The 69,084-nt window shown below is 51.4% G+C and overlaps 3 protein-coding genes across 5 annotated transcripts in view; all 3 read right to left on the bottom strand.

The window, feature by feature from the left end:
* Positions 1 to 18,567, bottom strand: part of Katnb1 (katanin regulatory subunit B1) — a 19,467-nt gene extending 900 nt beyond the window's left edge. The window contains exons 1-18 of the mRNA XM_059264599.1: positions 18,246 to 18,567; positions 16,778 to 17,073; positions 12,444 to 12,574; positions 9,542 to 9,659; positions 4,708 to 4,808; positions 4,398 to 4,439; positions 3,778 to 3,861; positions 3,512 to 3,627; positions 3,060 to 3,131; positions 2,737 to 2,887; positions 2,442 to 2,632; positions 2,202 to 2,332; positions 1,805 to 1,855; positions 963 to 1,024; positions 728 to 847; positions 481 to 630; positions 173 to 249; positions 24 to 98 (exon numbers count right to left, since the gene is read on the bottom strand). Of these exons, the coding sequence (XP_059120582.1) occupies positions 24 to 98; positions 173 to 249; positions 481 to 630; positions 728 to 847; positions 963 to 1,024; positions 1,805 to 1,855; positions 2,202 to 2,332; positions 2,442 to 2,632; positions 2,737 to 2,887; positions 3,060 to 3,131; positions 3,512 to 3,627; positions 3,778 to 3,861; positions 4,398 to 4,439; positions 4,708 to 4,808; positions 9,542 to 9,659; positions 12,444 to 12,574; positions 16,778 to 16,817 (1,712 nt within the window). The 5' untranslated portion in view covers positions 16,818 to 17,073; positions 18,246 to 18,567. The remainder of the gene's footprint in view (positions 1 to 23; positions 99 to 172; positions 250 to 480; positions 631 to 727; positions 848 to 962; positions 1,025 to 1,804; positions 1,856 to 2,201; positions 2,333 to 2,441; positions 2,633 to 2,736; positions 2,888 to 3,059; positions 3,132 to 3,511; positions 3,628 to 3,777; positions 3,862 to 4,397; positions 4,440 to 4,707; positions 4,809 to 9,541; positions 9,660 to 12,443; positions 12,575 to 16,777; positions 17,074 to 18,245) is intronic.
* Positions 18,568 to 21,007: 2,440 nt separating this feature from the next.
* Positions 21,008 to 44,808, bottom strand: Drc7 (dynein regulatory complex subunit 7). 2 transcript variants are annotated; one of them, XM_059264597.1, is made up of 18 exons: positions 44,722 to 44,808; positions 41,722 to 41,961; positions 41,236 to 41,410; positions 39,969 to 40,094; positions 39,225 to 39,419; positions 36,639 to 36,797; positions 36,134 to 36,352; positions 31,531 to 31,659; positions 29,328 to 29,400; positions 28,435 to 28,563; positions 28,112 to 28,240; positions 26,845 to 27,065; positions 25,476 to 25,691; positions 24,047 to 24,157; positions 23,855 to 23,965; positions 22,767 to 22,961; positions 21,332 to 21,471; positions 21,008 to 21,248 (listed from the first exon to the last, which is right to left on the bottom strand). In XM_059264597.1, the coding sequence occupies exons 2-18, from the start codon at positions 41,925 to 41,927 to the stop codon at positions 21,155 to 21,157; spliced, it is 2,628 nt and encodes an 875-aa protein (XP_059120580.1). In that variant the 5' UTR covers positions 41,928 to 41,961; positions 44,722 to 44,808; the 3' UTR covers positions 21,008 to 21,154. The 2 variants fall into 2 exon arrangements, with proteins under 2 accessions (XP_059120580.1, XP_059120581.1); XM_059264598.1 differs by lacking the exon at positions 44,722 to 44,808 and adding an exon at positions 44,531 to 44,710.
* Positions 44,809 to 49,788: 4,980 nt separating this feature from the next.
* Adgrg3 (adhesion G protein-coupled receptor G3) lies at positions 49,789 to 59,832 on the bottom strand. 2 transcript variants are annotated; one of them, XM_059264596.1, is made up of 9 exons: positions 59,683 to 59,832; positions 58,841 to 58,975; positions 58,336 to 58,378; positions 58,123 to 58,220; positions 57,877 to 57,989; positions 55,358 to 55,638; positions 55,110 to 55,203; positions 54,521 to 54,795; positions 49,789 to 50,289 (listed from the first exon to the last, which is right to left on the bottom strand). In XM_059264596.1, exons 1-9 carry the CDS (start codon positions 59,815 to 59,817, stop codon positions 50,177 to 50,179), a joined length of 1,287 nt encoding a protein of 428 aa, XP_059120579.1. In that variant the 5' UTR covers positions 59,818 to 59,832; the 3' UTR covers positions 49,789 to 50,176. The 2 variants fall into 2 exon arrangements, with proteins under 2 accessions (XP_059120579.1, XP_059120578.1); XM_059264595.1 differs by having other exon boundaries at positions 58,123 to 58,214; positions 58,339 to 58,378.
* Between the last annotated feature and the right edge of the window lie 9,252 nt (positions 59,833 to 69,084).

The raw sequence follows: 69,084 nt of genomic DNA, 5'->3' as shown, positions 1-69,084 counted from the left end.
CCAGGGTATGGAGGGCTCCCTACCTCTCATACTTGCTTTGCAGAAGTTTCTCAATCTGTGGCAGCACTGTGGTGCACAGGTCCAGCTTCCACAGGGAGCTAGAGAGAGAGCTGGGTGTGATGCCATCAGGCAGCCCTGACCACCCCGTTCTTCTCTTCCTGAGGCCACTTACGCTTTCTGGTTGACAATGTTCAGGAGGTCCACCACCACAGACAGGTCATTGATGGCCACTGCAGAGTCCACTGATGTCTGCAGACAAGCTCCATTAAGAGGGCAGCACAGGATGGGAGTAGACAGGGTTGGAGGCACGTTAACAGACTGCACCAGCCGGGATGGCAGGGCACAGCCTGACGTCAGGACTCAACTGATGGAAGCTGCGTACGGACGGTGACACCACCAGGCTGCGGTACCCAGGCCCCCGTGTGCCTCTCTCTGTTCAGCCTGAAGCCCACGCAACAGGTGGTAAGAGGTCACCCTTACCTTGATATCTCCTGTGGTCCACACAGCCCGTACAGTGTCCAGGTTCTTGTGGCGGCTGGTGAGCACCACGCACATGGTGTCGTGGCCCTTGCGTATCTGTGACATGGCATCCTCATCCACCAGCTCTGCCTGCTGAGGGACCTTCACGGCCTAGGAGGACGGTAGCCAGATGCTGGCACAGGAGCAGATGGCACACTCCAGCCTCCTTTCAGCCCTCAACCCCACCTCTTGGGTAGGTTCCACTCACGGGCAGGAAGTCCGAGGCCTTTAGGCCAATGGGCTCATTCCGTGTGGCAGGGATGATGACAGGATCGCCCTTGGGGGCAGGAGTGGAAGTCGAGACTGGAGGCCGGGCTGGGACCTCGAGCTGCAGAGAGCAGAGACTCAGCTAGAGCTGCCCGAGTCCTCCCTCCCTCAGCTCCTGACAGGAAGCTCCCGACCCTGGCTCAGACCCACAGGATGCCCTCTCTGCTCGGACATACATCTGGCACTGGCACATCCATGGCTGGGCTGGGTTTTGAGGCCTCCTTTGCTGTGGCTGTGTCTAGAAGTAGAAAGAAAAGCTCGCTGTCAGACGGGAAGGACCTGATGGGAAGAGGCCAGAGGTCAGGATGGGATTCTGACATCTGTGGCTGGGAAGGAGCAGGTGCCAGCAGATGGACAGAGGGAACCAGGGAGCTCATCCTGGGGAGCTGAGGCAGGGGCTGTCCTTGGGTGTGTGTAGATGGGACCCAGTAGCTTCAGGGCAACCCTGCCATTAGGAGTGGAGTATGTGAAGAGGGCAACAGAGGAGTGGGGGGTGAGCAGGAAACGGGGAGAGGGTCTCAGCAAACAGTCTCACTAAGATAAAGCAGCAGCCCTGGGTCCCCAGTGGAAGCCAGAGGACAGAGATGCCATGGGTGGACCCTTTGCCATCCCAAACAGACTAGATGGTCCCTTTCTTCAGTCCCAAACTCCTGGCCAGGGCTCTCTGGCTCCTGCTCCAGGTCTGGGTCCTGATGATGCCCTGGTTCTCCCCACCCCGGCCCTTCCTGCCCTCTGCCCGCTCAGAGCCTTGCTTCCCCTGTACCTGCAGTAGACCCAGTCCCCAGTAGCACACACCCCAGGGCCAGGCCTACCTATGCTTGGTTCTCTCCAAGCAGGCAGGCATGGGTTTGAAGGAGGCACGGCCTGCCTTGCTTAAGCTGCCCCAGGGCCCTTCCCTGGGGCCAGGCACATGGTAGGCACTTTTAGGTAGGTACAGGGACAAGATCTAATTGGGTAGGCTAGGGGTCGCACCAAGAGAGGCAAGGCCTGGTCCTCAGGCCAGCTCTGCCCAACTCACCATCCTCTGGGGGTGCTGGGAAGGGCTCACTTCTCCGGGGCGGCGTCCGACCTGCCAAGGCAAAGGAGGCGGATACTTGGGTTCCCATAAGCTCTCTGGGAACAGGCCCTGTGTGTGGCCAAGGTCTTCATCGACAGACACACGGCTGGAAGTGATCCCCAAGCACACGGTTCTGGCCCCGAGAACCCATCTGAACCCACAGGCCCTCTTTACTTAGAACAGGGCGGAGGGCTGGGCAGGGGCCACCGATGAGTAGCTGCGGGACCTCTGCTGTGAGGGTCCAGGATCCTGCTTTTAGAAACCAGCCCGGCATAAAACCGCGGAGACCACGTCAAGTTTAGGGAAAACAGCCACAGCAGGGTGCTGGGCTGTGAGGCGGGAGGGAGGGTGGCCTCACTGATGCTGTTCTTGGGCTGGAAGATCTCATTGTAGTCCTCCGCATTCTGGATCTCGGCCCGGGACTCACGCTCGTCCCTGTCGTCTTCGCTGCTGGGGCTGCGCCGCTCACTCTCTGAATTGCGCTTTACCCTGGTGTGTGCAGTCAAGCAGAAGAGGCCAGGATCCTCAGTGAGGCCCAGGGTCGAGGGGTCAGGGGCCTTCTTGGGACATACACCCTGCCAGGGCCATGAGCACCCACCTCTGAGCCTGGCTGCAGGTGGTGCTGGGCCGCTCGTAAATGCGGCGGAGGGAGACACCAGGGTTGGGGGTCTGCTGTGTCAGAGGCTGGCTGGCCTGCACTGGGTCCTGGGTCACAGTGCCTGTCCTGGTGACTCTCGTCAGGTCCACCACGTAAGAGGAGACATTACTCTGGGAGAAGGCCACACCTATCTGCAGGACACGGCAGGGCTGGTGTGGAGTGGGGCCAGACCCCAGGAGGCCCAGTAGGTGGGATCATGAGGGGAGGGGTGGGGGGTGGGCGACTGAACCCTCACCAGCTGGTCATTGCAGATGGCCAGGTCGGCCACCTTGCCCCAGTTGACAAGGACCACATCAAAGCAGCGCTCAGGCTCCCAGCCGTAGACACGCAGCGAGTCCTGGCAGCCGCTGTACAAGCAGCAGCCATCAGGGCTGAAGAGGACACTCCTAGGCCAGGTGAGAGGTGGCTGTCAGTCCTGGGACACCCAGCTGGAACCCGACACCAAGGCACAGGAAAGCAGGTGAGCCCAGGACACAGGAGGAGTGGAGGCAGGCAAGATCACCCTGACCAACATCCCACTACTCGGTTGAGGGCAGAGACTCCATGAACTCTGCGTACCTGACAGGCCCTGGCTCCCCTTCAATGCAGCTCACCACCTGGAACTTCTCCAGGTCCCAGAAGCGGATTGTCCTGCAAAGATGGCCACAGGACGCCAGTCCCTCATGCTGCCCAGGGCCTCTCCAGGCCCCTCCCTGCGGGGGCACTAGGAGTGATGTCTGGGACAGGGATGGCCCTGTGCGCACAGAGGGTAAAGATGACCTAGGCTGTGCCTGACAACCCTGCCCCAGAGCTAACCCCAGCTGCCAGGGGCTTCCCCCGCACTGTGCCCCAGCAGGGGGTGTGGGTCCTCACAGGACAGGAAGTGCAGCACCAGGACACTAGCCAGGGAAGAATGGGACCAGGAACCAATCCTGGCTTCAATTTAGCCTACACAGGCTGGCTTTCAGGCATATGACAGGGTAAGAGAAGGAGGGGACAGCTGTCAGGCAATGTGCCTTACTCCTCCTCACCTGTCAGAGCTGCCAGAAGCTAGGAGATACTCATTGGGGTGAAACTCCACCACGTTGACAGGCCCTGTGTGACCAGGGAACTCGGACATCATCTTGCCGGCCGTCAGATCCCAGAGCTGGAGCAGGGTGGGAAGAGGTAAGGGCCAGGCTGAGCCTTTGGCTGCCTGAGGGTCTGAGCTCCCTCTGTCCTCCCAGTTAGCAGGGAGGTGAGGTATGAGCAGCAGCAGACCGCTGGGCCCAGCCTGCACGCCCGGGTCAGGAGTTACCTTCACTGTGTGGTCATCTGCTGCTGATGCCAGCCACTTCCCATCAGGGCTGAACCGAAGACACCGCACAGCCTGGCTGTGCCCCTGCGGAAGAAGAAAAGAACCAAGCTCTTTGGAGGAGCCTGGGTCCCACAGCACCTCCCCATCCCCAGTGCCTGCCCTGAAACACAGGGCCTTCCTAAGGACCAGCCACAGAAAGGACGGATGGTCACTACTGGGAGACAGGAGGGATCCTTCTATGTGGCCAGACTCCCAGGCCTCCAAGAAATCACAACTGTGCCGTCTGTTACATGCTAAAAGTGTTTTATGGCCGCTTCCAAAAGCCCTTGAGAAGGATTCTGTTAGTCACAGTACTGCCACATACCTATGAACAGGAAGCCCCGCACCCAGAGACGCCAGCCACCTGACCGCAAAAGCAAAGCTGGAATAGTTTAATAGCTATGGCTCTGGGGATTGGTGGAAAGCTGGGGTCCAGATGACCACCTAAGGCACTCCCATTTCTACCCAGGTCTGTTTTGGGGGTTAACCAGCAATGGACTGCAGCCCCCGGCCCCACTGTGGTGTGGACCCATGCTGTGACTGATATAAGGTCATAGGTAACCGACACAGGTCATGCTTACCCTATATCGGAAGACACAGCCTTTCCTCCTGATGTCCCAGAGCTGTAGGGAAGAGAAGCAGGGGAGGTGTTGGGGAGGGTAGATCATCAGAGGTTGTGAGGGCCCTAGAGGGTACAGTGCAGTTCGGAGCAGAGAGGACTCTGGATACCTCTAGGTCATGTCAGGCCCAAAGAGAAAGGCTGGAAGGTTTGCCCAAGCTGGGCATCCCAAGTTGAAGTGTCTGGCCAGAGTCCACGGGTCCTCTGTCCCAAGGATGCTGCCATGGAGGAAGGATTCCCTTACACTTGACATAGGCAGAGTGGTACCTTACCTTGATATTTGTGTCCTGGGAACCTGAGGCCACAAATTCGCCATAGGGGTGGAAATCCAGGCTACAGATGTTGGCTTTGTGCCCCATGAGTGTGCGAAGAACTAATGAAGCAAGATAAAGCAGAAGCACCATGTAAACGTTAGCTGGCCAGCAGCAGCCTGCCAAGGCCAGCTGTGTGTACCCTTTGGCACAGAAACTGGGATGCCAATATGAAAATAGGGGAGATGAGCCAGTGCCTGCCACCCTAACAGTTCTATAGCCATTTCTGTCACTACTCAAGTCCCCAGAAAATGCATGGCATTACCCATAGCTTATGTGTGCCAAGGCCCCTGGACAGGAGCAGTCACAACAGTGCTTGGCCCGGGCCATATGGCCATGGGGCTATTATGCAGGGCAAATAACCCCCAGGACAGTACCAAGGACTGAGCAGAGAGGCTGCAATGGGGGAGCTGCTTGGCTAAAGAGTCCAGGAAGACAAGGGACACGTGGGTAGCAGCCATGGGCAAGAGGAGGCTACGGCTGGGACTCACAATGCCCAGTGGGATGGCACCCATGCAAGTGACCATGAGGACGGCCCTAAAGCAAGTACGAATGGAGGACACAGGGGAGGTGCAGCCAGGAGCAGACTAATCACCTGTTGGTGACACAGCTAATCCATTAAGGCCCGACAGGCCAGTGGCAAACTTGTGTCTCCAAGGATTACAGGCAGCGTTTTGGAAGACTTGTATTTCCACTGCCCAAAGAAAGCTTACCAGCCCATGAGTGGTAGGCCAAGGGGTACCGAGGCCAGCTATCCTTAGGTCATACCAAGATTTAACAGGTAGTGAGCTCTCGTGTTAGGGGCACGTACCTAAAGGTCCAAGCACAGCTGAACTGAGTAACTACTGTAGAATCCTCCCGTCCACACTAGGCCACCCACAAAACTAGGATCAGTTCCGACTCTGCTTCTTAACTGCTGTGTGACTCTAGGCCGGCCCCCAACCCCTGACCTTCAGGTCGGTTTATAGTGAGAACTAAGAAAAGGAACACCAAGGACTTAAGAGTGGGGTTGTATTGACCCCCATTATAGCTTCCTCCTGGAGGCCTGCCTGCCTTCACTTCCTCCAGTCTCTCCTCTGGACTCCACTCTCCTCCTCAGACTTCACAGCGTGTCTTCTCCCTCTTCTGGTCTCAGTGAGGATGCACTACGCAGAGCTATGGCTAGCTATTGCCTCCAGTCACTGCACATCCGCTGAGCATTTCCGGTGTTCTGCGAGCTGACTCTATACATGAGCTCAGAGTCCCTCTGACAAAGCCAGGAGGTGGGTGGGTGCTGAGGCATCCTGCCTGAGGCTGAACTGCAGTGGATGGACCACAGTTAGATCAGGTGCTGCCTCCGAAGCACCACCTGAGCCTCAGGAGTGAACTGGAGCCAGAGCTGTCCAGGCAGGAACAGCACAAAGGAACGGCTGCCCTAGCCAGTATCCGCCCTGAGGACCAGGCCCGCTGCCCATCTCACCTCTCTGCTTGGTTTCTGACGGACACTACAGCTGGGATGACACCTCCTTCCCGTGCCTGAGGACTTTGCCAAGGCCCCTGACTCATCCTTGGTGTGGATGTCCAACTCCAGAACACCCACACTGAGCTCTTGGCGTTCCCTGCTCCTCGGCTGTCTTGAATCGCTAGAAGTTCGGGAAGCCTGGGGAACAAGCTGCCCTAGCCACCTCTTGCCTTGTTGCCACAGCAAGGGAAATTGAGACACAAGAGACTGTGGTGGGGCCTGCCCAACCCAGGCCAGCTTCTTGAGGTAGGGGTGCCTTCCTGTGGGCCCCCCAGGCCGGTGCTCCTACCTCCCAGCTGCACTGCACAAAGCTGGGAGGACCACATTCTTCTGCCATGACTTCTGCCCTTGCTTGTCTCTCCCAGAGATGTCTAGCCTTGGTCACAAGCTCTAGGGACTGCAGAGTGGAGGAGACTTGGACTTGTCTGCACATGTGGGGACCTCCAAGGTCTCCCAATGGAGTGGTTGTTCAGTCTCTGCCCATTCCTCCAGTGTTAACTGTGGCTCTCTCAGAAGCCCCTGTGTCCTTCAAGTTTCTCTGGGTTCTCACCCCTGATGCCCACATCTGGGGTAGTAGGAGCCCTGAGACCTTAGCTCTCCCTCCTGAGGGCAAGCTTGAGAATCACCAACTAGAGGTAGATGGACAGCAGAGCGTACTGGGGCAAGGTTCTGACACCAAGACTCAAGTTCTAGCTTCTGCCACCTACAGCCTCAGGGTTTTCACTAAGCCCCGTGCCTTTGACGGTCTCAGCCTGCCCATCTGTCAAAACGGGGAGCCCTGCCAACCAGGCTTTACTGTCCATTTCCGCCTCGCTATTTGAAGGTATCATTCTCATCCCCCAGGTGGAGCACAGTGACTGGGGACGTCAGGGGTGGGTTGTGTCTTTGTAGCTTTTCCCTTTGGCCCGTAGCTCTTTGGTGAATCATGAAGAGTGGTGATCTTCACTGGGAATCGGTTTGAGGCAGAGGTTTCCTGGAGACTGACTGCCTTCTCCGTCAGAGCCTGGCACCCTGGCATGGTCCTCCCTGCCTCTCACATCCAGTGATAAGCACAGCATGCTCTGAGGCCTGATGTGGCCTGGCCAAAGAACGTCTGCTGAGACACAGTGCAATGCCCTGTTTGTCATAAGGTGTTCTGGGGCTCTCTGTTCAATGCCATCAACATGTATAGTTCACCCCCGAGGACCAAGGGATACCATCTTTCCTGAGGGCCACAACACAAAACCACCGATGTTCCTGAATGAAGTTACGCTCACTGCCAGGCACACACGCCAGTGGCCTGCGTTCTGCAGCAGAGGCTGTACCAGAAGGGCCTTTTAGGCTCAGCCAAGCTCAGGGAGCTCTCACTGGACAAGGAAAGCTGGGGCCTCTGAGCTGCAGCAGCTGGCCCCAGAGACCAGCAAACCAACTCTGCTCAGATCCCCTGAGGCTGGCCTGAACAATGGATGGTAAAAATGCGCTGAGTTAGCTGTCAATACTACAGAGTAAGGAGGAGGTGTTCCACATCAAATTCCTGAATTTTCTGACAAATCTGTGGGGCTGTTGGGGATGGTGGCATCCACAGAGAAGGCAGGACTCTGTGGCCACACCCCAGGGTGAGAGTTTCTAGACCAAAAGGACTCTGTGAGGCCTAAGCTCAGATGTGAGAACACACCCACAGAAGGGCGTGTAGCCACGAGGCCGGAACGCATCCTACACGCTGAGGGAGGAAGAAGGAAGAAAAGCAGATCCCTCGTAAAGGGCCCACAGAGAAACAGCACCGGATTCTGCAGCAGCTCTGGACGCTAAAAGCAGTCGTGATGCCTTTAATCCCATTAGTAAATTATTTCCAAGAGAATCCTACACTTGAACTTTAAAGAACAGAGATAGAATAAAGTCGCTTTCGGCCATAGAGGGTCCGTAACACTGTGCCTGCCATTCGCCCTTAGTGCCAGGGATCAAACCAGGGCCTCACACATGCCAAGCAAGGGCTCTACCCCTGAGCTATGTCCCTTGCCCCTGCACTGTGAGACAGGGTGGGCTTGAACATGCAATCTTCCTGCTCTGTCTCCTGAGAGCTCGGACTCCAGGTGTGTGACACTACACCCAGCTCCCTTCACCCCTTCATAGCAGATCACGGAAGAAAGTACTCCATCTGAGAGGAGGGAGCCACAGGAGGACACAGGAGGTCTCAGGACAGCAAATTCAGAGACGAGGAGGCCAGGCGTGATGGCTCCCAGGCCCTGGGCCTGAGGAAGAGAGAGCTGGATCACAGGAGAGGCTCAAAGCTGACTCCTCTAACGGTGTGCTTGTGATGATGGTTAACGATGATCAATAATGATTTTGACAAGAATGTGGAAAATGCACATGGGAAAAGAGCATTTGTTCACTCCAGGAAACCAAGTCACAAGAAAACCACGCGGGGTCCTTACAGCACCAACACTGACCACGTAAATGGTGACACTTCAGGGACAGGAAATAGGGGCCTGGGGAGCTGCTGAGAGCCAAGTTCTGCTTCTCATTGCAGGGGCGGGGGTACCTTTTCTTATTTGGGGCTTGTTTGTTTGTTTGTCTGTCTGTCTGAGGTGGGCTAATACACCATAGGCTAGGCTGGCCTTCAATTTTACACCAGTTCTCTGGCCTCAGTTTCCCGAAGGCTGGCATTTTAGGCAGGCACCATTATGAAGGGCCAACTTGTTTTTGTTTTGTTGTTTTAAAGACAAGAGGGAAGTGCAAAGCCAGAGCTGTAGGAAAGGGTGGTGCTGGTGGGCACCGTAGTGGGGAAGGGAGAGCAGAGGCCCTTAGAACGGGGGAGGATGGGGCAAAGACTTCCTCCTGCCATCGGGGTTCCTGCCGAAATGGACTTGTCAAAGCAGGTGTTATTCTTGTCAAAGTGAAAATTAAATAAAGATAGCAAGAAGGGAGGCAGACAGAAGACCCAGCCACCCAACCCCTACCCTGAGGTGGGTGCTCCCCAGGATCTTAATGGCTCTTCCCACATGGCCATCTACTTATTCACATGCCTGCAGGGTATCCCCTCACATTTGATGTCCTTCCAGGTTCCAAATACACATATGCACATGTACACACACACCTTACTGTTCATCACTTGGGTACCTCCTCATATTAGCACTTGGGGGATGACAGTGCCCATTGTTGCGGGACTGATGGAGTGGTATGGACAACATGCCACCCACTCTGGTCAGTGCTTGAGAACAAAGCACTCAGACCTCCTGGAGGCGGCAGTCTGACAGAATGCCCCAAGCCTGAAGCGGGGCCCCCACGCATGAAGGAACAGTAAGCAGGGAGGCCTACTTTTGGCAGCTTCCAGGTCCCAGACGCGGATGGAGCCCGACTGGGAACCGGCTACGATGAGCTCTTCAGGGGTGTTGAGGCGGACACTCTCCACAGGGGACGTGTGACCTGTCAGGCTCTGCAGAGAGAGGGTGGCAGCTCCAATGAACTGCAAGGGTAACCCCCACCCCCAGCTACTGTCCCAAATTTAGGGTCCCTGAGAATGGCTTCAGTCAGAAGTAATATGTGGTGAGCTGTTCTCGGGGTCCCCACCTCTGCCCCAACTCAGCTGGCAGCTCATCAGCACAATGGACAAAACGACCCTTCAAACACCTGTGGCCCCAGCCCTGGGGGGGCGGGGGGGCGCAGAGGCAGGAGGATGATGAGTTCCAGACCAGTCTGAACTACATAGTGAGATCCCAGCCAGCCTTGATTACATACTGAGACCCTGACTGAAAGAAAATCCCCAGGCATCCTTCAACCAATCCTTCTCCCTTCTACAGTGCCTCTGGCTCCGGGCATGGGCAGGACCCAGAGAAATGGCTCTGGGTCACTGGAAGGAGATGTGGAACCTTCACCCCCAGTCTGAAAGATCCCATCCAGGCCATCCCCATCTCTATCTCCTCTGTCTGATCACAGAGGCCACAGCAAGTTAAGAACACATTTCCACTGCCCCTGGGTGCCTGACTCCCTGAGGCTGCCTGCTCCATGCTTCCAGGGGCCTAGGAAGGTCTGCTGGAGACCATGGAGGCTCTTGCACATCCAGAGCACCCAGAGCAGCGAGAGATGGGTCAGGTAAGGTGCTGTCATCTTCAGCTTTTAGGAAAGAAGGCCAGAACCCAAGTCCATGGTGTCTTCACTCTCTGCTCAATGCTGGCCCCTCAAAGCACAGTGGCCATTTCACTAAGGCAACATTCCTGATGGGGACATGTGGGAAACAGGGGCGTTCCTCAGCACCAGTGTCTGAAGCCTCGTAGTTACTGTAGCCTGTCTGACTCCTGCTGGACAATGGCAGGGCGTCTAAATGGGCCCAGGCTTCCAGGATCACAACTGGGCAAAAACAACCCCCATTCAGGGGAGGTGTGATGACACACATCTTCAGTCCAAGCAGTTTGGATCATCTCTGCTCTGAGGCAGGAGAATCTCCAAGCTCAAGGCCAGCCTGGGCTACACAGTAAGACCCTGTCTCAGAAAAAGAATAGCACCACAACTCTTCAGGGAACTTATTCTCTGCAAGCACAAACTCAATGTTATTCATGGCAAGAGACTGTAGGCCATGTGAACACCCATCACAGTAATCCTTCAAACATGAGGAATTCTGAGTTCCATGAGGCTAGAGTGTGTACACAGAATGAGACCACTAGAGGGAAACATGTATTTGCTTGTCCGTGGACCGAATGATTCTAGGACACAGAAGGAATTTGGAGGCCTCATCATCTCCAGGGAGACAGAGGTCACTGCAGAGAGAACTATTCAGCATTCACTTCTTTTCTTTGGGGTGACTTTTTATTAACTATGTAGGCAAGCACTCTACCACTGAGCTACATCTCTAGCCTATGCTGATCATTTTTCAACTTAGGGATATTCCTTTGACATTTTATGGGGAATGAAAACATTTGAGTCTTACAAATAAAACATAACAGGGGGTGGGGAAACGTCTCAGTGGTTAAGAGCACTGGCTGCTCGTCCAGAGGACCTGGAGTCAATGCCCAGCACAAACATGGCAGCTACCAACCATCTGTTACTCCAGTTCCAGGAGATCCAATGCCACCTCCTAGCTTCTACAGACACTGCACACACACACAGTGCATAGACATACATGCAGGCAAAACACCCATACACACAAAAATACAACTAAGATAAATACAGCTAAGAAAAAGATACAAACAAAGCAATTCCTTCCTGAACCTGATGTACGGGCCATGATCTGAGTGGGTCTCAGTTTTGCCCCATCTTACGAAATCTCTGAAATAACCAAGTTTTCACTAACAGTTATCACCTTCCCCCATTTTTTGTTTACTTGGTCAAAAGTTAAAAAAAAAAAAAAAGACAACTGCCTAAGGTGGCAGGACGCAGGGCACAGCCACACTCCCACGCCGCCCGTGGGTGAGACAGAAAGTGGCTTCTGGAGCCCACTGTGACAACTCCCCAGAACTGCATACTAGGGACCTAGACGCAGTGATCACGGATCTGCTCAACAGTTTGAACAAACGAGAATGTTTGATATATTGTGGGCTAGCAGAACCTAAAAGCTGGAGCCAGCAGCCCTGCTGATGACAGGGTGTGGCTAAGCTAATTACAGCTCATCCCTGCGATGGATACCAAGAAGCCATTTAAAAGCATGCTGTAAAACAGTATTTGTTGACATGGGAAAATCCTCATGACACTGTCATTCTAAAGAACCAGGTCACTCATGAGTAAGATGGTACTCGGAGACACATGTGTGCACATGTATGTACCTCTCTCTATTCCATCATTGGGAAAGGCACAGACTTAAAACCTGGTCCTCTCTGGCCACAGCACTGCCTGAAATGACTCTCTTCCCTATTTGTGCTGTCCTGCCTTGGAAAGCAGCCTGCATCCCTGTATGATGTGTGACCAGGAAAAAGTGCTTCAAGAATGGCCTCCAACTGAGTCCCCTCTGATCCTTTCCTTAGACAAAGATACACCCCCACACAGCTGGCAGGTGGAGAGTGGGGCTTATTTAAACCTTCCCATGAGTACTCTGGAGCTCTATCCCACACCTGTGTTATCCCCTCTTCCTGAGGGCTGGCCACCACCCCAGCTGTCCTGGGCTATCCTGGCCCTTACTGAGCAGATAACTGGAGTAGCACTAATGGTGTGCTGGGCCACTCTGGTGACCTGAGATCACCAGTGCCTGCCAAGGAGCCCCCACCAGGAGCCACTCTGGTTCATCACTCACCATGATGCAGTTAGGCTTGTTGATGGACCACAGGTTGACACGGCAGTCATCCCCACCAGTGGCCAATAGGCGCCCTGAGGCCTTGCCCAGCACCAATGAGGACACATTGCTGGCATGGGCGACGATCTCTTCTACATAGGAAAGGAGGAGAAGAAGGTTCTCAGGGGACTTTGACAGGCCATATGGAGGAGGTGGCCCTCCTTAGCCACCAACTCTGAACACAACATTCAGATAACTCCCACCAGCTTCAGGACCGGCCACAGGGCAAAGTGTGGGCCAGAGGCTGAGATCACTGTTTTCACCTCAGCTCCCCACCCCCCTCTCAGGCCTCCTTTTTGAGTTCCTTTCTCTTCACATCAGCTGGTAACACACACTACACGGTACACCCTCCCTACACACACTCAACCAGCTGCTGAGGGGGCATACTTGGGACAGATGCAGCTGTAATGCTGGGCACATGGTGCACACTCGCAAACTCAGCACTTGGGAGGCTGAGGCCAAAGGATCATGAGTTCCAGGCCAGCTTGGGCTACATGCAAGACCCTGTCACGAAGCCAAACAAGCACCTGTGCTTATCAGTATGAGTGGACTTCTCCTTGTTGCTAGTGCATAAACAATATAATGCAAGAACTATTTAAACAACATTACACTGTACTGAGTATCACAAGGAAGAGCGCTGAGTCAAGGTACCCAGAGGAAGTGCAGGTTTCTACTCAGACACCACACCACTCTATGAAGGACTGAGTACAGGGAGACATGGCTGTCTGTGTGGAGGGGTCCTGGAACCAACCACCACAGATACTGTGGGGAGACTAAGTTTACTTTTAAAAACTAGCTTCCTATTTTTATCTACTTTGTCTTAAGCACTAATATCCAGAGATAGTACTTTTTCTGATAAAATAAATAAATAAAAATAAATTTTTAGATGGCCCATGCATCACCTAAGTACCTTCAACTGCTCAGATGCCACCCTACAGACAAAGCCCGCTTGGGACACACCTTCCGAAGAAGTCAAGTTCTGTCTAGACAGCTGTCTCTAGATCCCAGTTCAGACTTCTGAATCAAGTGTTGATCTGAGCTCTGCCAACTGCATGGCCCTGGACAAGTCACTCTTCCTCTCTGAGAGGGTCCTTGTCTGGAGGACAGGATGACCCCAGGGCCAGCTCATTGGGAATGGGCTGAGAGGGAGCCTGCAGACTGGCCATCAGGGACCCAGGTAGGCAGGGAGCGGGTTCCATAAGGATAATGGCAGATAACAGTAGATACAGCAGGACCTGGTGGGGAAAAGCTGACCCTGAGAATGCGGGGTAAGGCCTAGGACAGTCCACCAGAGCCCCTGGCCTGGACCTCGGTGGGAGGGCTGAAGTGGGGAACACAGGCTGGGACTGTGGGCCTTCTCATTGCCCAGAAAGAACAAACTCAGCGGAGAATCAAGAGACAGACTAGGCCTGCAAGCCGGTCCCTGTCCCCAGCTTCCTCTGGGAACAAGGAGAGGCTGAGTCTCTCACACAGGCAAGAGGAAACCCCAATATGTGGGTGCCCTAAAGCAGCTAGAGACTGGCTTGGGCGACATGGAGAAGGGTGTCATGGCTGTTAGTAAAGGACCCTTCCCTCACCCTAGGTCCTACTCTACCCAGCCTTGGTAGCTCTTGTGTGAGCTGCAGACCATAATGATACTGGAAAGTAGGCCCAGGGAAGCCCTGACAGTTTGGGTTTCTAAAGACACCTAGGGTCCCACCCAAGACGAACTTCTGAAATGACTCCCCTTCAGGGCCTGGCAGGGCACAGCTGGTACAAGCAGCGGCTGACCAAACCAGGGTGACAGTTCCTTATAAACCCAGACATTTCCAAACTAGGTACTGGAAGACCTGCCGCCTGGACCTAAGGGAGTTGGGTCTTGCTGTAGTCACCATCTCAACCACAGTCCTGTCCTCTGCACACTTCGGGGCAGCTGCTCACAAGCGTGAGCCACAAACCCTCTAGATCTGTCTAACCGGCAGGAGGGCAGCGCAGCTGTTCCCAAGCACTCAGCTCTGTCTCTGCAGCCACACCCTGAATTCGTCAGAGACACCCCGGGCATGTGCCCTGGTTCTCACCTTCCCCAGGCAAAGTGAGAAAGGACAGGCTGAGTCCCACCTCAGCAAGCCTCGGGACCACCAGCCAGCCATGAATGTGAAACAGAAGGACTTCCAGGCATCAGCTCTAGGCCTGGCACTGGGAGGATGTGGAAGGAGAGCTTATTGCCTTCAGGCTCCAGGGGGATCAGACGGATCCCAGGCAGGGCCTGGAGCTGGAAGAGTCACAGGCAGGGGGTGGGTGTATGATGATTCCCTTTTAAGCAGGGGCTGATGGAAACCTGTGCAGACAGGAAGACAGCACAGTCCTCACAGCGGGCTCCCTCTCTGGCTTGGCTTGAAGAGCACAGCATCAATGGCCCACACATGGGTGCTGTGTTTCCATACAAACATCAAACTCTTCAGTATCTCTCTCCTATGACAGCTACTGCTCTCCCTCCAGCATAAGTCATCAGGACCTCCCCAAGCCCCAGGACTATAGCCTGGCAAATCTCAGCAAAAGCTGGGGGTCACTCTTGGTCTGCCCAGAGGTGCTAAGGACCTACATCCTGGGAGGACAATACAAAGGACCGGGGGGGGGGGGGGGGGGGGGTTTCAGCAATCCCATACTGGCAAAGAGCCTTCTTATCCTCCCCACACCCTGCAGCCCCAGCCTGTGTGGTCTCAGGCTATATACCCATAAACCTCTGTGCACAAGAAACTGTCAGCTCCTCAACATCAACATACTTGATCACATTACTGTTTGCTGCTTAAATACTTGGATGCTTGGGGTCTTAAATGGCAAGGGTCTCGTGGACATGTGCCCTGCAGAACTCATTAGATTTACCTGGCATCACTCTGTCCTTGCTGAATGCAACAGCCCCATGGTCTCCTGTAAGTCTTTTCAATATGCAAAGCTTTCTGCCTCAGGGCCTTTGCACTTGCTGCTCATGCACCCTCAACCCACATCAGTTAGTTAACTGAATCAGAGCACACATACCAGTTCAGAACTAGAGCAGGACGATAAACAGATGTAATTCTGGTTCTTGCCTATTGCCCTCCCAAGCTGAGCTCCTTGGATATGGTGGCCCTCACTTGCCCCTAGCATCTGGTTCTACCTTCAGGTAGGGTAAGCCATCAACGAGCTGGATACATAATGCCAATAAGTACAAAGCCACCCTACCCAAAGTACACCTTTCCTGAGTGCCATTGAGAGCGTTCTCCCAGAACCCTAGAGCTTTAGAGAACAACTTGAAAATGGTCCCAATCTCTCACTTTACAAATGAGGAAACTGAGACCCAGAAAATAGCTCTGCCCCAAGTCTCCTTGTCCACTCATGAAAACAGCCCAGGGGTGGGACAGCAGAGTGGGACCTGGGACAGAAAACCTGTGACAACCAGCTGCAGTTGGGAAGAAACCCACAGAAGTGAGATGCAGGTCCTCCAAACACATGTAGCGCTCATGAGCCTTTTAGAGAGTCCAAAAGAACAAAACTGTTATCTTAAACACTAGGATGGTACTGGCCTTTGGTACTCTCATTTGCTCCAGAGGCGGAGTCTTCGGGAAGACACCCAGCATGTGATGACATCATCACTACTGTCAGATGTGAGTATATATATGTCACAGTACTGTTTTCCAGTACAGTACGTATGGATAAGTATAACTTTCATACACAAGAGCCCTTCAGGGTCCTCAATAACTTTTAGGAATATGAAAGAGCCAGGTGTGGTGGTACAAGCCTTTATTCCCAGCACGCAGGAGACAGAAGCACACGTCCCAGACCAGCCAAGGCTGTAGGGACACCCTATCTCAAAAAAGGAAATGAGTATAAATGGGTTTAGACTAAAGAACTCAAAACTAGTTTTGTTGGATTACACTCAGAGCCCGGCCAGCATCTTTGGGCACCTCCCTCCACCCCCATCCCTAGACTTTCATCTGATGGAGGAAAACTGACTTGGAACAGAGCTGAAAATCCTAGAACACCTTCTAGCCTTTCTCAAAACACTCTGCCCATCAGCCTGCCTGGAAATCCTTTACAAAGTGCTTTACTAAGTTCATGATCTCACTGGAATCTCAGCACGTAGGAGCGACTCCTTTGCTGTACAGATAAGGCAACTCGGCTTCAGCAGGATTAATCCACCTGTCCAATGTGATTTACATCTGTCTACCTTAAAACAAGGACTGTGCCAAGGACAGGACACAAACCTGAAGGTTGAGACTACCCAGCAACGAGCAGCTCACGAAACCACAGTGTGATAAAGAAACATGAAAAGTACTTACGCAACTTCCAGGCAGTCTTGGTGACCACAGGGGTGGCCATGCTTCAGAGGGCGGCACCTGAGACCCCACCCACAAAATGGATTGTGCTTTCCCTGTGGGGTGGGGGTGGATCCCCCCCAGATCCGACAATCAAGTTGGCAGGGAGTTCCCACACATCCAGGCAGAGAGACCTCCTCTCCTGGCCCAGAACTGCCTTGTAGTTTAGATCATCCGCCACCAAGCAGCAGCCTGTACACATAGGTCAGGATCCCAGATCATGGAATGTCAGGCTTGGGCCATCTCAGCTCAACACTGGGCTAGAATACAAGCAGAGGTGATGGAGTGTTAGCAAGTTCTTGAGATGAGTTACAGCTCCCTGGGTCACTAAGGCCACTTGATACAGACCCACCAAAGCCCCCAGGGCCTGGAGCTGCAGTGCACACTGGGCCAGAAAACCTGACCAGAACACCTCTGTGTCTTGGAACCCAAAGACCTTAGAGACAAAAGACCTTCCCTAAGTAGCTGGTGGTGCCAGACTTTAACCCCGGCACTCAGGAGCACGGGCAGAGGCAGGCGGATCTTCGTCAGTTCGAAAGAAAGACTGACTGACTTCCCAGCAGCCTAAAGCAGTGCTCCAGGATGCTGGCTGTCTTAAGACAGTGGAGAGGAGAGGCCCACGTGTCTGCAGTTCACACAGATTTGCACCTCATGTGCCCGATGGGGCACTGGAGTCTGAGGCTATGTTTAGAGGCCCATGAGAGGCACCCGAAAGGCAGAGAGACAGACAGACAGACAGACAGACACACACACACAGAGGGACAGTGTGAAAGTGTGAGAACGAAGAGACGGGCAGTGAAGGCCTTCGGGGAGGAGTGATTCTCAAGAGGACGCTGAGGGTCCGATCCTCTAGCTCCCTCCTTCCCCAGCTCCTGGTAAGGGAACCACGCCCACCTCTTGTTAGTCTCAAGGACACAGGCGGGAATTGGGTCTCCAGTCCAGGCGTGAGTCGGAATGACTCCTCAATTCTAAGAGGCCACAGCATGAACGGAGACTTCCACAGCCACTCTCACCACATCTCTTCCTCCTGTCACCCGTGCTCCTCATTCCGGCACACCCTGAGCTCCCTAAGTTGGCCACGCTTCGCCGGACCCTCTCCACTCCCCTTTTCCCTGCTGCTATCGGAGTCCCCCATTCATTCGCTCCCCTGTTCCTGGAGCCCCAGCTCAATACGGTCCTCCGCACATCCTCTGCTCTGCTTCCGGCCCACTAGCTTTCCCTCTCCGGCCTCCGCACCCGTCCCGCTCGCTCATCCAAATCTGCTACTGGTCTCTCAGCCTCGCCTGACCCCCCGCCCCTCTGTCTTGAGGGGCACCGGCTCCAGCCTTCCCTGGCCCAGAGCCCTCCGCCGGCGACGCGACCGTCCCCTCCAGGCTCGGCAAAGACCGGGGCCATCTTCCCCTTGCCTCCAGGACCCCGAGGGCCACTCTACCTGCAGCTGTAGCTCGGGAGGCCAAGGCTTCCCTCCAGGCGCGACCCCCACTTGCCTCCATCCTCTGTCCTGATTGGTCGCTGCTTGACAACCGACCCTCACAACAAAACCTCCGGTCTAGAGTCCCACCCACTTCACTTCTTGCACCAATCAGCCGCTTCAGACGCTCCGCCTTCCTCTGAGATTAACCAATAGAAGCAAGCGCTTCTGCCGATTTGCGTAACTACCTGCCTCCTTTTCCCGACTCGGACTAATCACGAGAAAGAAGCGTTTACGGGCCTCCCTGAGGTCTTGAAAGAACCAATGTGGGTTTCTATATCCTTAGTCCCGCCCCAACTCGGGCTGGCTTTTTCCGCCCTTTTCCTTCACTTCCTGGAACCCGGTTAGATTTGAAAAATCCGCGAGCCGCACACGAGGGCGGCTGCACCAATCACTTCGGCAACAGCCCTAGCTCCACCAATCAACGTCAGTATTACTGGAGAACCAATTCCAAGACATCCAATGGGAAGGGAGCTTCTGGAGCAGCGTGAAGTCGCACATCTTCCATCTTTGAACAGGGCCGCCTGGACCCCGCCCTCAGCCTGTGGGTGTTGTCCGCGTGGTCTGATTTGGGTTCTGCTGGGATCCACCTACCGGCTTGAGTTCCCTGATGGAGGAGGCCTCGAGAGAAACAGACCCTGATTACAGGTGGAGTCGGTGTAGAACCCAGGAGTGCGTCCCTAGAGTCACGGTGGGAGATGGATGAGTAAGCTTGTGGCTGCTCGCGGACGGAAACCACCGCACTGGGGAACCGGAGAAAGGCAGATGATGTGTGACGCGTCAGGCAGGTTGAGATCAGGAGTGGGTAAGGCTATACAACCCACCATGAGGGTGTGCCCCTCACTGAGGAGGAACTCGGTCCCTGCCCATTGCAGTAAGAGATGCTCCAGCCTTGGTCCTTCCTTCACTCGCTCGCCTCTCATCGGGCCGCAGCATCTGGTGCTCACAGCCCTAAGCGGTAGGATTTCCCCATTTATGGATGAGGAAACCGAAACTGTGGTGAAAAGACCGAACTTCTGGAAGATGGCCCCAGGATTTGAACCTTTAAAGTCAAGGCGTGCCAAGTCTCTACTAAATGCGAAACTTCTGCAGGGACAAAAGACATCCACCAGCCGGCAGTACTCTGGGAAGTCGGCCCTGAGTAGAATTTGGGGATTACTAAGAGACCTGGATTCGGAGAAAAACGTTCAATCAAAACTTTGTAGCTTGCTGTTCTTCTCAACTTTTTATTATTAGAAACAAAAGTCAAAGTCTTGATTTTGACAGGTTTTGCCTCGTTCACCTTGTCTATATACAAGTATTCGAACATTCCCGATCCCAAGACATTTCAGTCAGGACAACACTGAGCATGGGGCTCTTTAAGGGTCCTTAGTCACATGACCAATATCACCACCCCTAAAATAACTTCATCCTCTAACATGTAGACTATATTAAAATGACCTTAATCATCGCCAATACACACAATAACTTCTAAGTAGGAACAAGACTGAGAAGGCACTAGGTTCAACCACAGCACTGAAAATCAAAACTTACTAGAAACAAGAGAAATGGTTCAGTCTTAGGAGCGATTGCAGTGCCAAGAATGAGGACCTGAGTTCAAATCCTCAGCACCCACATAAAAATCTGGCATGGCTGTGTGTGTAACCCAGTGCGGAGGATTGCTAGGGACTGCTGAGGAGGAACCTGACTCATCATCCTGACTCAAAGGAATTAGGCAAAGAATGACATGGCAGAATGCGTGGTGATAGTGTAGGGGATGGACAGACAGACAGACACACACACACACACACACACACACACACACACACACACACAGGCTTGGGGAGGGGGGAATGTATCTTAACTAAGAACCAGGCAAGATCTGGCATACTTGCCTCTTTCAAGTTCATCCTATTTCTGTCCCTCGAATCTCTCTCCTCTCTCTGGATCAGGCTCTCACTATGTAGACCAGGCTGGCCTTGAACTGGCAGAGGTCAAGAGCTGGGATTAAAGGCATATGCCACCACATGTAGCTTGAGCCCCTGGTTTTAACCATGGGTTTGGAATTATGCATTGAAATCTGGTGGTCTCACCTTTGAGTGAAGACAGTGACTACCCCTCCACCAGAATTCATCAGTAACCAGTAGTTCAACAGGGAGGCACGGCCCCCATGCCCGCCCTGAGCCATGATTGTTTATGGACCGGCCCAGGCTTGTGCAGGCAACCACAGCTGCTGTGAGATCATTTGCAATGTCTGTGTCGTGCCCTGGAGATTATAGGCCAGGTCTTCTCTACTTTGTTTTTGCTTTTTAAGACAGAGTCTCATGTAGCCCAGGCTGTCTTCAAATTCCCTACATAGTCAAGGCAGACCTTGAACCCAGATCCTTCTGCCTCCAACTCCTGCTGGGATTACAGGCATGCACTCCTAGACCCAGCTTTCTCTCCTCCTTAACACTTGTTTCAGGAAACAATGCCAGCCCCGTTTCACAGGTGGTAAAGAGAAGAGGAACTTGGATTCAGTCCCTTGTCCTCTAACATTAAGCCAGCCGGTCCTGGGTTGTGCTCCTTGGCCAGGCCATTCCCATTTTATGAGCTGGCCCACCATCACCACATTGAGCTCTAAGCAGATGGCTGTGGCTGTGGAACCGTCTGGAGACGTGTAAACACTTGATAGTCCAGCAGAGAAGATGGCGGGGAAAGACTGAGGGTGGAGGGGACTGGAGCTGTGAGTACTGGAGCATAAGTGGTAAATAGGAAGTCTGTTTATTTGAGGGAGACTATGAGGGACAGGGAGGTGGTGTGGCAGTGAGGCTGGTAGGGGATTACGGTGGCTGGGGAGAAGGGAGGGACTCCATTCTCCCGCAGCTTCTGCCATGGTCCCATGAGGGGCATCAAACAAAGCCTTTCACGAAGTCTACCAGGCGTGGGTCCTTGTAGAGCTTTTCCTCCAGCGCCAGGTACTTCAGCGGAGCCAGCTCCTTGTGCCTGAGCAGAGGGAGGAAGGAGAAGGTGAGGGATGTCCGAACTCTCAGAGTGCTCCCAGGAGCCCTCCTGGCTCTGCCCCTTACCGATTGAGCCGCTGTTCCAAGATGCGGATACGGAACATGGCCTGAGAACAGTAGCTCAGGTACAGGTCTTCGTCCTCAGACGTCAGGGTCACCTGGTTCTCCTGGTACCACTGCTGCTTCTTCTGCAGTTCCTGAGTCTCCTGGGGACGTAGGGAGATGAGCAGGGGAAGGTGTGAACTGGTCCTCAGCCAGGGTGTAGGCCCATAGATTACCCCAAGAGGATTACACGCCCCCATCCGCACCTCCCAAGGAGAGGGGCAGAGGATCACAAAACATCTTGGGTGGGGACTACTGGAGCCATGATTCAAAGGACAGCATGTGGCATGAACTCAGAACAGGAACAAAGCAGCTAGTCAGGGCTAGGTCTGTGGCTTAGTGTGTGGCCCTGGGTTCCACCACTAGCACCTCATATACAAAATCAAAACAACTGGGTGTGGTAGTGCACATCCCAGTACTCATTAGGCAGAGGCAGAGGGATCTCTGTGAATTTAAGGCCTGTCTGGTCTCCACATCAAGTTCTAGGCCAGTGGGGGCTACAGAGTGAGACACCGTCTCTAAAAACAAAAAACAAAACAAAACAAGGACACTGACTGCTCTCCAGAGGACTGGAGTTCGATTCCCAAAGCTCATATGGAGGCTCACAATCATCTGAAACTCCAGTCCCAGGGGATTGATGCCCCATTCTGGCTTCTGAGGGCACAGGTGTGCACATGGTGCACATACACATGTGCAGACAAAACACCCATACACACAAAATAGCTACACAATCTAGACAAGTTGCTGACATGCTCAGAGCCCCCAAAAGCTCATCTCCAAAAGTAAGAATTATTGTGTCCAATTCCATCCAACTCTGCTCTGTGCACTCTGTGAAAACCAAGGTACTGCATGGAGACCGAATGGTACACACTTCACCTTTCTCACAGAAATGGGCCAAGGACTAGGAGCTGTTAGAATGTACCACCCATCCATCCATATATCCACAAATGCACCCATCCATTCCTTTATCCCTTGTCTGCCAAATCTTATCTACCCATCTGCCCACTCATTCATCAATCCATCCACCTATTCATCATCCATCCATCCATCCACCCATCCATCCATTCATTCATCCATCCATCCATCCATCCATCCATCCATCCATCCTTATCCCACCTCTAATCCTCACCCACATCCATCTACCCACATAGCCAATTGCACCCACCCATCCACTTCATCCATTTACCCATCTACCTGCCTATCCACACATATTCACCTACCATCCATCTATCAACTCATCCATCCAATAATGAAGTCGGTGTTTGGAAGCCCCAATTACAGACATATTCATCCACCTATCTGTCTCACAGATCTGTGAGGCACTGAGCAAAGACTTCAGGACCCATTTTCTGGCTGAGGACAGTGCGGTCACCTCCCCTGCCTTGGGCCCTGGCCACACCTTCTCAAAGCGTGCCTGGATGAGGTTAGCCTTGTCGATGAGGCGCTGCTTGAAGTCGCTGAGACACTCGTCCTTGAGGCGCACAGCCTGCCAGCGTGTTAGCTTCTCGCCCGGAGGGAGCTGTGCCAGGAACGGGGCCAGGTAGTCCAGCTGGGCCTCCACTTGCCGCAGGTGCTCTTCATGCAGGACACGCTCCTGTGGGCCAGGGAACCAGCTGAAAGCAGGATGTCCAGGAGACCTCCCGAGCAGTCGAGTCCATGGTGCAGTAGCACAAATCCAGGTCCCAGATGGGGTTCCTGTGCGACCTAAGTTCCTAAGGATCGCCTCTTGGCCCACGTTTAAGGGTGACATGTAATTCCTGTTTCTGACATGAATTCACCTCTCAGTCTGAGCCTCAGTTTCCTCCTCTGAAAACAGACCAGCTTAGGTCTGGAAAGCACATAGCCTGGGCCTAACAATCCACAGCAGGTACTTACAGTGAATGGTGGTGGTTAGCCATGATGCTAAACTATCATTTTTCTCTTTTGCCCAGAAAGCCCTACATGGGGCACACAGGAGCCAGAGAAACTGGAGACATGGGCCCTTGTTGCCCTTCCCTATGGATCCAGGAACAATCCAAAGCCCAGCCTTGGCAGGTCGACTGCAAACTACTTCAGAGACCTGCACTGCGTGGGGAAGAGGATGGGAACCCAAACAGGTCCTCCCACCTGGGGGACGGGGTAAAGCCAAAGCCCCGTCCGTGCTGCTGAGCCCTGGTGCTCAACTGTGCCTGAGTCAGTTGGCTGGACTCCCAGCTCAGGTCACAGCCTTGGTGGAAGCCCTGGCAGAGGTAGACATGTAGTTTTCATTCTTTCTCCATGCCAGGCAGGCTTTGGTTTGGCCACAGTCCTGGATAAGGACACTTAGCCTGGATCCTAAGTGCTCTTTGGGGTAACCCATCAACACAGTCAGTGTGGCTGGTAGTAGTCAACAGGAATACTCATATGACATCACCAGTGACATCATCCCTTACAAAGGGCTCCCGTGCTCTCCCAACCCTGGAGACTGGGCTCCAGGGAAGGAGACCCGGGGAGAGCGGGGAGGCTCACCATGGCCTCCCGATACTCTTTGCTCTTCTCGTTGCGCTTGGTGTCATAGATGGAGACGGTCAGCGTGTGTGCCTCCTCCTCCTCTTCCCTAAGCTTCAGGATCTCCAACACCTTGATCACACATAATGGAGGATATGCACATCTAAGACCCTCCCCGCTCCCTGCCACATCCACCCTCTGGGAGGACCTTACCTCCAGCTCTGACTCCCAGGCCTGATGTCGGGACAGTTTTTCTTCATTCTTCAGGTGAATCATGGTCTCATACTGGTAGAGAAGTTTCTTGGTGTGCTCCATTGGCTCCACCTGGGACCAGAAACACCACGGTGACAGAGAGGCTGCAACTGGTCAGGTCTAGGGACCACTAGGTTTAAATCTACTACCTTTTTCTAGCTGGGGGACCTCAAGCAAGGTGACTAATCTCTCCAGACCTCAGCATCCTTGTCTACAAAGACATAGTTACAAAGAGGGACCAAAGGAAGATGCAGAGGGGCTGAGGGCTAAGGGGTGTGCCAGAGAGTGCTAACTAGACTAGGAAGGTGAGACCATCTAGGAAGATAAGAGTACCCTGCCACCTCCAGAATGGGTCCCTGGGATCTGGGGTCAAGGTTCCCCAGAGGTGCAGGCAGGGACTATGAGGACGCCTCAGCCTGCTGGGTTCTCATTTTTTTTTTTTAAATCAATATTTTGGGCTTTTATTTCTTTCTTTTCTTTTCTTTTCTTTCTTTTTTTTTATTATTTATTTATTTATTTATTTTTTAATGCCGAATGCTGTTTATTGAAGGAGAGAAGAGGTCTTAAATACAGGCTTACAGCACAATGGGAGAACCCCGGAGGGCAGAAGTTTGCTACCAATGTTTTATAATCTTGCATCTAAGCTGTTAACACCCACTATGCAGGATACACAGACAAGGAACTTCCCTTAAGCATTCAGGAGGGTGGAACCCGGCAGGGAATTAGAATAGGAAGGATATCAAGGTCAAGGTCAGCAAGCAAGGCAACAATTACCCAAAAGGGGGGGGGGGCAGGGCCCTACAGGTCCCCCTTTTACTAAAAAAATGAGCTTCTGACTTAGGTTGCGTGGGACATCAGCAGGTCACCTTACCTGTCATGGAGACGCCTGCCCAGGCCACACAGGCGCTCTGTCTTAGGTTGGTGAGCGCTCCCTAGGCATTACCCGTCTCTGAATACTCATTATCATACAGGCTCAATTGTGTGTGAGCTGCAGAGTTAACTGCTGCCAAAGATCTCAAAGTGGCACTGGGCTTGCAATCTGTGTGTTCGTTAAATTAATTTTGTTTTTGTTTTTGTTTTTGTTTTGGAGCTGAGGGTCGAACCCAGGGCCTTGTGCTTGCTAGGCAAGTGCCCTACCACTGAGCTAAATTCCCAACCTGGGTTCTCATTTTGATGGAAATGGGATGATCTTCCAGAGGAGCTGCAAGGGAAATGCCCTCAGATGGGAGCTTTACATGTTCCTAGGGACAGAGATGGGCTTCCCGGTGGCCCCTTCACGGGGGAGGAGGGGGAAGTCTACCTGGGGTTTCCCAAGTTGCCAGAAGACGCTGCAGGCACAGTTTCCAGAGTGTGCCCCCACCTCTCCTGCCCTGTGCAGTTGCCAACCCACCTCGAAGCTGATGCACATGTCCGGCGTCATGATGATCTTGTTGCCTTTGCTGTCGACCTCCGTGCGCCGCAGGAACTCACGCTTGGATGAGGTAATGTAGTCATCTCGGCAGTGGTAGCGAAGCTGAATGCGCTCCTCCAGGATCAGAAACACACGCTCTGCCACGTCCTCATCTGCAGGCTTTGCTGGGTTGCGGAAGAACCGCTCTGTGATTTTCTGTGTGGCCAGAACATGTAGAGGAGGGAGGTGGATTTCTGTGCATGCTCCGTGGGTAGGAGCAAAGGACTGTCAGGATCCAGGAGTCTGGGGGTGGGGGTTGTTAATCAGTCTTTCCTAGCCAGACAATAGGTTCTGTGACTCCCTTAAGTTCTCAAGGCTCAGCCATGTCAGCTTTATGTGGTGGTGTTGGACCCTTCTTCAGTTCTCTCCACAAGACTCTGCTTGCCGGCTCCTAGAGATGGGGAGTTCTCCCCAGGAAGCCTATCTCATTACCAGATATCCCTCACAATGGAAAGGAGCACCTTTGGTGTGTGGCCAGGAAGCTCAGTGGCCAAGAACTCTGTAGAGAATGGGTTCTCCGATCGCAATAAAATTAAAAAGACTCTCAAGAACAAATTATGTGTGTGAGCCTTGGTGTGCATACACGCACTTGTGTGGTGGCCAGAGATTGACACTGTCTTTCTCAACTGCTCTCCAGCTTGTTTGTTAAGATAGCATTTCTGTCTCAAAGCCTGGACTCACTTGAAGTCAGAGCTCACTGGGTTGACTTCATTGGCGGGCCAACAAACCCCGCATTTGCCTCCCTCGTGCTGGGATTTCAGATGCATGTCACAGTGCTTGGCTGTTTTTGTGGGTGCTGGAGCTCAAACTGGGGTCCTCATGCTTTACTTAGTGAGCTGTCCTTCAGTCCTGAGTTCGTTGAGATAGGGTCTCATGTGGCTCAGACTGGCCTGGACTCACTATGTAGTTGAGGGTTGCCTTGAACTCTCGATCCTTCAGCTACCACCTCTCAAGTGCTGGGATTAATTGTCCAACTAAGAACAAACCCAGTCCACAGTAATATTAGAGAGAGGTCATTCTGAGAGGTTGTTACATTTCTCTGGTTTCTCATATTTCCAGATGTCTGGTCATAAGTGTGTATTTGTTCATGACACTAAGGAAACAGTGCTTCTTTGTCTAGTGGCCGGGGACACAGCTTAGCCCTAGCAAGCCAGGGGTCTGCATTTATTAAGGTGCTTCTTTTACATTTAGAACCCCAGAAAATCACAGGCCTTAATACCATCCCAGAATCAGGGTTTCCCCCATCCTGACGATCCCCTATCTGCCAGAGCAGGTGGGCAGCTAGTGCCCAGCCCAAGCATGCTCTCACCACCATGGGCCTCGGGTTGGACTCTGCGCTGTTCTGGGTGAGCTTCTTGACTCTGGGTCCAAAATTGATGTGGCGATAGGAGAGGAAGTCTGAGCGCCCCTGATAGCACTCTGTCATTGTCAGGGGCGTCTCCTCCCGCTTTATCAGGCCATCCACACGGATCTTTTCATAGAACTCCATGACGCGGTCCATCTCAGGCAGCATAGACTTGTATGAGTGCACTGGATAGGGGGTGGGAAGGAAGGAGTCGGGTGAGCACCCGGAGCTGTGGCAGCCAGCTCTGCACCCGATCCCAGGCCCAGGGAGAGAGAGAGAGAGCAGCTCTTCAGTACACGTGAGCATTAGCCAGGTACCCAGTCCTGACTTCCTGGGTATTATGGTTACATCCAATTCTTCATTTTTATAAACAACTCCGTGATGAACATCTACATCATGCACTTATGGTTCTTGCTCTTTTCTGACCACAAATTCTCAGCAGAGGAATGACTGGGTTAAAATGTATGCACATGTTAAGGCCATTATTGTTGTTAGAGACGGAACACAGGACCTCAGAAATGTTAAACATGTGTTCTACCACTGAGCTACATCCCCATGTTAACACATTTAGCTCAATTATTCTTAAGAAGAGAGTGGTCTGCCAGTATCAACAGGGAGCAACTTTCTGCTGCCTTTAACCCCTGTCACATCTGGTTAGGACCATTTGCTCACAACAAAAGCCGTGGTGTGGTCCCTTGTTGGTTTAATCTTGAAATTTACCACTCCCCAACACAGTTGATGTGTTTCCGTGTGTTGGTTGGCCCCAGATTTTGCTCTGGTGAAGTCTGGGGTAGGATATGAATCTTAGAATGCATACCTTCCCAGCTCATGGACTCCTAGCCATAGTCGGTATACAGTGGGCCCTCTGCCCTCTGCACTTGCCCTTGTCCGTGGTGTTTAGTTGGCTTTACTGCCCAACATTCTTAGACCCTTTACATGTGACCCACGCCACGTGGCCTCTGGTGGAGATTCCAGCTTGATCCAAGCCACAGAACAGCATGTGGCCCTGGCTTTGACTTTCCTAGAGAGCTGCTGACCACAACATCTTCCTCTTCTGAGCCTCCACAGCTGCCTGCACACCTCTTTATCTCACAGAGGCAGAAGCAGTTGTCTATATCGCCACCCGAGAGCCTCGTGGATACCTGGGGCTGGTTCCTCCCATCACACATGCTTATACGGAAGCCCCCCTCCCCCAGGGCTCTTGGTTTGCCCAGCCGTGGGATCCACACACCACGCAGAGCTTGGGGATGGCCCGGCTTGAAGTAGTCCACCTGCAGGCCTGTGGTCTTGTTTATGTGCTTCAGCTCAAGCATGTCCTCACGGTTCTGGTACCATTCCTTGATCTCCAGAACCTTTGTACCTGCGGGGGCCCAAAGATGGCTGTCGCAGGCAGACCAGCTCCTCTGGCCTCTGCCACACACACACACATACACACACACACACACACACACACACACACACACACACACACACCAAGAAAGGAGACATGATATGCCCAGAGTCACCAAGCACAGCATTCGGTTGTCCCGCATCCTGTCCCCCAGGGTGCCTTACACTGCAGGTCTTCGTAGGTGGTGAGGCGGCACACCAGGCCGTTGCTGTTGAGGTACGGGGCCCACTTCTCGAGCTGTGCCTTCTTGTACTGTATCACCTTCTTTCCACTGGGGCAACGGGTCTCAAACTCTGTGGATGCAGAGGGGGCTGGGATCTCTCCTTCCACCCTTCCTAGCCACGTCTCCACTTTCTGCATCGCCTATAAAGTGCCTCTGGGCCTGGAAAGAGCTCCAGGGAGGAAGGAAACAGTCACTAGTGCTGGCTTCAGCTCTTCCCAAGGCATCCAAGCCAGAACCCCAGAGCTCCCTGAGAATCATATCTGTGACCCAGCCACCTCTCACCCCTGCCAGGCCTTCACCAGTGAGAACACGATGCCAGAATGACTTCTGATCCTTCAAAACACATCCCCAGTGGTCCCTACTTCTTAAGTCCCGCTTTGCCTCCATCCTTCATCTAGGCTGTGATGAGTGCTCCCACTCCAGGCTCCATGACCTCTCCCCCAGCACTTGCCACCTGCTGGAGCAAGCTGTGCCCTTCTTCTGGGTCTAGGTATTCCTAGAAGGGCACATGTAAACATGGGGCAAAAGGTGACCCACTCCCCTGCCTTCTTTGCCCATGTCTCCTGGGGCCTGACCCCCTGACACCCCTTACAGGTACTGCACATGGCCTCCTCCAAACAGAGGTTCCGAGGGAAGGAAAGAGGCCACGTTCCAGACCTTGGCGGTCATGATGTTAACAGTCCAGCTGTGTGCCAGATGGTGTCAGGCCCTGGGCACAGAGCTGGTGGGGTGTTGAGAAGGGTGGAAAGAAGGGCCCGGGAAACCTCTATGGCTTCTCTGCTGAGCTATGGCCACAGAACTCCCTGGGGTGTGGGAACTGGTGATGACAGAGACCTTCCGGGGTGATCTCAATCTGGGCGACCCATGAAGGCGGCATGTCGAAGCTCTTCTCCTCCTCCTCTTTGGCCTGTGAGGAGAGGAGGTGGATGCTAGCCAGGGCCTTGGAGCAGAGGCCATGGCGCAGCTCTGTCTCCTACCCCAGTCCTAGACTTGCTTAGGGAGCTGTCCGTTTCCCCGGAAGAGACAGAAATCGGGAGCATGATCAGGATGAGGAAGAGGAGGAGTCAGCTTGGGCAGACCCCCATTCCCCACTTGCCTGGTCAAAGACAGTAGTGCCTGCTCTCATATCCCACACTTCCAGCCAAACCACCTGCGGCCATGATGGCTTCTCAGAGAGGGTCACATGGAGCCATACCTTTAACTATACCTAATATCAGGTAAGGAGGGCTGGGAAAGTTCTTCATCCACACTAAGCCTTGGTTTCCTTAGCTGTTACCTGGGAGGACTAAAGGATGTCATGAACTGGCCTTGGGGCTCTGCCTGACTGCCTTTCCCCTGTCTGTGCAATAAGGCCTGGCCTGGCCAAATGACCCTCAGACCAGGCTCGAGGTTTTCTATGTGTACGCTTCCTGCCACAAACAACGCTCAGACCTTGGACACTTGCTCATCTAATTGTGACTTCTTTCAGGAACACACAAGATGAGCAGTGTGCAGGGGGCATTGGCAGAACTGTCTTGAGTCAGCCCAGGAATCCCAGGGCTGGTCCCACAGCTGAGTGCTGGTTCTCAGTGTATATCATCTGTCCATGTTGGAGGTAGCAAGGATTCTCATTCTAGGCCTGTGACAGGGCTTCCAGAAGGAGTGGGGTCCTAAGTCTAAGGGCACTCCCCACTTAGGGCTGCATGCCCTGCACACGGCTGGTCCATGCTCACAGCCAGCAGGGGGCGCCGGTGCTCAGAAATGAGGAGGTGGAGAACAGGGTGACTCAGTCATTCCCAGGCAGCTCCCAGAGCTGAATCATAATGGTCACCTCTGAGAACCCAGGTGGGCCAGACCATTCAGGCTCGGCTCCTGGCTCTCTCACTTCCTGGGTGGGTCTTGTGGCGCCTCGTTTAGCCGGCTGTCTATAACCTGTCAGCTTCCCAGTGGAGGAGATTTAAAGGAGTGAGCTCAGAGCCCGCCCCAAAGCAGAGCCCACCCCTCAGTGTGGCCTGTTGTTATGGGCATTGCTCAAGCCCTGTCTAAAATCACACATCAAAACCCTCTCCCCAGCACCTATGAACCCAGGTGCGTTTGGAAGGAAGGTCTTAGGGAAGAGGCAACGAAGTCCAAATGGGGTCTTTAGGCGGCCTCCTTATGAGTGCTAAGTGTTCTTGTGAGACAAGGGGGTTAGGACACAGATTCATAGAGAGAGGGCCAGATCAAACACAGCACTGATGGCCATCAGCAAACCCAGGGCATCTCTGAAGAAAGCAGCCCTGCCGGCACCTTGATCCCAAAATTCCGGCCTCCGGTAGTGTGGGACTCCCAGTTTGTAACACTTCGCTATGGCAGGGTTAGATGCCACTTGTGACTGTTGCTATGGATACCAAACACAGTCTGTGACCCTCGCCTACTTTTACACATAAGGGAGGAATGGAAGATCCCAAAGCAGAGTGAATTTGCCTAAGGCTCCTGGGCTCCTAGTCTCTGATTTCTCACTCTAGACTTTGTGCAGGAAGCACACACACATACACACACACACACACACACACACACACATACACACACACACACACACACACACACACACACACACCTTGTTAGGAGATGACGGAAGGAAGGTTGATGAGGGGATACCCTGGGCCAATGGGCTTTAGAAGAAAGACCTAATAGGACAGGAAGGAAAGGCCTGGCTTGATAGAAAATCATAATGGTGACTAGCAGAGAGGCCAGCCCTGGGGTTCCCACTCCAAAGAGATGTGCTGTTCAAGGAGCAGCCCAACCCTTGAACAGGACTCCAGATATGAGAGACTGAATTCAGGTACTGTCACTCCTTAACTCACTGGGAAGTCCTAAGCTGGTCACTGGACATGCCTGGGCCTCTGTTTACCCATCTGTAAGATGGGGGCTCGCCCACGCCCTTCTGCTTCGAAGACTGTATAATTGCTACATCTGGATTCCCCTATACATGCACATGTTTTCAGGGGTGTCTGTCAGGCTGCCTGATGCAAAACAGGTGAAGCCCCTCAACCCACCCTCAGGCCATCAGACTCACCAGGTCGTCTATATCATCATCATCATCCAGCCCTTCGTCATCCTCGTCAGCCATGGACAGGTGAGGCTTATCGGTCCCCAAGAGCATATACTCCCATCTCACTGGGTCTCCCAGGTCAAAGACCAAGTCCTGATGGAGAGAGAACCAACTGAGTGCACCACCACCATCCCCCACCCCCACCCCACACCTGTGCCTGCTCCCAGGACATGGAAATGGCTGTTCCCAGAGGCATGCAGGAGCTGTGCAGAATGTCAGCTTCATTCAGTCTCTAAGAATCCAGCCGCATTCTTCATCTCAACAGGGAAACAGGCCCCTCTCCCTCCCATCATCTGCCTAAGAAGAAATCCTACAGCATGTCCAGAGGAGACTCATGGGCGCCTTCTGCTGGGAACAGACCTGTATATGAGAGCTTTGTATGTCACTACGGAGCTTTCTGAGCAGGGGAACTACTAGGCAATGACTGGGTTCAAGTGAGCCTCCTTGGTTTGTCTTTTTGTTTGTTTGGGGTTTTTTTTTGTCCCCCAGGCCAGGGAGGCAAGAGCCAGCTGTTCCTCGGGACTCAGGAGGATACAAAGATCACAGAAGAAACCAGCCCTGCCAGGACCTTGGTCCTGGACTTCCAGTCTCCAGAACTGTGAGACAAAGAATTTGGTTCTTTTGTTTTAAGACCCTCCTTGTGGGGAAGAAACATTTAAATGTGGGTTGGCATAAAGGAAATGTTGGCATTCAATTATCTCCAAAAAGTTTTGTATGTGGTTTTTAGGCACACACACACACACACACACACACAGAACATTCAAATATGTGCTCTCAAAGAAAAGTTAGTTTTCTCCAAAGGAGTCTCACTGAGAATACAAACCACACTTAGGGCAGGCCCCATGCTCAGCAGTAGATGCCACCACAGAACAAACTCAAGGGTATTTTTGTAGGGGTTTTTGGTCTCATAATGCTTTCCTGTTTTGTTTTTGCTTGTTTGCTTTTAACATTTCAGGTCTTTTGCTTATATATCATAGTTTCTGATTTTGTGTTTTTATGGGATTTGTGTGTGTGTGTGTGTGTGTGTGTGTGTGTGTTTCTTATACTTTTTCTTTGGCTCTTTTTTCCGTTTATTTGTTATGTCCTATTCTGCTTTGTTTTTTTATTTTATCTTATCTTTTTCTTTGTGTTATTACTATCATTATTTTAGATGCCTGTTTATTCTAATAAGAAAAAGAAAGCATATTGATTTAGGCGGGTGGGGAGGTAGAAAGGATCTGGGAGAAGTTGTGGGGAAACCATAATCAGAAAATTTTATATGAGATAATTTTATCTATATATTTATTTTTGAGATAGGGTCTTTCTGTGTAGCCCTGTCTATCCTTGAACTCACTCTGTTAGACCAGGCTGGCTTCCAATTCACAGAGATCCTCCTGTCTCTGCCTCCTGAATGCTAGGATTAAAGGTGTGCACCACCGTGCCAAGCTTAAAAATATATTTTCAATTAAACATAAAAAATGTTTTCAAATTTGAGGGTGTACATAGAAAAATAATAGCTATAAATTTAATTTTTTAAAACAAAACATAGTAAGTGTAAATGGCCTCATCATCATAATAAAGAGGCTGAGAATGTCAAAATGCATAAAGGAAAGACCCAACAATACATACTTAAATTTAGAAAATACAAACAGAGTTTTGTAAAAGGCAAAGATGGTCTGTGCTAACATAAACCTAAAGAAAGCCAGAGAACCTGCATTTACGGATTGTAAATAGATATCTAGAAAGTGTGAAGCATAGAACAATAGAAGGAACAGAAATCCAACATTATAATCCAGCTTTTGGATAGTGTCAAAAAACTTTAGAATATAGAAAACCAGCAAAGACTTGGAAGAGTGGAGCACCATCAACTGACTGGAGTTACTTGACATTCAGTAGAACATTCCACCCAACCTCAAAGGACAGACATTCTTGTCAAATGCACAGAACGCTTAAGATGCAGCATAGTCTGAACCAAAACCCCAGCCATGATAAGACAGTGGGATCACACACCAAGAATTCTAAGTATCTCTAACAATCAGAGAATTAAGACTGAAATAAAGAATAGACCACTGGGAAATATCTACATATCTATAAATGAAACATCAGTTTCGGTTTTGCTTTGGTTTTTGGTTTTTCAAGACAGGGTTTCTCGGTGTAGCCCTGGCGGATCCACCTGCCTCTGCTTCCCAAGTGCTGGGGTCTGTCTGAAGCACCACATCTGAAAATGACCTGTAAATCACTGGATAAGTGAAAAGGAAAAATGAGACTTTTGAACTGAATAAAAGCAAGTCCACAGGCCATTGACATGTGTGGGATGCCAGTGGAGGAGCTCAGGGTGAAATGAAGGTCTTTACCAGCAGAACAGGCCCAGAGTAATTACTTCAGTTTCCACCTTAAGAAACAAATTCATGAAATTTAAAGCAAGTGTTAGAAAATAATAAGGATCAAAGTAGAAAAAAAATGAAGCAAAGTTATAGGAAAAAAAATCAACAAAACCAAATGCTGTTTTATTGACAATTCTAACAGTATTGATAAGCCCCTAATTAGATTCATCAGGAGAAAAAAAAATATGTACATTATCAGTGGCAACAGAGAGAATAGAGTCATCACTCTAAACATTAAAGTCATGGACTCTAAAACATTAAAAAGAAAATAAGGAGCAATTATTAACATTTTTATAGAAATAATTGGGAAACTTAAAAGAAAGGGGCAAACTTTCCCAAAGGACAGAAATGACCAGAATTTACTCAAGAATAAATGCCCTGGGCTGGGAGTGTGTGGATTGGTGCTGGAGCACTTGCCTGCAATACTCAATCAAGGCTTTGGGTTTCATCCCCAGAACTGCCAAAATAAAAAAGTTATTCAAGCTGAATGTGCTGTTTAAGACATTTCCACAAAGAAAACTCTAGACCCAGATGGCTTCCAAGGAAGAAACAATATCAATTCTATAGAAAGTAACCTAGAGGAGGTTTTTAAGTGATCTTGCAGATAGAAAAGCCCCAAAGTCTTTCTAATTTTTAGAGTTAACAAGCAGGTTTAAAACTTCCTGGATCCGAGGACAATGCAAAAATCAACCGTAGTTTTAAAACAATGCAACACCGAGTTCTATCCACAGAACAGCTAATATAAGAAGAGAGAAAACAGGGTGGGCATCCGTGTGCACACCTGTGATCTCAGCATTCAGGAGGCTAAGACAAGATTGTGGGTTCCAGAGCATCCTGGAACCTAGAGAGCAACCCCATCTCAAACTCCCAAACAAATAAAGACTGAGTACTGGTAAGGAGTAGGAGGGTGTCTAGACTCTCACGCAATGCTGGGGGTGGGGACTGTAAATCAATGCCGTCATTTTTTGCAAAAGGGAAGAATCTGACTCTCCTAATTCCTGACCAATCAGAAGTGAGTATATGTGTTCATTGAAATGAAGGTAGGGAAATGCCCACTGCAGCGCTATCCCAAATAGTCCCATGATGGAAATGACCTAAACATGCCGCTCTAAAATAGAAAAATAAGTCCTGGTGTGCTTCAAGAAGAGGGAATTAATAAACAGTGAAGATGACCCAAGTACTGAACACAGGAAGTGGATGAATCTCACGAGTATCTCCATGACTCGACACACACCAACACGAAGAACACACACTGTACGACTCAGCTGATGAGCTGTCCTGAATCAGAATAAACTGAGGGACCCTGTAAGAAGTCAGCATGGGCTCTGTCCCCAAAGCCGATTCCTCTCGCCCACACCCCTACCTTTCAATGATGGCTCAGATAAGGTCATCATCTCCCTGTGGACCTATGCATCGTTTTCAGTGAAGAGTGCTGGTTTATATAAATGAATTTTTCCAGTGTTGGGGATCAACTCAGAGCCTGTACATGCTAAGCACCTGCTTTACCATTGAGCTTGTAACTGGGTGGGAGGGGGCAGGTCCTGGTTATGTAGAGGAGTTCATTTTTACAAACCAATCCAGTAAGATATGCATTTAAGACTGTGTACCTCTTCATATACACACGTGCGTGCGTGCGTGCGTGCGTGCGTGCATGTGTGTGAGGTGTGGTGTCAATATGGAGGCCAGAGGATAACTCGCAGGAATCAGTTCTCTCCTTACACCATGTGGGTCGGTCCCTAGTATCTAACTCAGGTCATTAGGGTTGGTGGCAAACGTTTTTACCCACTGAGCCATCCTACCAGCCCATGCCTGTGCTGTTTATGTCCTTAAAGTACGAGTATACATTTGGGAGGGCAGGAAGAAGGAACAGCAACTGAACACAGGATTTCTGAAGTATGGGTCATATTCTTTCTCAGTCTGGGTGCAGGAAGCAGGGCCTGATCAGCTTACAGAATTCAGTGGGCAATATGCTTAGTGCTGCAGGTGTACACACATTCCTGCGTGGGTGTTATGTTTCCACCCAAAGTTCATCCACACAAGCCAACAGCCCGCGGGTTAAAAGGGATGCACATATCAAAACTGGAGAAGTTCATCTTGCCGGAATGAATGGTCCTTGATGGGCAAGAGCGTGGGTTCTGGGGCCTCCTGATGTCAGGAGCTGCCCCCATCCCTGGTCTTTACCCCCACGCCCCGCTCCCGCGCACCTTGCAGCAGTTCCAACAGTCCTGCATGTTGATCCAGTAGTTCTTGTGGTTCCAGAGGCTCTCGATGCCCAGGAAGTGCTCATCCTTGGTGCTGTAGCTGCGTGCTGTCAGCGGGTCGATGAAGAAGCTCTCAGGCACCTCACGCTTCCCGGCCAGCACCAGGACCCAGGCATGCACCCGCAGGCCATGCAGGGGGTCGGGCTTCGACTTCTCTTCCTCCTGCACAGGGAAAGTGGGTGACCCCCAGCCAAGGGGAACTCTCCATCACCCTTCCTCGAAGCCCAAGGTTTCAACCCACAAAATGGGAGGGGCCGATCAGATCTGTGGTTCATTCTGTGGGACGATAGTACCTGGGGTGGGATTTCCTCTGAAGAAAAGCAATGCGCTCTACCGTAGGTAAGGAGCGCTTTTGTGGCTCCTAAAAGAAGGCCTTAGGGCCCTAGTATGTTATCCCTTGTGGGTACTGTGACCAGCCACGCCAGAGTGCAGGGCCGTTGAGACCCACCAGGAGGCGCTCTTCCTCCTCCCTGAGCCGCTTCTCTTCCAGGTCCTTGATCTCCTGCAATCTCTTTTCCTCCTGCTCCAGCTCAAACCTGCTGGTCAGGTCCCGGGGCGGCTTGATGGCGTACTTCTTAGGAATCGTCTTCTCTGCCATCTTGACTGCCTGTCACCCAACAACAGAGGAAAGTCCAGCTCCCACCCACACCCTTCACAGGGTCTACCCTGACAGAAGAGGGAGCGGCAGAGTTAGGGAGGAGTGGGGTGGGGCGGGGGTCCTCTCTACAGATCAAGCGTAGCTGCACAGCAAGAGAACCCGAAGGACCTCCCCACCAGCCTAGCGCTGGAAACTGTTCACAGCAAGAGGAGTCTTATTAACCCCGCTGCCCAGGCTGACCTGGATCCTAGCCACAAGGTGGAGCAGATTGTCTGGGGTCAGAGTTTTCATGGGTTATCCCTGGGAGGTTTCATACATTGACCCCAAGATCAAGTTTTCTGGGCCAGGAAAGAATCTCTCTTCTCTCTCTCTCTCTCTCTCTCTCTCTCTCTCTCTCTCTCTCTCTCTCTCTCTCTCTCTCTCTCTCTCCATGCACATATGTGTGTTTCTATACGTATATGTGTACACATGTATATATAAATATGTACAAAATGACGGCTTGTAACAGAAATGCAATCTCCCATCTTGGGAGCCAGACCCAGGTTTCCATCCCTGGGTCTCCATTCTCCAAAACACGTTATCACATTTGCTTTTTTACCATGCCATTTTATCTTCCTGTACACTAAGAATGATAAGTAGCCACTGAGTCAGTTCATGCCCACATTAGACCTGTTTATCATCCAGAAAGTTCTCTACCTTTGTTACATATTGATGTAAGTTGATTCTTTGCATTGCGGCTGAGACAAGGAGGCCAGGAGATGTGAGCTCAGAGGCCATGGAAAGAAAAGGTACGAGACAGCACTTGCTCGTCCCTTGTGTGGTGGTTTGAAAGAAAATGGCCCTCACAGGTCCATCGAGAGTGGCACTGTTAGATGTGGCCTTGTTGGAGGAAGTGTGTCACTGGGGCTGCTCTTTGAGGTTTCAAATGCTCAAGCCACACCCACTGTTTCTCCCTGCTGCCTGCTGACTGGGATGAGGAACTCTCAGCTCCTTCTCCAACACCATCTCTGCCTGTGAGCCATGCTTCCTACCATGATGATAATGGACTAAACCTCCAAATCTGTAAGCCAGCCCCAGATAATTGTTTTCCTTATTAAGAGTTGCCATGGTCATGGTGTCTCCTCATTCAATAGAAACCCTAACTAAGACAACTTGCTTGGGGAGCCAGGCCCAAGCAAGCAGGCTACCTGGTACCTCTCCCTCTTCCTAAATCTCCTGTTTAGTGCTTCAGGCCCCTGGGTCTTCATCCTTCAGCTGCAGAGGAGCTGACTCTTGCCACAGAGCCCTGGAATCCACCCAGGGTGTGCAAAGCTCTTTTTGTGCACAGCATGGTGTTTTTCCAAATGTAAAGAGATTTTTTTTTATGTGTGATTCTGGCATGAAACATATGCACAAAAATGCCTTCATGAACACTCATTACCCACAACCACAACCACACTCATACTCAGTACTTCATATGCTAACTTTAACATTTTTAAATTTTAAAAGCGCTTCTTTTGTTTGCAGAAACTCTGGTCATCATCAAGTTCTTAATCAACAGACAAAAAACTCAACTGTCACTCCTTGGGGGTAGTGGTAACTTTTCCCCACTAAATAGGATACTTTTGGGCTAGGGATGTAGCCTAGACTAGCATGCTTGCCCAGCACATGCGTGGTTCCTGGTTCCATCCTGGAACCACAAAGGGAGAGGAGGGCTGAGAATCAAGCACTCACTTGGCCATTGTTTCCCACCACTAAAAGGACCAGCTGAGATTTTATCTGATGCAGGGGGAAGTGGGTAAGCTTGTGATAGTTAGATAGAAGGTAGAAACCATGTGAGTCATAAAATTTGCTCAGTGGGAGCACAGTGTCTTTTTTTTGTTTGTTTGTTTTGTTTTGTTTTTCGAGACAGGGTCTCTCTGTGTAGCTTTGGAGCCTTTCCTGGAACTCACTCTGTAGACCAGGCTGGCCTCGAACTCACAGAGATCCGCCTGGCTCTGCCTCCCAAGTGCTGGGATTAAAGGCATGCGTCACCACCGCCTGGCGAGCACAGTGTCTTAAACTGAGCAAGGACAAAGCAAGAGTGGCAGCAGTTTGGAGAACTGAGCTGTGGGTGATGCTGAGGATGGAGAAACCTCCAAGGGTCTGAAATAGGGAGTCTGGAGCAACAGAGGACGCCTGGTGATAGGGCAGAAACCCATAAGTGTATGGACAGCCTGGGTGGGGACCTGCTTCTCTAAGGGTGGCCCTAGTCTTCTAAGGGTGGCCAGGGCGGGGACACAGTCTTTCTGTCCCTAAGGGTAGCCAGGGTGGAGACACGGTCTTCCCGTCCCTAAGGGTGGCCAAGGCAGGGACCTAGCTCCTGCTTCTCTAAGGATGGTCAGGGCAGGCCCTGATCCTCTGAGGTGGATGGGCAGCCCCAGGAATTTGCGTTCTCTGCCATGCATCAGGCATTACCTCTTTGGCCTTTACGGTGAGCGGACACACTTCCCTTGTCAGGTCCATGAGGCACAGATCCAGGGAGCCATAGCCATTGACGCAGTAGGCGTCATAGCCAGAGCCAATGAGCATGGAGCAGAGCAGGGTGCTGAAGTCGAAGCAGTTCCCCTTCTGGTACTTGAGCACAGTGGTCGAGGAGTACAGATGTGTGGGCTGAGCACAGAACACCCGTCAGCTGGGCCAGACCCCGCACCACTCACCACCCACCTGCAGGGGTCGGGTCCCTGTTGCATCGGGAGCCTCTTGAGGACATGAGACAAACAGACCCACGCCACCCACATGTGACTGCCAATTTAAGGAACTGGTGGCTCTCCTCCAATGCTCTCCCCTCCTCCTCCATCCTTCTCATCCATCTATCAGTGCGCGGTTATTGACCCCTCCTTCCTGTCTCCTTCCTTTCTCAATGAAAAGCTGACTGAACCTCTCAGGAGCCCAAAGATGGGGCTGAAGGCTACAGGCAGCTTGATGTCCCCAGCTCTTTTGTACCTCCTGAAATAAAAGAGGGAGACTGAGGCAGAATCCACCAGATGAGAGACCAGGCTTGCTGTGTATCCTCAGGCCAGTGATTGCCTCTCTGTGCGTTTCCCCCTACAGGTGTCTGAGAAGGCTGGAGCCTGCCTGAGCTGCCTGCCTGAGCTTCTGTCGCCCAGACTTGCCTTAATCCTGCCCGCCTACCCCATGCAACCAGGAAGTAGCACTTACCGGCTTGAGCGGGTCAAGCAGAGGGACCATGGTAAGGAAGTCAGACACAAACTGGGAGCAGGTGTCCCAGTTGTAGAGTTCCGGGTAGGGCATCAGTGTGGGCCTCAGGGTGGTGCTCACGAACTTCTGCAAGTGAGAGATCATGTCAGGGACCATGTGTAGCAGGGAACCTGTGAGCATCCATGCCTGCCTGGCCTAACCTTCTTCCTTGACTTCTCAGGAGGACCCTAAAGAGGCCTGACTCACGGGCCTCAGTGTGGTGGAGCAGACCCTTGCTGGGAAGGTCGGGCATTGGCCAGAGGACGTGACAACGGCTGAGAGGCATTCACATCACTCCATGGGGACAGTACTAGCTTATTCTGGATCTGAGCTAGAAGGACTGGGGACTTCCCTCCAAGCTCAGAGAGGACAAGTGACCTTATTGTCTAAGGTCACCCAATAAGATAGGGCTAAAGGAGATAGATCTCCAAGGTTGAGGCCCTTGCAGAGCCTACAGAGGTTCTTTTTTTTTTTTTTTTTTTTTTTTGGTTTTTCGAGACAGGGTTTCTCTGTGTAGCTTTGCGCCTTTCCTGGATCTCACTCTGTAGACCAGGCTGGCCTCGAACTCACAGAGATCCGCCTGGCTCTGCCTCCCAAGTGCTGGGATTAAAGGCGTGCGCCACCACCGCCCGGCGGCCTACAGAGGTTCTAAGCAGGGGTAGCTGGTGACCAAGGTGGTCTCCAGTAGCAGGTGACAGCCCCTTAAGGGAAGGGCAAAGGAACAGGACAAAGCGGGGCAGAGCAGGCCCTAAAACCTGGCCCAGGTTTCTTGCTTCCCTCCACATGGCCCCAGGTACTTCCCTGAGCCTCTCCGGGCCTCAGTTTTCCCATCTATTCCTGTCCTACGGACAGGAGGATTCCATTCAGGCACATGAGGTCTCCTAGCTAGTGTTAGTAGTCAGAGCTGAAAGTCACAGCTTGCTCAGGGGCTAGCCTGGGCTGCAAAGTAAAAAGACCCCTTAACTCAAGACTAAGAAGGCTGGGGATGTAGCTCAGTGGTAGGTGCTAACTCATGTGATAGGTCCTGGGCTCACCGCCCCCCCACCCCCCAGCTTCCAATTCAGATCCCAGGCCTGCCTTCCCCTGCAGTCTTCTCTTCCAGCTCCTGGCAGGCCAGAGCTGACTCACGGGAGAGCTGTGATGCGCCCCCGAGACAGTGGAGAGGAGGCTGTGCCTCCCTCCACTCTCTGCTCCTGCTCTGGCCCTGCCCTCCAAGCCCCAGGCTTACAAGCACATTGCACTCGTTTAGCGGGTGCAAGAAGAGAGGCACGCGGTCCGGGCACAGGTGGCTGTACTGACGGGAGAAGTTGTCGGCCACCAGCAGCAGGTGCTCCTCCTTGGGCGAGTTGGTAGTGTAGGAAGGAGGCAGCTTGGTCACGTCAATGAGGGCCTTGTTTATGATCCTGTGTCCCAGGAGGGGTGGCAAAGTTCCGAGTGAGGCCGTGCTTGGCACCCCAGGCACCCCCAAAGCGCCTGAGCTGTCTGTGCCTTGACTTCATTTAGTCCTCACAGCTACCCACACTTCCACCTTTACACAGACAAAGTAACGGAGGAAAGATGAGCAGTCCGGAAGCAGACCCTCATACTGAACCTCATCCCTCTATGGCCACCCTCCCAGCCCGGGTGCCGCCATTCGGGCTCGGTCCTTCCTCTGCCTGGTCCTTTCTAACTGTGCCAGGGCTGCTGGGTGGGAAGCCCCAGTCCTGACACTCACGGGTACTCAGCTGGAATGGGGGGCTCGATGGCCTTGAGCCTCTTATCCAGGTCTCGAAGCTCATCCTCTGTCATGATGGTTTCCTCCTTGCTCACTTCGGCGGGCTTCGACATCCTCTCCATCTTTTCAGCCCGTTCTGCCCGTTCAGCTGCTTCCTCACGCTCAGCCGCCTCCTCCTCCTCTACTTTCTCTCTCAGGACCTCCATCCTGATATCTCTGGATAGCTAGAGAAGAATATCTCTGTAGGGAAACGCAGATATGCTCAAAATGACCATGGTCGGCCAGAAAGACGTCACTGGGACCACCGGGTGCAAGCTGAGGGGCCTGGGAATGCTTTTCCTCATAGAGGAGGAACAGCGTCCCTTGGAGGCATCCCTCCTACCAGGGAGGAAGTCTCAATTTGGTGCTAGCCCATCTCTAACACCTTCTAATACAAAGCTCCCTTAGAACAAAGACAAGGAGCTGGACATGGTGACGCATGCCTGTAATCACAGCATGGGAGAGGATGAAGCAGGAAGATTTTAAATTCCAGACTAGCCTGGGCTACAGAGCCAAGCTCCTTCTCAACATCAGACAAAGTCAGCATCAGGTTACCCAAAGTTATTAATGTGGCTTTGACAACCATGTTCTCTTTCCAGTATTTGACATTAATGCTGTAGGGATTGCTGAATATATAGTTTCCTATTGAGGTGTATTGACAAAGTTCAATGAGTCACCTGGATTAAAAGAAGTTATTCAGAATAGCAAGGCAAAACCAAACAAGACCCACAAAATAGAAAGTAAAGGAAATCTCATCTCACTAAACTGGAAACTGAAGCACAGCTTACAAAGACCTGCAGGGCTGGAGAGTTGGCTCAGAGGATAAGAACACTTACTGCTCTTCCAGAGGTCTCCGAGTTTGGTTCCCTGCACATGTTCCCTGTGTGTACACGGTGGCTCACAAACATCTGTTACTCCAGTCCTAGGGGATCTGAGGCCCTCTCTGGCTTCCATGGACATTGCATGCATGTAGTACACAGACATGCAAGCTGACCTGCAACCCCCCCCCCCACACACACACACAAAATTTAAGACTAACGTTTTAAAAGGCAGAGTTACTGCTAGGGCGTATGTGTGTGTGTGTGTGTGTGTGTGTGTGTGTGTGTGTGTGAGATGACAGCCCAGAGGACAGTTATCATCCTGTGACACACATTGAGATGCTGTGTATGCAGCCACAGAGCAAGACTTCACTAAGATTCACGGTCACCAACCCAAAGATCTGCCCCTTTCCATACCACAGAGTCCCAGGCTTGAACTGGGGCACCATGGTGCCAGGTTTGTAGTATTCCACTTCCCGGTCTCTCTGGCAGTGAGTGGTGGGGACATGGCCCAGGCTGGCCAGTGATATGTGAGGAGAGAGGCCATTGGAGGGCAGAGAGCAACAGGCACACAGCCTTGGTTCTAGGTCCATTTTATGCTTGGGACATTCACACCAAGTGGGAGGTGGGGAAGCCATTGGTGAAGGGCCCCCTGGGAGTACCAGGGCTGTCTGCTAACGACAAGAGGAGAGTGAGTCAGGTTCCCAGGGATGCCTTGAGCCTAGTACCACCCCAAGACTCCCAACTCATGTAAAAACTTGGCCTCTGCTTGGTCTCTGCTCCATGACACCCAACACCAGTCCACCTGTCTGTCTGCCCTGCAGCTCAGGCCTTTCCTCCACCCACCTTTCAGATCGACTTCAGTAGAACAGAAACCTCCAGCCCACTGGAAGCAGTGCAGACACAAGACAGTAATGAGGATAGGAGAGAAAAGGGATCCAGACTTGTTCTCAGCTCCGAGAGAGGAGTCACACTAAGGAGCAAAGGGGACCAGGCGGGTGAGCTGGGATGTGGCTGAGTGGTAGTGTGCTTGCCAGTGTGCATGAGGCCCTGGGTTCCATCTCCAGCACTGCAAAATAAGGAGGAGGGGAGTGGAGGCTGGCCCTGCCTCCCCACTCCACCCCTACCCAACTGCCCCAGACTCTTGCAGAGGAAGGCATGGGCTGCCAGGCCAAAATGAGCCACAGGGAGAGGTGGGAGTTGGGTATTTGCTATTCTTTTTGACTCAGCTAGCAGCTCCTGCTGGGGCTCACAGGCAACTCCCCACCTCTTTCTGGCCCCCATTTCCCCTCCTGCGATGTAGAAGGGGAGCAGGTTCTGCTGGTCCAATTCTGATATTCTGTGCTCTAGGACTCTGGAAGGCTGACTGCCTATGGCTAGATAGTCTAGTCTGTCTGAATCCTAGCAGAGGCCTTGGGTCCTGCAGACCCATTCAGGACTCCTGTTCCTAGGGACAGTTCTCCAGCTAAGCCGCATGGTCTGGTTATCAAAGCCCCTCGCCTGCCTCTTGGGCACAGGGCAGATAACCAGGGAGCGGGTAATGCCTCCTAAGTCATTTCCAGCTCACTAGATGCCTACTGTGTGCCAAGCCCCAGGGCTATACAAAAATGATAACCTTTATCCTTAAGTGACTCTGATGTAGTTAGTCCTATGAGACCCACTCTACAGGTGAGACTACCGAGGACTAGAGAGCCTGAGAGAATCATCCAAGTCACAGCTAGCAGAGAATAGATCTTTGACTGGAACACATGTGTTTCTGGCTCTGAAACCCATGTAAGATAGGGGAGCCGTGGAAGGGAAGGGGTGGGGAATGGGGAGCAAGAAAAGAAACATGGCACAAAGAAGGTATCAGGGGGCAGGCCCATTCCAGCTGGGGTTCAAGGTCACAAACCGGGTCATCAGAGTGGTCCAGGGTCCAGACCTGCAACACTACTCCTCATGCAGTGACTTACCCATAGTGTCCTTCTTGGAGTCCCTTCCCAGCAGTAACCTTCTCCCCACAAAACAGGCCCCCCTGCAAGCTTTCATCAGGCAAGCCAGGGCTGGAAGACCCCCAAGAAGTACTTTGCTCCCCCCATCCTGTTCCTCCTCCTCCCTATTTCAAGCAGGTCTAGCCATCCCCAGTTCCCAGATCCCTCCTTACCCTCTTCAAGAACAGTCTTACTAGCTGTTAGTTGTCTCCATGGTAACAACAGAGGGCAGGCCCTGGGAGAGGAGGCTTCTGGGAAATGTAGTTTTCTTCAATTGCCCTGGGTCTAGTTCCCCAACCATCACCACCATAGTGTGCTGGATGGTAGAGTATCTGAGTGCAAGAGCTGATCAAGCTTTTAGGAATTTTTGTGAGCTAGCTGTCAAACACAGCATCATTAAATGATTAAAAAAACAAACAAAAACCTCCAGTGAAGTGTCTTAGTTATTGCTGTGAAGAGACACCATGACCAAGGCAACTTCAAAAATTTATTAGGACTCAAGGTTCCAAAGGGTTAGAATCCATGATTCATGGCAGGGAGCATGGCAGCGGGCTGGCTGGTACAGCACTGGAACAGTAGCTGAGTGTTCACATCCTGATCTACAGGCACAAGGCAGGGAATGGGGTAGCTAACTGGGAATGGCATGAGCTTTTGAAAGCTCAAGGCGCAGCCCCAGTGACACACCTCCTCCAATGAAGCCTCACTTCCTCCCACGAAGCCACACCTCCTAATCCTTCTAAATCATTCCACCAACTGGGGACCACCAAGCTTTTAAATATTTGAGCCTTTGGGGGTCGTTCTCATTTGAACCACCACACGAAGTACTTATATTAAAAACAAAAGCAGTAAATGCCCGAAGCTCATCATTTCCCAATTATTCGACTGATTATTCGACTGTTTTCTGTGTACTTGTAATTTTATGCCGACCCATGCCACGTGGGTACAGTGAGAATAGAGCACTTCCCTCTCCCCTGCTCTGTCCAGGGATGTTCGAGCAAGAGCTTAAAACTCAAGGTAGGTTAGTTATACCACGGGAATTGGAAAAGGCTACAGACTAAGGCTCCTCTTGGGAAGCAAACAGCCCTGCCCCAGGAGAGGTAGCCTTCACCAAGACATCTGGAAGCCAGTGTGGGATCTAGTGTGGCAGACTGCCTGACTGAGTGTGTGCTTTAGGCTAACTTGGGCTTAGAAGTAAGTGCCTTTAACCTTAAAGCCACCACACCTGCCTTTTCTGAGGGAGGGTCACAGCGAGTTTCTTGTCATCTCCTCCTCAGCAGTCACTTTTGCCAGACAATGACAGAAGCGTCCTGCCTATCAGTCCCTGATGGGTACATTTAGGATGTGCTTGAATTCAGTCTGGGTGCTCTGCTGGGCACTGGGAGCTGCTTTTGTGGGGACTCTAGAAAACAAGAGGTCTCAGCCCCACAGCTTCTCCCTGGCTTCGGAGAAGAGTCGTCCCTTCCTATCTACATCAGGAAGCCAGTCAGTGGGGCTGTAGCTTGGTTGGCCACATCCCGGTGAGCCTGCCTGGGAAAGCCACAGCCTGGGTTCCCTTGAGTTCCAGGGTGGGAACTTGAAGGTAGTGAAGAGACAGAGTCTTGGAATGTAACTGCCTTAGTCACTGATTATTGCTGTGAAGAGACACCATGACCAGGGCAACTCTTATAAATGAAAACATTTAACTGGGGGCTTGCTTACAGTTTCAGGGAGTTAGTCCATTATCATCATGGAGGGAAGCAGGCAGGCATGGTGCTGGAGCAGTAGCTGAGAGCTTTATGTCCTGATTCACAGGCAACAGGGAGAGAGAGAGACAGAGAGAGAGACAGAGACACATAACACTGGCCTGGCAGGGGCTTTTGAAACTCAAAGCCTGCTCCTAGTGGCACACCTCTCCAACAAGGCCACACCTCCTAACCCTTCCAGCAATTCTTTAACTAGGGACGAAGCATTCAAATATATGAGCCTATGGGGCCCGTTCTTGTTAAACTCCCACAGTAGCCAGACTGATCTGGAACCTGCCATCCTCCTGCATCCGCAGTCTCCTTCAGCGTTGCCCACTGCCTTTGCATTGATTCCACATGCTCTTGAACATTGGGATTACAGGCATGTGCTTTCCTGAATCCAGGAATGGTCCTGGGAGGAGCTGGCACCCCAGAAGGTACCAGTCTGGCTTCAGCCCAGCCTGTGGAGGGGCTTTGAGTGGGCAGGTTGTGGTCCCATTCTTTAAGTGGAGGTGGGAAAGGGAAGGGGGAACACTAGGAAACCGGGCCTGGCAGTTTATTTTGACACATCCCTAATCCTCAGGACAGGGTGGGGACTCTATAATACCTATTTTAGGTGGGGCAAGGCTTAGGTTCTGAGAGGTGAGGCCACATGCCCAGTGTCACACAGCTCCAGAGTGACAGAGCCAAGATTCAAATTCGGGCCTGTCAGAGTCCAGAGCAGTTGTTTCTCAGATGACTCCATCATCAGCTCTGAGGCCTGAGAAACACCTGTGATGATAAGGCCCCAAGCCTGTCCACTGAAACAGACTGTGGCTCCACAGACTCCATGTTCAAAGCACAGGATCCTCTTCCAGAATACAACAGCAGTCTTCTTGCCTCACTTCCTGTTATTAGCCAGAAGCCAGGAGACAAGGATGTCCTGGGACTACCAGCATGCCCAGTTGGGCAGGAAGGGGCTGGCAGCCCACAGCCTAGGCATATATAATGGCCTGCTGGGAAAGGCGGCAATGGGTAGTGGGGTGGGGGGTGACAGAAAGCTAGGTAGAGAGAAAGCCCTGGGAAGTGAGGGCTGCTCCGTAGGCCAAGGCAGGGCAGGGGTGGGGCTACTCACCATTGTATTAGTCAGGGGTCTCTAAAGGGACAGAACTGAATATATATGGGGTTGTTAGATTGGCTTACAGGAAGGATCCGGTCCACACAGCCCAACAATGACTGCCTCGCACTAGAGAGGCCGAGAATCTGGAAACTGCTGCATGTTTTAACAGTCCCAGACTGATGATGAAGGCCTGGAGGTTCCTGGAGAGCTGATGGTCTTCCGTCTGCATTGGATTCCCAAAGAAACTGGTTCTAGTATCAACTAAAGAACACCAAAGCAGCAGGATAGATGAATTTGCCAAGGATAGCGAAGGCAAGCAGGCAAAAGAGCCAACTTCCTTCCTTCCTTGTCCTTTTATCTGGGACCAGAAGGTGCCACTCACTTAGGGTTCAACTAATCTGATCTGGAAAAATCCCTTACAGGTTGATTTTAGTTGATTGCAGATGCAGTCAAGTTGACAGTAAAGATTAGCCCTGCCCCCACGCCTCTATTATTATTTTCTTTGTTTTTTGAGCCAAAGTCTCACTATGTATCCTAAGCTAGCCTTGAACTTACAGTGATGCCCACGGTTGCCCCCCGAGTGCTGGGATTGCAGGGTAACCCACCATATCTGGCTTTCTCTATTATTTCTTCTGCTTTTTGCTTCTCATCGAGGCTGGAGAAAGAGGAAATTAAGGAGATATGGGGGAGAGCCCCCCACCCTGGGGTCTGATTGAAGGCTCTGGACAGCCAAGAGCCAAGCATCCAGCACAATGAAATTTCGCTGTGAAGGCTGCCAACCCACACAGCAGTTCCTCTCTTCACAGAGAGACTTCAAAGAATGCTAACCTAGCAAGGAACTGTGCTCCGGGCCCGCGCATACACGGCGGTTTTCCTCTCCCGGCTAGAGATCCGCAGCTTTCTAGGAACCCCATTTACAGTAACAGACACGCCTTAACCCCCTTGTACAGCCTGTGACCCACGGTGTTATCTGACCAGATAACAGTCCTACGAGGCATCGATGGAGAAACTGCATAATCCTGTTTATCCAAAAGGAGGAAGAAAAGAAAAGGAAGTTCCTTATGAGCTGTAACTTGAGAGCCGCTCAAACCGCACGTGTATGGACGGCAGCTGTTAGGACGCTCAAGCCAGGGACTCTCTTAGGAGCCACACTCAGGCGCTCAGGGGTGTCCTGTCCTTTCCCTGAGCGCCTCTTCTAGTCCCCATGCTTAAATCTACATTTAAATCTCTCTGTCTCCCTCTGTCTCTCTGTCTCTCTCTGTCTCTCTGTCTCTGTCTCTCTGTCTCTGTCTCTCTCTCTGTGTCTCTCTCTGTCTCTGTCTCTCTGTCTCTCTGTCTCTCTGTCCCTCTCTCTGTCTCTCTCTCTCTCTCTCTCTCTCTCTCTCTCTCTCTCTCTCTCTCTCTCTCTCTAACAAAATGCTTCACATTGGCTCTACAGAAATTCTTTTCTTCCACAGAGTCAGGGATAAGGGAGCTCCTCGGGCTGCAGGTGGCAGTGCTGGCCTGTGTCTACTCTACCGAAGCCATACAAGAAAACCACTGGTGGTTGAGGAATGAAAACTGAGCCGCCGAAAGCAACGTGCTTAACCTGAGTCCTGCCTGAGACATCCCCTTCTCGGGGAACCCTGTCAGGTTAATGCAAACGCATACATCCATTTGCTCAACCAACAAGTATTTGTTTATTGAAATCTGTGTGACAATTATTGGCTCAGGCTGTGTTGAAATGGTGGGCAAGGCTGTCCAGGTCCCTAGTTATAGGAGTACAGACATTGTGGGAAGGGTCTCCTTTTCTCCCTTTCCCCCTTGGCCACAGGCACGAATGTGGATGGAGCAGGCATGCCTCCAGCTCTGGACCTCTACTTCTGCCCCACAGTGACAGCAGATCAGAGTCAGACCACACGCCTGGCAGTCAAGTGGGGTGGGGTGGGGGGTTCCTGGAAGCTCACCCTCTGAGTGGCGTTCTCGGAAAGTGTCCCTAGGAGGACCTCAACCCTCAGTAGAGCAGCAATTGGAATCAGGATGAGCCCTGACTGGGGAGCAGAGAAGAGGGTGGTGTAGACAGAAGATCACCAAAGCCCCCAAACAAACCTCCAGTCCTCTGCTCCCCTAGCACGTAGGGAACAGTAGCCTGTGACTGTCCCTGGGTGGGGACGGACAGGCAGCTATAAGGTGGGATTGGAGGGACAGTGACAGGGCAAGACGGGGAAAGACTGGAGTCTCTTCAAGGGCCTTCACCAAGTCTCCTCTCCTTGGCTCAGGCTCCTAGCGAGATGAGAGGTGGTCCATGCCGAAAACAGGGGCTTAGCTGTAGAGAGCTGTCTCCACAGCAGCAGGGGTAAAGATGACACTGCTGGGGGCTGAGGGAGTGGTCTCAGGCTAATAAGTCTCCCACAAATCTGCTTTTGTAGCTTTTTGGACCCATGAACACATCTGAACTGGAGCTTTTCAAAATGTTTTTTTAATTTCTATTTTATGTGTATGAGTGTTTGTTTGTCCGTACATATGTATATACAACACCTTCATGCCTGGTGCCCTTGGAGGCCAGAAGAGAGTGTCAGATCCCCTGGAACTATGGTTACAGACAGTTGTGAGCCACCATGTGGGTGCTGGGAGCTGACTCAGTGTCTTCTTCAAGCCATCAGTCTATCCAGCCCTCTGTATGGGAGCTTTGAAGCCACATGGTCCAGCCCGGTCCTCATCCTCTCCCTCCTCAGACACGCTGTGCAGAGAAGGCAACGGAGACCACGGAAGTAGGGAGCTGTCCCAGGTCGCTCAACCCAGCCGGAGGTGAGAGCAAACTGCAGCCACCTACTCCTGTGACGCGGAGTGGGCCTGGTCCATGCGGGCAGTGCCGGAGGAGGAGGCCGTGGTGCTCTGCCTTGGGAAGTAGAGGATGGTGAACCAGCCGAAGATGAAGACTCCTGAGGTGAAGAGAGGGTGTCAGTGAGCCTGGAACAGGCTGACACAGAAGGGCTCCACTCCAAAAATTCAAGCACTTAATGCAAGAATTAGGTAAAAACGAAACCTAGCCCTGAAAGACAGCCAAGTAAAACCCTTAGGAACCACAAACATTGGCCTTGAAATAAATGGTACACACATCTACCACAGAAAAGGGAGAGCAAAAGAGAGGTGTTTTCAGACAGGTAAAACCAATGCCACTACACACTGGGCTCCCCTACCACCTCTCTGTAAAGGACTACTACAGGATGCGTTCCAGCTAGATGAGAAGGTGAGTGTAGAAAACTAGGGTAAGTACAGGATTGCCTGGGAAGGACCAACTTGGTGTGTTTAAGGGGAATTGATAGTGAAAACACTACACAACAGTAACGGTATCGGGAAGTTAAAAGGTACCAAAGGCTCTGCTATGCATGGAGGAAGATGGGAATACTGAATAACTTAGACTCATCCGAGTGAGACATGCAGGCTTCAATATTAACGTAGCCCATGCAAGAGTAGTGATGTCAGCCGGGCGGTGGCACACGCCTTTAATCCCAGCACTCAGGAGACAGAGGCAGGGGGATCTCTGTAAATGTGAGGCCAGCCTGGGCTACAAATCGAGTTCCAGATCAGCCAGAGCCATTACACAGAGAAACCCTGTCTCAAACAAAACAAACAAACAAAAAAGAATAATGATGTCTGCTGTGGGATGTTCTGTAATGGCAAATGTGTTGCTGGTTTGTCAATAAATAAATCACTGATTGGCCATTGGCTAGGCAGGAAGTATAGGTGGGACAAGGAGGAGAATAAAGCTGGGAAGTGGAAGGCTGAGTCAGAGAGACACTGCCAGCCACCATGATGAGAAATAGCATGTGAAGATGCCGGTAAGCCACAAGCCACGTGACAAGGTATAGATTTATAGAAATGGATTAATTTAAGCTGTAAGAACAGTTAGCAAGAAGCCTGCCAAGGCCATACAGTTTGTAACCAATATAAGTCTCTGTGTTTACTTGGTTGGGTCTGAGGGCTGTGGGACTGGAGGTGAGAGAGATTTGTCCTGACTGTGGGCCAGGCAGGAAAACTCTAGCTACAGATGTCATCTCTAAGTTCAAGATGCCTCTCTCCCCAATTCCAAACCTCTGGGATTTTCCAAATGTGAACTAATGATTATTTATCTGGGGACTATCTCAGATGGCCCTAACCTCTGTGTGTGTGTGTGTGTGTGTGTGTGTGTATGTGTGTGTGTGTGTGTGTGTGTGTGTCTGTCTGTCTGTGTATGTATGTATATTACTTTTTAAGATTTTTTTGTATGTATGAGTGTTTTGCCTGCATGTATGTATTTGAACCAGATATCTGCAGAAGCCAGAAGAGGGTGTTGGATTCACTGGAACTGGAATTCCAGATGGTTGTTACTTCCCGTGTGGGCATTGGGAACTGAACCTGGGTTCTCTAGGAGGGCAACAAGGTGCTCTTACCCACCGAGCCATCTCTCCAGCCCATTATTTATTCATTTTTAGTTAACATACAAAGAAGTAGATTTTACTGTAACATTTTTTTGTTTTTACTTTTTGTGTACGAGGTGTTTTTGCCTGCATGTAAGTGCACTTGCACGTGTGCACTGGATCCTCTGGGCCTGGAGTTACAGATGATTGTGAGCTGCCATGTGAGCACTGAAAAACTGAACCTGGGTTCTCTGGAAGAGAAGCCAGTGCTCTCAACCACTGAGCCACCCCCCACCCCCTGCAGGCACTAGCTGTGGCATTCTCAGGCATAATCTGTCTTGATTGATTGCCCTCTCCACCTCCGTCCCCCAGCTTCTATCCCTGCAGTCCCTACCCACTTTCACGGGACTATGTATTCCGTTCCTTTCTCCCCACCCTCTTCCTTCAAACCTCTTTTTCCTTTCTATGGTCCCTTTCTAGTTAATGACCTTTGCTCACACCCCACATGCTTACATGTATAAACCCTAAAGCTAGGGCTTCATGTGAGAGCGTCTGTGGTGTTTGATTTCTACCGCAGTCCATACAGTGCCTGTGAGGATTAGAGGCTGCTTAGCTAAAGGCACGGATCTTCACGTGGGCCAGCAGATGCCCACATGTAACTAACAGCAGGGTAAAAATGTGGTGTGTCTCCCCTTCGCTGCCTTAAACAGGGTCAGACTGGCTTCAACTGTGTACACAGACATGCTGAACATTTAAGGAGTGTTTGTCTAAAGCGGTGATTTCCCGTCAAGGCTGATGTGAGCAGTAGATTATTAACCAGCAGCTTTTGCAGGGTCCTTTCACGGAACACGGCAGCATGCTGGCCGTCTACAGTCACTGACCGACACATGAAGACCTAACACACCCCACCTTGCCTTTCTGACCTGTCCTTTTTCTGAGTCTTCCTGGCCTGTGGTCACCTTGGATTCCTGGAACAGCGGGTCTAACACCTGAATATGTTTTGACAAAAGTTGGAGCTCCCCCAATGCGGGAGCCACTTTCTTATTGCAGACAGTCCCCTGTATAACTGTCCTAAGAAACGATTAACGAGACCTGGCTGTGCACGCTGCTTGCCCTGTCTTTTGTTCCCGCCCTCTGTAATGCCAAGACCGGCATCACCCTGGAGTCAGGGCAGAAGACACTTTTCTCCTGCTCCTCCAGGCTAGCTATTCTCAGTGAACCCCTTTTCTGTTTCAGCTGGTGGACTGGGCCAAGTGGCTCTGTGTGGAAAGAAGCCAGGCCTCTGGCTTAGGACTCTGGTAATATGCCAGTGTATTGAAGGCCTCTTGGGTCCCACACATGCACATAGTCATCATGAAAACTGGGGTGAGGAAGGGACAAGTTCCGACTTGGAGATGAAAGAGAATCAGAAGCACTGGATGTCTGGTGGGATGGGGGGCAATGGTTAACATTGATTGTCACCTTGACAGGATCTAGAATCGTCTATGAGACAAGCTTCCAGGCATGTCTGTGAGGGAGTTCCTAGGTCAGGTTAATCCAGAAGACCCACCCTAAAAGTAGGGACACCATTCCAAGGACCTGGAGTTCTAGTGACAGAGGTCAGTGGGTGAAGGCAGTTGCCAGAAAACCTGACAACGTGAGCTCAATATGTGGGGCCCACATGATGGAAGAGAACCAACTTCCACGGGCTGTCCTCTGACCTCCATGTGCATGCATACAAACACAAATAAATCAACATCATTTTAAAAATTAAAAAGAGAGAGCTGAGTGCCAGCACCTGTCTGTCTCTCCATCTCCTGATGCAAGTATGATGTGACCAGATGTGTCATGCCGTCACAGTGGACGGGACTCTTGAAATATGAGCCAAGATAAGGCCTTTGTTAAGTTGCTTTGGTTGGATATTTTGTTGCAGCAATTGGAAAAAAAAAAAAACCTAACACATTAAAATCTTCTTTAGGATTCTATGTCATGTTATATCAAATCACATGACCCTGCCTTCCTGGTTAGAACTAGAGATGGTCATCTGACTCAGAGTGCAGAGGTTTGAAGCAGCCATGTTAGGCAGCCATTTTGGAAAGCAGAGAGAGACTGAGTTGCCAAAGGTTGAACAGGAGACAACACTCAGCTCCAGATCAGAAGGTGGGTGTTAGAATTCCTAGCCACTCCCTGAGCTGCATGACCACACATGCGCTGTCCAGCAGCCAGGCAAGGTGCTTAGTCATCCCAGGGCCTTAGGTCCTACGTAATCCATGCACAGTGTGATCACATAATCTATGCACATCTGTGGCATAGCTACATAAGTCCATATGCACGTGTGTGTGTGTGTGTGTGTGTGTGTGTGTGTGTGTTACCTATAAAAGTGGGTTCCACCTATTCCTACCCCCTCTTCCTGCACAGTCATCCCATAGGCCTAAGCACACCCCTTCTGTTCCCTTCCCTTAATAAACTCTTATAGTGGGTTTTGTTGTACCTTGTGGCTTTTCTCAAGTGGTAAATAATGTCACTTAACGCTATTTGATGAATAACGCTGCGCCGCTTAATAAATGACAGTGGGGAGATCTGCTTTGATTTATGTGGCTTTTCCTGATCCTGGTCCCTGTGACACCAGCCACCCTTGCTGGCCTGGATTCCACAAGAGTCTCGGATATCTAAAGTTGGTACCTTTGACTTGAGCTAGCTTCTGTGGAATCCTGTGTCCTGAAAAGCGCCCTCCCTGACCCCCAGGTCCCCCTGGAGCTGATGAGACAACCTGTGGCCCTCCCTGGAGCCTCACCTTGCAGCGAGTTGAAGAGGGCGAAGATGTAGATGGTGGACAAGCCCAGGGGGGTGAGAACAGCCAGCCCCCAGGTCATGCCCACCAGGCTTGAGAGGCCCAGCACAGTGAAGACCGACTTCCAGGTCTGCCCCTGTTCTTTGCCCGCTGTGGCACTGGGCAGAGTGAAGATCTTCCAGGCCACCAGTGCCAGCACCACAGCTCCAAAGAGGAAGCTGACAAGGAAGTAGGCGTGGACAGTAGCATAAAGGGCGGGCTCTTTCTGGAACCAGCACCTGGAGGAGATGGATAGCCACAGGGGCTGGGAAGGAAACCCCTGACCACTGAGCCACAGGAAGCTTCCCTGGCTGGCCCTCGGTGACCAAGAAGATTGCCACACCACCCCACCTCACTGCCCCTGGCTTTCCTGGGCTTCCTTCCTTACTTCACTTTCTGACTCCAGACTTCCATTTACCCCCTGTGCCACAGGCCAACTGCATCTGACTATCCTTAACATCGCTGTTCTCCTCCTGAGGCCTCCTTCCCTCTTTCTCTCCCTCTCGTGAAACCAAAGACCTCCATACCCTCTGCTCCCCACAGCCCCACTCACAGCTCCAGCGAGGTGCGGTTCTCCTGGTCTCGAATAGTGTAAACACCGTAACTGTTGCTACTCCCAGCTCCAATAACCACAAGAGCAGGAAGGCCTGGGACAAGGGGAGGACGTGGGCGTCACCAGTGTTCCCTTGGGCGAGCTCATCTCCAGTTCCTGCAGCCAGCCATCCCTCAAGCTCTGGACTTCCCTAGGCTCTTCCCCCTCAACCCTCCAGCTTCCCTTCTACCCCTCCAGCCTGTGCCTACCCCAGCCCAGCAGGCTCAGCTTCAGGAAGTAGTGTCCAAAGTAAGTATTGAAGACCCGGATGGCCAGCAGGTAGAGGTGGAAGGCCTCCAGGCCCATCCAGGTGAAGACACACAGCAGGAAGTAGTGGAGGATGGCAGCTCGGAACCAGCAGGAAGCTGGAGGGCCTTGAGAGCTGCTCCCCACGCTGATCAAGAAGGTAAGATTCAGGAGAAACAGGTTGCTGCTCAGAGCCATGTGGATCTTAGGGGCATCTTCAGACTTGAACCTCTGCAGAGAGAGCCTGGGGGAGAAGGGCCAGGGAGCAGCCCCAGGGAGTCACAGCTTGCATGGGGTGCCCAGGTCGGTCTGTCTCCCTGCCACAGTTCCATGCCACAGCCCGCTGCTCTCATCCTCATGGCCGGCTCCTGTCCGACCATCAGTTCCCACCTTTGCCAGTGGTTAGCGTGAAGGCACTCAGATTCAAATCCATGAGCCCTTTCATGGCTCTCTGTGGGCGCTGGGTTCTGCCAACCTCACCCTTGGACACATTCCTTGGCTAAACTGTGGAGCTTGTGACAACGACAGAGTTTGTGTTCTCATGACCCCCAGGCTTGACCATGCAGGTATTTCCCAGCAGCACAGTGAAATCCTCTGCCACCCCTTGCCACAGGGAATCCACCCATACTGGGCCTCAGGGCCTGGCACAGGGGCAGAGGGGCTGTGGGTTAGTTGGGTGAATGGCTGGGGATATGGGCAAATGGATGAGGCCCAGAATGTAGCCGTGAGAGGGGCTCAGAGAGGGCCAGAGACTTGCTTGGGGTCCCGGAGTCTCTACCCAGTGCTCCCTGCTTCTCTGTGGGGCTTCTCTCCCCACTGAGTTGCTAGCAAATGAAGTCCAGAAGGGCTTCCACTCAAGATATAGAGCCTAGAGTTTTCTGGAGTGGAGATAAGAGGCAAGGTCTTCCTGTGCTGCTAGGCTCCAGTGCTGGGAGCTGGCAACAGCTTCTTCTAGCACTCCAAGCTCAGCTCAAGGACCCAGCAGCATGGCTAGCTGGCAAGGTGCACTCAGCTCACTGAGGATGGGAACGGGGCTGGGGACTGTGTTCTGTGCCAATGCTTGGAGGGGTGGGGAGGGGAGGGATGGCATGGGTGCAGCTCACAGGGGCTGGAGCCCAGGACTGCTTGGTGACTGAGGCACGGGGGCACATGAGAAGGACAATAGGGATCCCTGGACTGGAAAGACAGGAAGCCCAAAGGATGTTCCAGGTGGGTTCCAGTGAACCTGGGCTCCAGGAGCTGGAGTCAGGGAAGGCTGGGGCAGGGGCTTATCCCAAGACGCCTTCAAGTCAGCAGGTATGAGGGGTTCCTGGCCAGAGCCTGGCTCAGGAGAGCCAGGTGCCAGTGCTCTGTGTCCCTTGTGTCTGTCCTGTGCCTGTTCCTTGCCAGAGAAGCTCACGTATCCCTGAAGGGGCACCCTTCCCCACCCTCAGCCACAAGGAACTAAAAAAGGTGGTGGCTAGTCCCTTGTCATTTAAATCCAAGAGGAGCCAAATGGCTCGGCCGGCCTGTGTATTCTACCTTGTGACCACGGTGGTCCAATCAGTCATTGGCCTGTGATCAAAGTCAGACCCTAAAGCAACTGGGTATTCATGAGATAAACATGTACACACATAGAACACCCAGCATCCCAGGAGTGTGACTCCTAGAGTCCTGTGTCCACAGGGACCACATGCCTGGCTAACGTTCAGCTTTCTGTTGCAACTATAGACACTCTGAACACTGGACCATGTAGTTTCATTTAGACAGAGTCTTGCAAATCATATCCCCATTCCTGTGTGAATGTGGGCACACAAACACACATGAATACCCTCACGTGCATACACATACATGCATGCATGCATGCATGCATGCGCGCGCGCACACACACACACATGCATACACACATACATACACACATAGATGATGTCTAAAGCAATGGAAGTGAAGGAGTCTTGAGACTTCTTAGCCATGATCTGCCACTGAGAACTTCCTGGCTTTGATAATACTCTACAGTTACATATGACGTGATACTTGGGGAAGTTCCAGGAAGAAACCACAGACTGTCTGTGCTATTTCTGCAGTTTCCAGTTAGTCTATAATTATTTCAAAATGTTTGTTTTTAAAGACCTTGATTCTGGAGCTTCATCTTTGCTTGAATGTCTAAGGAACAGTTCTTGAGGAAAGGGTGAAATTAGCATCCTGACAAGGGAGAGAAAAAATCTGTGAAAGGTAGGGACCAACCCTGGGGCCTCGGTGGGAGCCCCTAGTTCTAGCCCTGCCTGGAGGCCACCCACTGTGAGTTTCCTAGTTCCATGAATCACTCATGCCCTGTGTTGGCCAATCTGAGTTGAGTTTCTCCCACTTTCAACTTCAGGCTCTAGCCCCACCTTGTCCAGGAGCGGACTAAGGACCAGAGAAGACAGCTGAGGCCACAGGACAAAGACTCTCTATCCCTTTCCTGTACCTCCCTGAGGGCAGGAGTGGGGGTGGGGTCACTCACCTGAGGGAAACATAGAGAATGATGATGAAGGCCAGGAAGATCATGGAGACTCCACAGCCTGCTTGGGAGATGTGAGTGAGAGTCTGTGCTGTGGCCAGGTCCAAGATCGGCCTCTGTAAATGACCCCAAGTCTGAATCACACCACTGAGAGGCCAGACTCGCATGTCTCCCAAAGCCCAGTCAGCCAGGAAGCCTCTCCCGGGACAGAGGCTGGACCTCTGGGATCAAGATGGCATGGGCTGTTACCAGCAGTAAGGCGAAGAAGGTCAAGTGGTCGCAGCGGCAGACAGTCCTCTCATCCCCGGGCTCTGTGGAGCAGCCTTGGGTATCCCAGTTTCCTGTGGGCCACAGAAAGGTAAGGGCAGAGGAGGGGGAGGGGAATAGAGAAGGGAGGGCCTGCCTTTCCCCGCACCTTCAGCCCTATGGAAAGTTTCTCGTTCTAGAAAAGTCTTCCAGACTTACCTCTAGCCACATCCCAGAACACACAAGTGAGGATCATATTCTGAAACCAGAGAGTGCATGTCAGGAGAGGAAGGAGGAAGGAAGGCAGGGGGAGACAGGGCATTCCCAGGGACCTGCATGTGCCTTACGAGGAAGACCTCTGTAGGCTACATGGGAAGACTGGCTGCATCCCTGGGAGCTGATGCTGGACCGTTGCTGTGCATGTGGGAGACACAACATACATGGCATGAAAGGGTTTGCCTGTCCGTGCACGAATGCCTTCAGGATCATTGCCTGGCGAGTGTGGAAAGCATGCACACAGATGCACTCTCCAGGTCCTCATACATTTATGAACATGGAGGTGGGAGGGTGCGGGGGCATGCGTGTTCACACATGCAGGGCAGACTGTGCATGACCCTGATGGTTTCTTCTGGGTACAGGGCATAAGGTCCCATGCATGGCTTCTCAGAGCTCATGCACTGTGTGCCCCGCAGTAACTGCCAGGCCTGGGCAGAAGACTCACAGGTGGTTGGTGCTGGTGGGAAAAGGTGATCTCCACCGGCTCCGGCAGTCCAGTGGCATGCATCTGGCCCACACTCAAGCCCACCATGCGGCTGTTCAACACGCTGCCACCATTGTCCTGGAGGAGCTTGGGGCCCTGGGAGGGATTGACAGGAGGCTAGGCTGTAGGATGGGCTGACTTTACCTGTCCTAGATAGGGGTCTAGGGAACTCTAGGACACTCCCTCATCTGGAGTCAAAGTCTGAGACCGGGGGACCAGAGATCCAAGGACTCAGGGGCATAGGCAGCCTTCTTCCTGATGCTCCCTCTAACATGCTGGGCTAGGCTGGGCTGGGCTCCAGGCTCCATATCACCTCACTGAAAGCCAAACCCTGACATCTCTGAACTGGAAGAGCTTGAGGCTAAGATCAGAAAGGAGATGGGGTAAATGCCAGTGAATGCCTCCAGGTAGGGGAATGAGTACATCCAGACCCAAGGGTGTATATATCTAGCTTAAGTAGATGGATGCATGCCTCAGGAGCACACATCTGGCATGTGTTGTCAAGGGAGAGCATGTTTGTCCATGTAGACACAGTCATATATGAGCACACCTGATTATATGTTCTCCGGAACACAAAAGGGCATGTGTGTTTATGTGTGTGCAAGGACACACAAGCGTGCATGAGCACATTTGGACTTCACACACAGCCAACGGGTGCTGATGTCCGGATATCGGAATAGTCTCCAGTCCCCAGACTATAGAAATGGCTCTTGGATGACCTGGCTGCCTTAGAAACCATCTCAGGGACTCTGACCCACTGCGTATTTAACTGCAGCTTCCTGAGCTCCCAGCATGCCTCTTACCTTGAAGACATCCCCTTCACTAATGTTCAGAATAGTTATGGCCAACCGGACAGCAGACCCGTTGCCAGGCAGGAGGGCTCCAAACAGGCTCTTGGGAAGTCGAACTCTGTCAGCAGGCTGTTCCTCACCCTGCATCACCTGCTTTGGGATCTGTAACCATGGACCCAGAAGCTCTCACCTTACCCGGAGGATTCCAGCCCCAACTCGGGCGCTGCTACCATCCCAGTTGGGAGAGAAGCTGCAGCGTGTGTGCCAGGTGAAGGGGCAGCATCTGAGGACTCTAAGTTCTGGGGGTTGGAGGGGGGAGCAGAACACCTGGCTCAGTCCAGGCTCTGTTCTTCACAGGCTGGGCCCCAGTTTTCCCATCACAGAGGCCAGCTGAGCACGACTGTGTTGGTGTGTGCTTTTAAGTGTGGGGAGGGCCAGTGGGGATGTCCTAGAAAGAAGCAAGGGGAAGAGTGTGGAGACAAGGGACTCGTGTTTACCTTGAGTGTGAAGTCCTTCCTGCCCAACAGTGAAGTGTTATAGACACCGAGAATAGTTAGAATGTTAGAACAAACCTCCCTAGAAATCACCAGGCATCCTTTGTCTAGTCTCTGACCTCCTGGCTGCCCGGGGGCATCAGCCTGCACCCACCTCTGCTTCGGAAGGATTCAAGCTCATGGAAACAGGGAGCTAAGAGTTGGGGCTGAAGCCCCAGTTTCACATTCCTAGTCCAGACCTTGTTAAAAGGACATGTGGGTGATATCTTGAGCCATGGCATACCCTACCCAGAGGATACAGCACCATGAAAGGCTGAGGAAGTTGGGTGATGAGCAACTCAGCCAGATGCCTGGTCTCTGCCCTCAACTTCATCCCTTCAGGGAGGCTGGGGACTTGCTAAGCCCTCACTGGACCAAGAATTCCTTGGATATTAATTTAGGTGTGCTTTTCCAATATGTTGTTGTTTTGTTATTTTTGAGACAGAGTTCATCCATATAGCCTGTGTTGGCCTGGAGCTCAGGAGCAATCCTCCTGCCTCTGCCTCCTGAGTGCTGGGAGAATGAGCCTGCATCATCCTGCCTGGCTTCTGATACTCTTGAAAGTGGGCAATCTTCTCATCATTTACAGTGAGAAAACGGAGGGTTGAAAAGGTAATGTGCCCACGATGGAAACGGCTGGTAAGTGCAGAGGTGGAGCTCTCTGGGCCAGTGTAAATCTAGAGCCCTCCCACTCAGTCTCTCCGGGGCCAAGTGTGCCTTCACTCTGACTTCAGATCTATGCTCTGGCAGAGAGGTTAATGGGCACTTGAGGCTTGGAGGAGCCAGAGACTCATCTTCCAGATGAGCATCCAAGGCCTCTGGGAGAAAGAGGACTTTCTGAGGACATCAAAGGCAGTGGCAGGAGGGCCATTTCAGGGATCTCCCAGCACCCTGGCTAATCCACCACCAGGTCCCACTCATTCAGTTCCTTCGCTGGCCCTGTTAATGAGTGACAGAGCTATGCTGAATATGACTTAGGAGGGATAAGCTTTGATGGACACCAGCCACCAGGAAGCTCTTCACCTGGGAGGGCATCAGAGAGAACAACAGGTCTTCTGAGACATCTGTGCTGACGTTCTGAATCAAGGCCTTAACAAATGGCATGTCCACAGTCTCCATGGAATTCTCCAACAGGTAGGACTCATATTTCAGCCAGTATCTGCAAGGGGCAAGGGATCAGAGGAGGAGGAGCTTGCAGGCCGAGCCACCCACTCCTCAGGCTCTTGGGGTGATGGCTAGCCCAGACTATCAGAGACGGCTAACTCAGACTATCAAAGATGGCTAACCCAGACTACCAGAGATGGCTAGCCCAGTCTATCAGAGACGGCTAACCCAGACTATCAGAGACGGCTAACCCAGACTATCAGAGATGGCTAACCAGAATACAGGGACGGCTAACCAGAATACCAGAGACCCTGGATTCATAATGTGAGGAAGAAGAATGGCTTGGGAATTGATCCTGAAGGAGTCCAGCTAAAGATCCTCGGATATCTTAATGCTTGTCTTTGAAAATGCTTATTTATTTTGTGTGTATAAGTGTCTTGTCTGTGCACATGTATGTGCACCATATGCATGCCTGGTGTCCTTGGAATTCAGAAAAGGGCATCAGATTTCCTGGCACTGGCATTAGGGATGGTTGTGAGCTGTCCATGCTGGGAACCAAACCTGGGTCCTTGCAAGAGCAACAAGTGCTCTTAAGTGCTGAGGCATCTCTCCAGTCCATGCTCATCTTTTAAAATAGTAAAATGTCAGATACAGCGCATACACTAACCATTTTAGCATGTAGTGTTGAGTGGCATTGAGCACACTCACGGAGCTCTGAAACCACCACTACCGTTTACCTCAGAACAGCCTCCCCACCACGAAAGGGAACCACATGCTCACTAAGCAGCTACCCTTTCCCTTCCAGCCCCTGGAAACCGTTCATCTAATTTGCTTTATGCCTCTGTAAACCACCATGTCCCCTTTTTAGACAAGGTCTCATGTAGCCTAGGCTGGACTTGAACTCACTATGCATAACCTGATACTCCTGAACCTCAAGCCTCCTCCTCTAGAGTGCAGAGATTACAGGCTTTTGTTAACCACACCCATTTTACAGTGTTAATTTTTTTTTGCTTGCTAGATAAATGTTTTACCAAACTAGCCACATCCCACCCAAATTTTGCCTGTTTTGAATTTACAGAACATTGAAGCACACACTATGTGGTCTTCTGAGTCTGGCTTCTTACACTTAACACGTTGTTTTCCATTCATGAATTGCGATTTCAGTCCTTCTGAATGAAACGCACCCATCTACTGATGGGCATATAGATGCACTCCTCCACTGATGAGCACGTATGGATCTTTGGATATCACTATTGATGGGCACAAGGACCTTTCCCACTGTGATGGACAGTTTTGTCTACTTGGCACAAATTAGAGTCACCTGGGAAGAGGGGCTGAGAGATTGAATCCATCATATTGTCCTATGGGCATGTCTGTGGGGCATTTTCTTGATTAATGATTGATGTGTGCCCAATCCACTATGTGTGGTACTGCCCTTGGACAGGTGATCCTGGGTTGTATTATAAAGCAAGCTGGATGAGTCATGGGGAATGAGCAGCAAGAAGCATCATTCCAGATTCTCTGCTTCAGTTCCTGCCTCCAGGTTCCTGTTTGAGTTCCTGCCGCTGACTCTCCTCAGTAACGATGGACCATGTTGTGGACATGAAAGTCAAATAAACCCTTTCTTCCCATAAGTTGCTTTAGACTGTGGTATTTATCATAGCAACCGAAAGCTGAGTAGAACACCCACCTTTCAGCTATTGTGAATAGGTCTGCTGTGCAAATTCATGTATGAGCATTCATGGTAGACTTACTTTAAATTCTTTGGGCATGTACACAGGAGTAGAATTGTTAGGTCATATCTCCATTTAGCTTCTTGAACAGCTACCAAGTGGTTTTCCATAGCAGCTGCACCATTTCACACTTGCTCCTGCAGTGTATGGAAGCTCCAGTAGTCTTGCCAACACATGGTCTTGTTTTGTGTCCTTTTTAACTGCAACCATACTTATGGGATTAAAGAGGTGTCTCATGGTAGTTTTGATTTGTACCTTTTTAATGACCCAGTGAGGTTGAGCATCTTCTCACATACTTTTGGCTTTGCATATCTTATTTGAATAAATCTCCTTGGGCACATTTATTGAGTGCTAATTATATATTAAAAATTCAGCATTTGAAAACTGAGCCACAGACCAGCAAGATGCCTCAGTAGACAAAGGCGAATGTCGAGCACGCTGATGGCCTGAGTTTGATTCCTAGAACCCATATAAAGGTAGAAAGAGAGAAATGACTGGATGAAATTGTCCTCTGACCTCCACAAGTGTGCAGTGACATGTGTGCCTCACCCACATCATAAACACAATAATAAATACATCTTTGGGGGTTTTTTTGTTTTTGTTTTGTTTTGTTTTTCGAGATAGCATTTCTCTGTGTAGTTTTGGTGCCTGTCCTGGAACTCACTCTGTAGACCAGGCTGGCCTCAAACTCATGGAGATCTGCCTGGCTCTGCCTCCTGAGTGCTGGGATTAAAGGCATACACCACTGTTGCCCAGCCATTTTTGGGCTTTCTCTTTTTTTTTTCTTTCATTTTTCTTTATAAAGAAATTTTCTACTCACTCTACATACCACCCACAGATCCCCCCTCCTCCATCCTCCCACCCCCCAGCCCTCCCTCCCAAGCCACCCCACATCCCCACATCCCCCAAATCAAGGTCTCCCATGGGGAGTCAGCAGAGCCTGGCACACTGAGCCTAGAAAGGTCCAAGCCCCTCCCCACTGCACCAAGGCTGCGCAAGGCACAAGGCATCACACCCCATGCACTGGGCTCCCAAAAGCCTGCCCATGCACCAGGGATGGATCTTGATCCCCCTGCCTGGTTGCCCCCCAAACAGTTCGAGCCAAACAACCGTCTTCCGTATTCAGAGGGCCTAGTCCAGTCCCATGGGGGCTCCACAGCCACTAGTCTACAGTTCATGGGCTTCCACTAGTGTGGCCAGTCATCTCTGCACATTTTCCCATTATGATCTCAAGTCCCCCGCCTGCAGAATCCCTCCGTGTTTTCTTAAAAGACAGGTCTCATTATGTAGTCTTGGCTGGACTTACTATATAGACCAGGCTACCCTTAAATTCATAGATACTGAATTAAAGGCATATGCCATAATACCTGGCTTAAATAAGTGTGTGTGTGTGTGTGTGTGTGTGTGTGTGCGTGTGCGTGTGCGTGTGTGTGTGTGTGTGTGTGTGTGCGTGTGTAAGAAAACTAAGTCCAGTGGTGGTGGTGCACTCCTTTAATCCCTGCACTTGGAAGGCAGAGGGAAGCAGATCTCTTGAGTTCAAGGCCAGCCTGGTCTACAGAGCACATTCCAGGACTATACAGAGAAACCCTGTCTTGAAAACCAAAAAAGAAAGGAAGCAAGCAAGGAAGGAAGGAAGGAAGGGAGGGAGGGAGGGAGGAAGGAAGGAAGGAAAGGAAGGGAGGGAGGGAGGGAGGGAGGAAGGGAGGGAGGAAGGAAGGAAGGAAAGAAGAGAAGAAGGAAAGAAGGAAAGAAAAAGAAAGAGAAAACTAAGCCACATGGGAACTGACTGACTGCCTGGGAGCAAGCAGATAGTATTCCAGACAACACAAGGCTGTTGTCACTCATTCTACAGGGGAAGAGAGCTGGCGTCGCTCTCCGTGGTGCTGAAATTTAGAAGCGTCCCTGTACTTGGGTCTCTTTCCCTAGCCTGGGACCCTAATTGCTACCTTCCTGGCACTGTGACCACAGCCATGCGTGCCCCACCTCTTGCTTAAAATCTTTAAAAATTACCTTTATTTGTTTTTCATTGTGGGGCTGACACTGCATGCCACAGTTTGCTTCTGGAGATCAGAGGACAATCTGAAGGGATTTGTTCTCTCCTTCTACTATGTGGGTCCTAGGATTTGAAGTCAGGTCGTCAAGCTTGTGTGTCAAGAGCCTTTACCCGCTAGGCCATTTCTCCAGCATTCCCCCCACCCAGTTTTTAAATGTAGTCCTGGAGATCAGAACTCAGGTCCTCACGCTTGTGCACGACACACTTTACTGACTGAGTCATCTCCCCAGCCCCCATTCACTATTCACCTTTCCAAGAAACCCTGGACAGGTGAAGGCTGAGGTAGTGATAGGAGACAAGAGAGCTAGAGAGAGATACACCCAGACTGAGGCCATGGAAACAAAAGGGAATTCTCTCTCTCTCCCCTCTCTCTCCTCTCTCCCCCCCTCTCTCTCCCCCTCTCTCTCTCCTCTCTCTTCCCCTCTCTCTCCTCTCTCTATTTCTCCCCTCTCTCTTCTCTCTCTCCCTCCCCTCCCTCTCTCTTCCCCTTCCTCCCCCTCTCCTCTCTTCTCTTCTCTCTCTCTCTCTCTCTCTCTCTCTCTCTCTCTCTCTCTCTCCCCGCCATGGGGATGGAACTCGAAATCTCAGGCATGCTAGGCAAGTACTCTACCACTACCCCACACCCCAGCCCGTGTCACTGTTTTTTCATAGACATAGTTATCAAGGAGAAAGGACCCTATAGAGACAACAGAAAATAGATTGCAGGATAGAAAAGTAAACCACACAAAACTTTGCAAGTATTATTGGATGGAGACAGCATAAGAAAACCATTGGACCAAAAACAGGAATGAGGGGGTAAATCCATTGAGCAACACATATTATTCTGCTTTGACTTGCCTTTAATAGTCAGAGAAGTGTTGGCTTTTGTTGATACCAAATAAAATAAGAAATTTTACAAGTATTGAGATTTTTTTGTTGCCACATAAAGTGGTAAATAGTGAACTGAATATATGTTTATATATGTCCCAACCTTGTGTACTTAAAGACCTTTCTCACCTTTGCAAAATAACTCAATTTCCTGTCCTAAGGAAGACTCCCCAGTGTGGTTCTCGGGTACAGTGAATTGTCATTATGATCCTTTGGTGCCGGCCCCTCCTCTCTTCTGTGAGACAGGCCCAGACTGGCCTCGAGCTCCCAGCCCCCTTCCTCCACCTCCCGAGGCTAGGATTGCAGATGTGCACCACCACCAGAGCTTCCAATCATCTTGAATGTAAGTGGAACGCTCCCATTCAGAAGCAGTCTCCACACCACACTCCCTAATCCAGTCTTTCTAATGGGCTCACTCCAGACGTGTGCCTCATACTAAGTTGCTTCTGAGGACCTCTCCACAAGAGGACAGATAGAAACAAGCTATTCGACAGATCTCCACCCCACCCCCTATATAGACCAGACCATGCAGATACAATAGGTTGCGGTGACCACTCTCTGTCAGAGAGTGACCTTCTGGAACTTCTGACAATGAAATCAGAAGGAGGGATGGAGGGAGGAGGGAGGGAGGAGAGAGAGGTTAAATAGCCATTTTACCGAAGAAAATCTCTAAATGTCCAATGAGCACTTGCAAAGATGTTGAGGTTCATTGTTCACAGTGAAATGCCAGTGGGAACCTCAGGAGACGCTCCTCTACACTAGAGTGGCCAGAACCACATGAGGGCCTTCTGCACTGCTGACAGGAAGCAAATGGCACAGCCACTTTGGGAAACGGTTTGGCAGTCTTTACGGAGCTCAGGATATATTCAGGGTATATTCCAGCAATTCTGTTCCCCAGGCATGGATCCCCCACCACATGGCAACATATGGCCTCAGGACTTGAATTAAAATGTTCATGGGAACAATATTCAGATCAATCAAGAACTGGCACCAATTCAAATGCCCATCAACTGGCAAATGGACAACATAATGTGATATGTTTGCATGGGGTAATCAAACTAAAATAAATATCATAAAATATGGATGAGGCTCACCATGCTAAAGGAAGGAAGGTCCACTCAGAAGAGCTCCCTTTATACACGATGCCCAGAGGCAATCTTAAGGAGGAGGAGGAGGCTGGCGGGCCTGACTGGTGGGGCAGGAGAGGCAGCAGGTTGCAGACCAGCAGAAGGGAGTAACTGCAGTGATGGCCTCACACACCTTGTAAATATTCTGATACTGAACTCGAGTGCTGAGCAGAGTGTGTGGTGTTACCTGTGGCATCCACATCAGGCTACCAAACTGAGGTGGTGCACGCCTGTGACTCCAGGACTTGGGAAGTGGAGGCAGCAGGATCCGGAGTTCCAGTTCATCTTTAGCCAATTTGAAGTCTGGGCTATATGAGACCCTGACTCTCCCCCTACCCACCCCTGAAAAAGAAAATAATACACCCAAATTTAAAAACAAATAAAATGTAGCATGCCAGAAGCCAGCCCTGCATAAACCAAGTGTGGTGGCACATGCCTGTAATCCCCATACTTTAGAGATAGAGGCAAGATTCTCAGAAGGGCGAGGTCATCTTTAGTTACATGGTGACTGTGAGGCCAACTCTATTAAGAAAGTGTGGAGATGTGGTGGAGGGAGAGAGAGAGAGAGAGAGAGAGAGAGAGAGAGAGAGAGAGAGAGAGAGCTCACAATGGCACAGACATGTTGATAAGGGGGAAATGATGTGTCACTTGAGAACAGATAAAGTTTAAAAAGCCCTGGGCCATAGAGGAGTGACCACAGCTGCACTGTTGTTATCCGTGTGTTGCCAGAGAGACACGGTTTAATGGAGGAAATGTTGATTTTGGCTCACGGCCCCCGGGTGAGTGTCTTTATGGTTCCTCTGTTACAGTGAGGCAGAAAGCCATGTGATGTATGGAAGGGGCCGCTCACCTCATTGAGGCTGGGAAGCAGAGCATAACAGGAAACAGACAGGGCCAAGAGGTACTCTTTCGAAAGATGCCGCCAACTCGGCCGCACCTTCCCAGTTCCACTCTCCTGCCCCCAGCAGTTCATTCCAAGTTGGAATTCGTGAATATTTTGAACCATTGGCTGACTCAGAGTCCTTACAATCTTACCTCTGAAAATGGACTCAGACACAATCAGAGGTACAATCTGTCATCTCCTGGTGGCTCAACACAAGCTGACAATCAAGAGTCACCATCAAGGGCCGAAGAGATGGCTCAGTGGTTAAAAGCATCCATTCCTCTCAGAGAAGACCCACATACATGGTGATCCACAACGGTTCATAACTCCAGTTCCAAGGGATCTGATGCCCTCTTCTGACGGCCACAGGCTCTGCAAGCCCATGGTGCACACACACATACGTGCAGGCAAAACACTCACACACATGAAATAAAATAAATAAATCTAAAAATACATAAAAATAAATGATAAGAAAAATTAACCACCACACCTTTGTGCTTGTGGGGAGGGGCCTGAGAGGCCTTCTGTGAGACTAGAAATATTTTTCAGCTTTCTGAAGGTGGGAGTTGAAGGATGGATACAGTCATATGTAAGCTGCACCACATTCGAGACAGGTGCCAGATGAGGCCAAAAGAGGGTGTTGGATCCCCTACAGCAGGAGTTACAGGTGGTCGTGAGCCGCCTGGTGCAGGGAATTGAACTGAGTCACCCGCAAGAGCAGTAAGTGCTCTTAACTGCTCTTTATATAATGTCTTGATGTATCTATGTTTAAGAAGCATGGCTTTGGACTTCTGCTTTATTATTATTATTATATAATGCCTCAGACGAACTCACAGAGATCCGCCTGCCTCTGCCTTCTGAGTACTGGGATTAAAGGCGTGCACCACCACCGCCCGGCAACATATCTATTTTTTAAGAAGCATGGCTTTGGACTTCTGTTTCTGAATCAGGAAGAGTTGTTTATTCTCCTAAGAATGCGTGGAGAAGCCAAGTCACACAAAGATGGTGGTGGAACCCTGTCAACAGCCGCTGCGACAGTGACGACCTCGAGGTGACATCCTGTAGAAAACCGTGAACACGAGGTTCAGCGCCTGTGGCCTCTCTTCTCCCGGGA

This window comes from Peromyscus eremicus, chromosome 5 (genome assembly GCF_949786415.1).
Source record: "Peromyscus eremicus chromosome 5, PerEre_H2_v1, whole genome shotgun sequence".
Taxonomy (NCBI): Eukaryota; Metazoa; Chordata; class Mammalia; order Rodentia; family Cricetidae; genus Peromyscus; species Peromyscus eremicus.
Note: the sequence above shows the minus strand (reverse complement) of the source record. Positions and strands in the feature narration are given on the sequence as shown.

Excerpts from the sequence above, each read along its gene's own strand:
- Drc7 (XM_059264597.1), bottom strand. The coding sequence starts at position 41,927 with ATGGAGGTCCTGAGAGAGAAAGTAGAGGAGGAGGAGGCGGCTGAGCGT. Across the intron at positions 28,241-28,434 it reads CACCTACGAAGACCTGCAGT|GTACAAAGGTTCTGGAGATC; the intron begins GTAAGGCACCCT and ends GGGCCCCCGCAG. Across the intron at positions 22,962-23,854 it reads AAGAGTATCGGGAGGCCATG|GAGCGTGTCCTGCATGAAGA; the intron begins GTGAGCCTCCCC and ends CCTGGCCCACAG.
- Adgrg3 (XM_059264596.1), bottom strand. The coding sequence starts at position 59,817 with ATGCAGGGTGAGGAACAGCCTGCTGACAGAGTTCGACTTCCCAAGAGC. Across the intron at positions 58,976-59,682 it reads GTGAAGGGGATGTCTTCAAG|GGCCCCAAGCTCCTCCAGGA; the intron begins GTAAGAGGCATG and ends AATCCCTCCCAG. Across the intron at positions 58,379-58,840 it reads CCCACCAGCACCAACCACCT|AATATGATCCTCACTTGTGT; the intron begins GTGAGTCTTCTG and ends CTCTGGTTTCAG.